Source organism: Mercenaria mercenaria, chromosome 10 (assembly GCF_021730395.1).
Source record: "Mercenaria mercenaria strain notata chromosome 10, MADL_Memer_1, whole genome shotgun sequence".
In the NCBI taxonomy this organism is placed as follows: domain Eukaryota; kingdom Metazoa; phylum Mollusca; class Bivalvia; order Venerida; family Veneridae; genus Mercenaria; species Mercenaria mercenaria.
Genome location: NC_069370.1, coordinates 55,789,448 through 55,861,536, shown reverse-complemented (window position 1 = coordinate 55,861,536; position 72,089 = coordinate 55,789,448). Strand labels below are relative to the sequence as shown.

At 33.9% G+C, this 72,089-nt stretch overlaps 2 protein-coding genes and 2 long non-coding RNA genes across 7 annotated transcripts; 1 reads left to right on the top strand and 3 right to left on the bottom strand.

The window, feature by feature from the left end:
• Positions 1-592: 592 nt before the first annotated feature.
• LOC123561501 (uncharacterized) lies at positions 593-2,694 on the bottom strand. Its single transcript, XR_006688432.2, has 2 exons — positions 2,491-2,694; positions 593-1,275 (listed from the first exon to the last, which is right to left on the bottom strand). It is a non-coding gene; the product is annotated as an uncharacterized LOC123561501 (long non-coding RNA).
• Positions 2,695-32,950: 30,256 nt separating this feature from the next.
• Positions 32,951-37,301, bottom strand: LOC123560283 (uncharacterized). 4 transcript variants are annotated; one of them, XR_008372793.1, is made up of 3 exons: positions 34,902-35,422; positions 34,464-34,556; positions 32,951-33,653 (listed from the first exon to the last, which is right to left on the bottom strand). XR_008372793.1 is itself a non-coding variant. In XM_053553133.1 (2 exons), exon 2 carries the CDS (start codon positions 33,645-33,647, stop codon positions 33,246-33,248), a length of 402 nt encoding a protein of 133 aa, XP_053409108.1. In that variant the 5' UTR covers positions 33,648-33,653; positions 34,275-34,297; the 3' UTR covers positions 32,951-33,245. The 4 variants fall into 4 exon arrangements, 1 of the variants encoding a protein (XP_053409108.1); XR_008372794.1 differs by having other exon boundaries at positions 34,494-34,556; XR_006688168.2 differs by lacking the exon at positions 34,464-34,556 and having other exon boundaries at positions 34,902-37,301.
• A 10,189-nt stretch (positions 37,302-47,490) lies between these two features.
• LOC123560284 (tetraspanin-21-like) lies at positions 47,491-64,690 on the bottom strand. Its single transcript, XM_053516926.1, has 8 exons — positions 64,667-64,690; positions 60,775-60,925; positions 59,838-59,953; positions 58,110-58,184; positions 57,179-57,286; positions 50,146-50,334; positions 49,471-49,554; positions 47,491-49,313 (listed from the first exon to the last, which is right to left on the bottom strand). The coding sequence occupies exons 1-8, from the start codon at positions 64,688-64,690 to the stop codon at positions 48,630-48,632; spliced, it is 1,431 nt and encodes a 476-aa protein (XP_053372901.1). The 3' UTR covers positions 47,491-48,629.
• On the top strand, positions 51,189-54,630 carry LOC128559944 (uncharacterized). The gene is made up of 3 exons (XR_008372795.1): positions 51,189-51,316; positions 52,335-52,448; positions 52,994-54,630. It is a non-coding gene; the product is annotated as an uncharacterized LOC128559944 (long non-coding RNA).
• Positions 64,691-72,089: the final 7,399 nt, after the last annotated feature.

Here is a 72,089-nt window from a genome sequence, read left to right as displayed (position 1 = left end):
TAATAATACTTCTTAATGCATTGTGGTAGTTTTTAGATGAGTGTTATATAACAACACATGTATTTGACATTTTTTCAAGTTCAGTTAGTTTGTGTTCCAAAAGAATTGAACTTGACTCCTACAGCGATAATTCAATGTAAACATGGAGCACGGGTTTAGTGCTTACTTTCTTTAGAAAATAATAATAATAAAATAATCAAGACCTCCTAATTTGTTTTTGTCTGATGTTGGATGCAATATATGTGATACCATGGGAAATAAATAATCAGTGTGAGTGAATAAATGCAATTTATGTATCGCTGGATCTACTTTATACATGAAAGTAGGTCGAAATATAACACCTTTTTAGGCATTAAAATAGTACCATTTCAAACCTTGCCTTTTTATTGATATTGGGGATGTCAGGATGATATAACAGGGAGGCGGCAGAGTTCGTCCGGCACCTGTGGGAAGTGGTAGGTATGTATTATTTAGTTTTAGAGAGTAACATCATGATGTTACATTGGCAGAATTAAGAATATTTAACCACTGTCGAACTTGATTTCATATGGAAATACATCTCAAGTACTACCATATATAAAATAACTTAATGTAGTGACTTACAATTTTGTTTTATTTCTCTTGTGTTAGTTTCTACAGTTTCCATATTTCATAGCTGAAAATGTTATATCCGTAACAGTTTATAGTACTATAAACTAATGATAAGCTGAAACATAAATCATTTATCACGACTAGACCACAAAGTTTAATGTTGCCTTAAAAGAAAGAGAGTGAATACGTTTACTGGTGTTTCATTATATCATGGTTTTAATGTATTAAGTCACAGTATATAACAGTTCATGGAACTGAGCGTGATAATACAATTGCTCATATATCACGAAGATAGTCTCCAGCTATCCACGACAGGTCAATGCCGTATGCCTGCTTTTTTACCAATTCGTTTAAAAGATATGCCGCCTTTTGCATCTGATTGGAAACGAAGCGATGTTGATAGGGCGTTTGCTCCTTGTCATGATACACAAGAAAGAGCACTCCGTTGTTCATTCCATACTGGATACGCCCATCGCAGACGAGTATGTCGGGTTTGTCAAAATCTTTTTGTATGTACACGGGCAGAAGACCTCCTTGTGGCGTTTCATATTCATACAATTCGTAGACCTGGGTCCGGTCCCCTCCAAAACCAATAAAGCTGCCTTGTTTCCAAGAAACAATAACGATATCCCTCCTTCCTTTATTTGTCAACGTCAGACCACGCAGTAAGTCTGCCATTTTGTTCTGTTGAAAGAGAATATACTGTTAACTCATGTAACTATTAATGATTTAGACTCGTTAATGGAACTCTACTTAATTGGGGATTTTGAACATGTAATTTTCATTACCTGTGTAAGAGAGATATTCTGTTGTAATTTGAACTAATGGTAATGTTCACTGAAAATAAAGTAAATGAGAACGGTAGTGATATATGACAACAATGAAAGAAACAAAAGTAACGCTTTTCACAAAATTAATACAAGGAACAACACACTATTTATTGAGATGAAGTCGATTTCCATTGGGCAAAATTGTTTTGTTCATAAATGCTGTGATGACTTACAGAGCTATGTGTATACCTATACTGTAGATACTTTTTAATATGTGTGTAAGACTGCACTTTTTTCTTCGAAGAATAATGAGAAATTTATTTGTACACTTATTAGTACATAAAATGTTTTTCCTACTTAAAAGTTCGTTAAAGTGACAATTCTCTTTTATAATTCCCGAGCTCAGCACCTCCTGAAGGTAGTTCACGTCTGCCATGTAACTACAGTAACTTATAAAATAAATTATAATCACATGATATTAAACCGCGTAACCAAAATAAAATTTTCTCACTTCGAGCTGAGATATATTCTATATTCACAAAAAAACAAACAAATTTTCTTTTTATTCTATGCTCAATTAGATGAGATGTGTATTTTGCAACTATTTTAATCTCAGCGCGGGAAACAGACGCGCGTAAACAGACATGACATCAGACGGGCTGTGACGTTATAAAGACGCATGCAACATAAAGTTCCATTTTGTTTTATTTTTTGCTGCATAACGGTATATATTCTCTTTAAGTAAAATAATTTGAATCGAGAACTATACTATAAAGAATAAAGTGCGGCTACAATTTTCATCCTGTTTTAAGCAAATAATTTAAAATTCATACACAATGTAATGAGGGGGCGGAGCTATATCTCTCACAGTGTGAAAATATAGATTTCATATTTTCACAGTGTGAGTGATGAAATATGAAAATATTTAACTGATAGAATACAGTATTTCATTAGTTAGCATAAAATAAAAGTCTTTTTTTTTTATTTTATTTTTTTTTATTCGTGAGCCATTTATTGAACTTTGCTATACATCCACCAGCGCTGAATATCAACAAAACTTTGAAAATATTATAACAAGAACAATTAGTTTTACAAGTTATTTAGGTATTATATATAATAATTCACTTACCAGTAACCGAAATGTGTATATCTCTTGTACATGGGCGAAAAGATGATAATGTAATCAACAACTTTTCCTTTTTTATAGGGAAATCCTGTCCCAGTTTCAAGTTTGTCATCGTACCAGTGTATTAATTTCCTGGTGTTTGTTTCAGGACAATCGTGCAACAAGTCACGTGTCATCTCTGATGTTATCCGTCATGGACGAAGCAAAAACCAGTTTCTATTTTTGATGTTTTGATGTACACACATACAAAAAAGGAATCTTAAAAATCTTTCATAATGAATTCCTCATTTCTCACAGCCATGTCTGTATACTGATTAGATATAAACAGCGTATGATATTTTCTAATCGCTCTGTATTTGATATTTGTGAGCAGGAGCTCCAATTTACACGGTCTATTTTAGCACAAAATGGCAGATATAAAAAATATAAACACGACTTGCATTATCTTCAGCTTCTTGCCTACGAATTAGATGGCAAAGAATCATATAACATCTTTGAAATACATGAGTAATTATATTTACAACTGAATGTCCAAAAGTCCATTGTTACGTAAATCCTGAAATTTGTCTTTGTACAGGTATTATGGATTATAATTGCTCTTACAACTGTGCTCAACACCTCGTAGGCGTGCTTTAAGGTGACCGTTAAATGAGAAACATACATTTTTGTGTGTTCGGTTGTTGTGTGAAACGTATTTTTTTCAACAATTTTTCAATCATATAAACGACGGTGCCTATTTGTAACATTGAGCACAATGCTCAACTTTATAATGCTGTCGCACTGCAATATCACTCCGTAGACAGGTGGCATGGTACCCCATCCAGTCACATTATACTGACACCGGGCTGACCAGTCCTAGACTATCCTCTTAATGCTGAGCGCCAAGCGAAGAAGCTACTAGTACCATTTCTTTACGTCTCTACCTCTACCTCTACCTCTACGTGACAGGGGATCGAACCCACGACCTCCCGCACTCGAGGCGGACGTTCTACCACTAGGCTACCGAGGCGGTTCATACATTTTTGACTGACATATGTAGTAAATAATGTATCCAGAATTGTGTTAAAGAAATATGATAAATACCACTATTTTTCTTGTGTATCACTTAAGTAAAAGATTTTTCAAAAGATTTTTTTTCCGCCAGTATTATATGCACCCTCCTCGAAAACAACAAAGATTTGCAATTTATTTCGATGTAATGCCAGAAAGAGTGTCGTCAAGTAATACAGTTTTGTGCTCTAGATATTTTCCAGTAATGTTTTGTTAAAAATGATTCTTTTTTTCGGAGTTCATACGAAATGAACGACAGAATAGGATTGAGAAATCCATGAAACACGCTACACCATACTTCCTTTCCATTTGTAAACGAAGTTACATCATAAATTGCATACATTTTGTTGCACTTAACATCAAAATCAGCTGTTTGGCAATTTTGTTTACCGGGCGGAACAACTGTGACGTTATCTAAGGAATGTTCTCCCTGATTATACGCGGACGCCGTCAAAACAGCGGTCCATTATCACTAAGCAGTGTTTCGTAATTTTTGCGCCTTCCCTTTTGCTGTTCATACAAAATTGAACGTCATAATTTTCAATGGAAAAGAGCACGGCGCATGTAAATATTTTGTTTTAACAAGGATACATTTCGATGGACGCTCTCAGTACCATTTTTCTGTATTAGAAGAATAATTACCTGGCATTCCTCAGAACTTGTTTCGTCCATAGGGGCAGGAAAGGGAAAGGATCAATCTGAATGTTTTGTTCATTCCATTAACTCCAACATAGAACAGTACTGGCAACCAGTTCTATAAAAATATGTATATACCGTACACAAGAATCGCATACACGTTGGAAAAAAAACAGCAGAAAAGTCAACGGAATCGTAAACTCATCTTCTATTTGAAGAAATAATTATATAATTGACTCAATCTGTAACGCTTTCTTGCATTACTTGATTCTGTATAATTACCAAACGGCCAATACATCCCAAGCTCTACAAAACAATCCAAGGTCCTGACGAAGTTGACTTATTTCATTAAAGGTTTCTGCAGAGCTTTTTATTACAAAGATGAAATATGAACATCTGATTTTATTTTTATACAGGGCAATTAGTGAAATTATTATTGCTGCGTTTTAAAATTCAGCTATGGTACTATCTCCTAAAATATTTATATAATACACTCTCAAATCGTTTGTTAAAGAGATAAATATCGTGTTAGAATATTATAATAGCTATCACTATTATGTGTTAAAATTTGCACGGATATGTGTAATAGGGGTAGTTGTTTTATTGTCACTGCATGTGAACAACAATAACTATTATTGTAGCAGAATAAACGATGATATCAGTGATACACAGGAAAACCTTTAGGCATTCCTTAACCTGGTGACAGAGTATACTAAATCCTAACAGATATATCACTAAAATGATATTTCAGTTGTTGACGGAGTGGGTTATCACAAGAAGGGAGAAATAAAAATAAAAATCACTGACTATTCCCTGACCTTTTACTGACAAATCACCGCATATTTTGGCTTCCTCTCCTATAGCCGTCATAATTCTGATTTTCATTAACCTATTCAACAGTAATTTGTGGCCTCCTTCACTATAGACGTCGAACCTACATTTTATTGTGAAGTTCAAACAATAATAAAAAATATTAAAAGTATTACAAATTGATGGTAAAAGTCACTGGGGACAAAACTGGTATGAAAAAGACTTAATGTAATAAAAATGTGTTTTTTTAATGATTGTAAGGTAACATTACTTCTTGTTTCAAGTTGTGCAAAACAAAGACAGGAAATTAAAAACAATAAAAACCAGAACACAATTTGTACGTAGATCTATTACTTTGTACCATATGAGCCTTAACAAACTTATACAAAGATCAAGTGTTCATCGACAAAAAATCAGTACGTGCATGAAATCATCACTATTTTTATGTTATCAAGGCTCCTATTTTAACTTTAGAAAGATAGTAACATGACCACTGTTATAAATTTACTCGTGGGTTGCCATTTATTCATAAAATGATTTTCGTTTCCTTACGCCGAAACCAGGCTTTATTCTACGTTTTCCGGATAAATGACGGCACGTCATCACTACCGGTTTATCAAACGTGCAGATATACCCTAATAGTGCTTAGCAATTATTCATTAAAGCTCGCAAAACATATATATTCAACCAGACATAATGGTTTGTCTGTACATTTTCTGCATCCATCCCATAAATTAGAGACTTACCCTAAGCCTTCTTCACACAAGGGAAACTATCCGTTTATATAGTGAAATTATTGAGTGAACACCGTTTGTTAATCCTAATTATGTCCATGTTGTATCAGTGCAAAGGAAAAGTAACCTATCTATATTAAATGCAATGCATGATAACACAGTCGTGCATCTAACAGTCCTGAAATTGATTTCATCGATTTTCTCATATTTCTAGGTATTTTCCCCATACTTTGACACACATATATATGGGTAGTTGATATTGTTCTCTTTCCACCAGTAACCTTTTCAACATATTTAACCTTGTGAAAAATTTAACCTTGTGAAATTCTGTAGGTTTTGACTTTTAAAAAAAAAGTCGTCTGTTTGTTAACAAATTTCACCACAGAAAATGTCACACTTTCCCCAGGGCATTAGCTAATTTGATCTTTACGTAGTTTTCTAGTTTTCTATTCAGATTGCTAATCCATGTGGCAATTAAGCATTCTTTTTTTCCTGCTAAGAGGTAAAAGGTGGATAGTTTTCATGAGGTTCTAGGTCAATAGCCACCTAGCATACCATAAAGTCTTAGCGGAGTTGTCTCCATTTTTTCCAAATATTTTACCCGGGATCATTTTTTTTTCAGCTCAAATAACTCTTTTGCAACAAACAATATTTTGATAATTTGTTTTCAGTTCTTGTACTTTGATGCAGTAAACTACACATATATCTAAAATAGATAGTTCCTACTTGAATTTTGTATTTTTAGTTACACTGCCTACATGAATATTTGCCAATTTAGTCCTGGTGTTTAAAACAGATTTAGTACAGACATTAATATTGTGTGATAGCCACAGATATTTTATCTAGACTTTCTTGAATTTCGTTTTACACCAGTCAATTTTCAAAATTACCTGACAATGCACTGACCCTGAAAAATCAAATTGTACTTACTTTTCAAGTCCTGTGGCAACATCAGTTAAAAGATGGCCGTATCATTAATACCATTGTATGCTGCGGTACAGTAATATTTCTTGTAACAGATATTATGAAGTAAAATTGTAGTTTTTGTTTAAAAATGTGAAGATGCTAACTATCCTTATACTCATGACAATTTTTTTTATCAAAATGTTCATTATTTTAAGTAGAAAATGACAATTGTAACTGGAAACTCAAATTGTTTTATCTAACTCTATATTTAAGATAATAAATATATATTTAAGCGTGTGAATTTTATCATATGTCGAAATGTTATTTTATAATTCTCACAGACTTCCTAGTAGTTTTAAGCTACATGTCCTATTTTTACAACACTTCAATCATTCTTGTTTATTATTTAGCAAATTCCTTGATTTACAATTCTCGAACAACAAACTTTTAGCTCAAGGCTTTCCTATATTGAAAAGTTATCATTTTCTTTGATTTTGCTTTGTTAATAAATGATAGGTACCTTTTTGTTAATATATATTAAGGTGTAAAACTTCTTAATGGTTACATTGAGAAAGATATGCCATCTTTTAAAAGCAAAATATATAATTCCCGCAATTTTAAGGAGCCAGGAGACAAAATTTCAACTCTGTGTATAAAATTAACTTTGTGATATTTTTCTCAGTGATATGTTTCTCAATGATTACATCTTACTTGGGCATTACTTTAAAAGGCTCTACCGCTTCGTTAACAAAAAGGAATTCTCCGTAACTCAAAAAAATCTCCAAAGTACGCTTCTTGATACAGACATGTATAATTATAATAAGACATGCTATAACACGACTGCTCAACTAAACAGACTTTCAATAACTTGAGCTTTTCAAGGCGTTGACCTGCCGGAAAGCGTGACCCCTTTTCACAGCCCTTTTTCCAAATTAAATGTATCTATCAGGCTAGTGACTATTATTTTGTAGAGTAATACATATGCTGTTTAATTTTTATGTGAAACAACCCTTTCTTTCTAACAAGGCTGTCTTAAAGACAGATAAATCCCTCGCCTTTGACCCTGAGCTGTGACCTTGACCTTGAGCCAACATGGCTGACTCATAAGTTCTGCAGTCTGTCTTGATGAGATGATCATTTGACCAAAGTTTTATAAAATTCCTTCAAGGGGTTTAGGAGATACAGAGCGGACACAAAATGGAAGGCTCAAACCTTTTACCTTGAGTTGTGACTTGACCTTTAGCCGACTTGGGTGACTTATCAGTTTTGCAAATTGTCTTGATGAGGTGATCATTTGATCCAAGTTTCATGAAAATCCTTCGAGGGGTTTAGGAGATATGGAGCGGACACGAGAGTGTTACGGACAGACGGAAGGACGGACGGACGGACGGACGTTCCTGCATATGGGTATTTATGTGGCTACTCTTTTGTTCTCTCTATTGTTCTTTTAGCCACGTAAAAGAAAAGTAGCCACACAAAAGCCTTAGTACAGTTACCTATTGTTCCTACAGCCACTTAAGTATGCAAATGTGGGCTCGGAAGGACGGACGGAGACTATTCCTATAACCCCCACCACTCGTGGCGGGGGATTAAAAATGTAAGGCTAAGTGTTAAACTGTTTATCAGGCAATACTACTACTACACTACTACTTACGGCTACTTACGGCTATTACTACTACTACAACTACTACTACTGGTGTAGTAGACATGAATTAAAATAATTACCATGAACGCATTAATCCTAATATACGAGGAGTCTTTCAAAATATCTGCCACACTTAATTTACCCATCATACAAAACTTTTTTACTATGATAAAACAAAGTAAAGTAAAAACTGACTTTTAAGATCGGTCGTAGAAATATAGCGGTGTGCCGTAACCATGGAAACGGCTACAGAAGCTGGTAATCGCGGAAACTCAAAAAAATTTCTTGTGTCATATTTCAAAAGGTAATAGTATTAGAAACTATGAATACCTATTTTTTGCAGTGATTATATTCTAAATATCTTATTAAATTTCTTAACTGTCGTCAGCACGTGCAATTTTAGTAATTAGCACGTGTATTCAGTTGTGAACCAAGAAGATGCCTCTTTTAATCAGAAAATGTTTTTTGGACTTAATTACAACTGTTGCTGATTTTTGGCTTGAAAATATTGTATAATACGCATGCAATTTAAATTCTAAAAATTTTGATACGTCAGTTTAACATCATTTTATATATTAATGCAGCGGATTGCATGCCATATAGGTTATTAATTCGCTTCCTTTTTCAATACATATGGACAATGAAGTTAATTAATAACGCGTTAAATATCGGCTTGGAATATTTAATGTATATTATATGTAAAACAACAAAGTTTATTTAATTAATTGTTGGAAAAGATGTGGATAAATTGTTTTTGTGACATTGCCTTTTGTTAGCTGTCAGTATTGTATAGATAAGCTTAACATACAATAATGCAAGCATAAAATTGTTCCCTTTTCCGTTGATATTTTTATTATAACTGTTACGAAGTCAGATATTTTAGGCTTGATACTTCTATCACTTTAATAATTAATCATATTACCGGACTGTAAGATATCACATGAAGACCTGTTCTAACTTATATATTTATTAAGCATGTGGCTAGTACAACATCGCAGATTAAACTGAACTCTTAACAAAGCAAACATAAGTATATAATCTCACATTCTTTAGATAAGCCATTAGGATGATACACTACATCTCCCTTTTACCTAGATTTAAAATTACTTTAAAACTTTAATTAAAATTTTGAAAACATATAAACAACAACCTTAAATCTAAACATACATGAAACATTACTATGGAATTTCATTCACAAAATTTCTCATTCAGAAAACAATGCAATGTAATCAACTTTTGTAAACATACTAGGATTCTTAAGATAACAGCTAAAGTAGTGTCTTATTATTTCTTGATATAATCTCAAACTAGGTTAATTAGGCAAATTATACTGTCTCTGTTTTATCACCACTCAAAATAAGTTTATCTTAGAAATTTGGGTTTGGTCTGTTACTTTATCAAGTTACTCAACAAACACACTTTTTTCCACAGCAAATATATAAAAGCAGATTATTAGGCTAAGGATATTCCAATATTTGTTGTCTATGTCACATAATCATCTAAGTACTTGGGTTTCCTAATTTTCCTTTTTGGTTGCGTATTCTCTAAGACAATTTCGTCAGGAACACTGTCTAATTCCGTACTACATTTATTATTTTCATGATACTTTCGACTTAGTTACATTTTGCTGCGTCAGTCTACTCAAAGGATCAGCAATATTGTATTTGACATTTCACATTGAAGTTGAAAGCCTGTAGTCTCAAAACCCAACGTTCTATCCTTGGTGGCGGTTTAGATTTTGGACCGTATATAACCTCCAGTGCACGATGGTCTGTCACGAGATCGAACTCAAGACCTTTTAGTCAAATACGAAACTTTTCACAACTCCAAACTAAACTCAGAGCTTCTTTTTCTGTCTGTGAATAGTTTTGTTCAGTCTTCGTGAGTGTACGACTTGCATATTGGATAATTCTTTGCTGACCATTTTGTTCCTGTATAAGCACAGCTCCAAGTGCCATGGGTCCAGCACCTGCTATAACAGTTGTTTTCGCTTTTGCATCAAAGTACCCCAATGCTTTTGCACTAGCTAATCTTCTTTTCAGCTTTTCAAAAGATTCCGTTTACTCATTTGTCCATTGAAACCGTATTCCTTTCTTAGTCAACCTACGTAATGGTTCGACGACGGAAGTTAAGTCAGGTATGAATCTGTGATTCCAGTTAGCTAATCCAAGCAGACTTCTTACTTCTTGTACGTTTTGAGGTCTCCTTGCATTCAGAATAGCTTCTACTTTTGACTGTTCTGGTCCTATTCCGTGTTTTGATAATACATGTCCGTGAAATACTAACTTATCCATACAAAACTTGCATTTCTCATAGTTCACGGTTAGTCCACGTTCACGTAACCTTTGTAAAACTGCATTCAATCTTTGATCATGCGTAGTTTTGTCTGGTGCATAAACTATGATATCATCTGCAATATTTTTTACCCCTGCTAAGCCTTCCAGGACTTGTGAAATGATATACTGGTAAATTTCCGGTGCTGAATTTATCCCAAACATGAGCCTTTTATAACGATATAGTCCCTTTGAAGTTACAAACGTTGTAATATATCTCGAACTTTCCTCTAACTCTATTTGATGGAATCCTTCTTTCAAATCAATTTTTGAGAAAATTGTGAGTTCATGTCATGCATCACTTCATCAACGGTAGGTATAGGGTGTCTCTCTCTCAAGATTGCACGGTTCGCCTGACGCATATCAACGCATATCCTTACGTCATTGTTTCCCTTGGGCACGACAACTAATGGCGACACAAATGGTGTAGGATCTGTTGTTTTTTCAATTATATTCTTTGACTCTAAATCCTCAATTTTCTGTTCAACTTTTTCTCTTAAGCTGAATGGCAGTCTTCTGACTGGCTGCGCAACCAGTTCATCAGTCTTATCAATATGTAATTTCAACTGAAAATCTTTCAATTTCCCAGTTCCCTGAAAGCATTCTGGGTATTTCCTTTTGAATTCTTCATTGCTTTCCACCTTATTAATATTTGCACCTTTTTTAACAGTTTCAGCGCAGTCGCTGTACAATATCCTAACAAAGATCCACAAACAGTATCTGTCACCAGAAATTCTGCAGACTGTGTTTTCCCGTCAACACATATTTCTGATTCAAATTTCCCTATCAGATTCAGAGGTGTACTTGCTCCGTATGCATAAACCTTCTTTCTACACTCCTGCAATTTAACTTTTCTTTCAAGTTTCTTCCATGCTATTTTATCCATAACATTGCAGCTTGTCCCACTGTCGATAAGAAATTCTACCTTTGTTCCTTTAATTGTTCCAGGCAAGTATTCGAACTTATTTCCAAGTATGAACACATTTTCTTCTAAATCCGAACCTGATGACTCATCAAAGCTTTTAACTTTTTGTGTGATCTTTTTAGATTTACTAGTTTTGCATAGTTTTGCAGAATGTCCCATGATGCCGCCCTTGTGACAAATTTGATTTTTCGCTACGTCATATTTCCGCGCCATGTGTCCTATTCTTCCACAGCGATAACATTTTACACCTGTTTACTCCTTTGTTGCTCACAACGCGGTTTTGGTCTCGAACTACTTTTTTGTTTGGCCGCAACTTTATTTACCGCGGGCGTAGATGATGGGTTTTCAATCTTCTCTGCTCGAGCACAAGCACCTTCATTTGCCCTTGCAATGTCAAGTAATTTCGGCTCTTATCATGTCATCTTTTATATCTCCATATTCACATGTTAATGCCAAATGTTTCAGTCTTGTGGAAAATTGTTCCACAGTTTCAGACTCTCTCTGGATTTCACAACGAAAAATATGCCGTTCATAAGCTATGTTCTTTTTTTGGTTTGAAATAATCCGTCAATTTCTCAACAGCTTTGTTATAATCCTTATCTTCCCCAGTTTCTGTCAATGTCCCAAATATTTCTTGTGTTTCCGGACCTGCGAGATGTAACAACAATGCTCGATTTTGAGTTGCATCTGTTATACCGGAACTAACTGTGAAGAAATTAAATTGCTTCATCCATTTATCCCATCTTTGTGAGAGCGAAGTTTGATCACCCGAAACATCAAACTGTTCAATTGATGGAATGTTAATCGCTTTTGCCATTTTAATTATCCGAGCACTGACTTAGAAGATAAAAATTATGGCACTCGAATTGAATCAATGTCTTGGCACTCGAATTTAATCAATGTCTCTCTTCCATCCGAATTTAAACAAATATTTTCCTCGTCGCCAATGTAAGATATCACATGAAGACCTGTTCTAGCTTATATATTTTTTAAGCATGTGGCTAGTACAGCATCGCAGATTAAACTGAACTCTTAACAAAGCAAACATAAGTATATAAACTCACATTCTTTAGATAAGCCATAAGGATGATACACTACACGGACTTCTCTCCATAATTCAGCGGAACCATAATGGGAGTAAACTAGGCATAGAGTAAAGACTTCCCGTGTGTGTAGAGCGGTTCAATCAAAGTGATGCTTATGTTCATATGGAAAGAATGTACGATACAATTTGCGAAAAAATAATAATGCTTTGCGTATTTCTTATTTTGGGAGTGGGTCACTTATTGTTACTCTGTTTAAAACTCGTATTATGCAATAAAGGACCATGTATGATAAGGCACGGTTTTAGCCCCCAAATTTTGAAGAAAATGAAATTAAAAATACGTCTCAACGTTACGAATTATTTGAAACATAAAGGATTAATCTTGCATTTTTTGAAGTAAAAATGTAACAGTTTTGCGTTAAAAGTCATGATCCATGGTCTAGTTTCATGTCATCAACACAGATTTTGTACATTTTTAGACATTGTCATGCACTTTATCACAAAAATACGATACGAGCGCAGGGGTGAACCATTTTAGTTTTTGGACATGTTTTGAGGATTACAAAAACACGAAGAATGATACATGAGAAAACATTGTTCTAATGTGCGCTCATAGTAAATTTCGAACAAATACTGTATTTTTGTCGGAAAATTTTACTCTAAAAATAGCCACTTGAAGGGACAAAGCTCTTGAGCTTGGCGTAAAGGTAAGAAAAAACAGGTGTGGCGTCATGCGGGAAAATTAGCGTTTGTTGTCAAGATGGATTTCTTTTGAAATTATTGGTAAATTAGACTATTTGGCAGTATTTTAAATGTAGTTATTACTGTTATAAACAATGCTCTCGATGATATTTAAACAGAGTAAATTGGTCTACGTATATATTCGCCAGTCGGCTCTAATTTTGGTGGATAAGCGAGTGATGGGCAGTAGGTCAATCAGCTGACCAGAATAGAATAGAATAGAATATTCTATCAAGCCAATCAAGGGTCATATATAATGACATGTATAATCAGAATTATAAAACATACAAAGAGGACAAAAATATAAATAAGGACATGAAGGCAAATAAAGCTCCATTCGTATTCTTACGACACAATTAACATAAGCTTATGACAATGAAAAAAGAAGACAAGAAACAATTACTGAGATAGAAGTAAATCCCACAGTAAACTATGACTTTCATTCATTGTTGGTGCTACATGATCTGACTAGTAAGCTAGCAAGAGAGTTCTTTTATTATACATATCATGTATATATATATAGAAAATATCAATAAAAGCCAGGATCTTCAGAGGACATTAACCATATAAATTTTTGTTCATTATTTAACAAAGAAAAGTTTCTATGTGGACCAATCCGTTTCTGGATGATACCTCAAGTACGCTTGAGTCTAGGATCATGAAAGTTGACAGTTAGGTTTGTCGTAGCAAGCAGATGACCCTTATTGAATTTGAGATTAGTAGGTTAAAGGTCAAGGTCACAGTGACCTGGAACATTTAAACGGTTTGCGGATGATAACTAAAGAACGCTTTGGTCTACGATCATGAAAGTTGATAGTTATGTTGGTCATGACCAGCAAATGACTCCTGTTGATTTTGATTAAGGTCATACCCGGAAGAGTTAAACCGTTTCTGGACGATAACTTGAGAATGCTTAGGCCTAGGATCAGGAAACTTAATAGTGTGGTTGATCATGACCAGCTAATAACCCCTGTTGGTTTGAGGTCAGTAGGTCAAAGTCAAGGTCACACTGACCCAGAACAATAGAACGTTTGTGTAGAGTGACAAAATAATTTCTTAAATGGAACTCTATCATAAAGGTATTGAATGGACTCCATGATCTAAAAGGATCAGAAAATATATCAACACTAATTAGTAATAAGTAAGGGGAGCCTTTTTATAGCCGTCACACGGCACTTAAAACTGCTGTTGTGCTAGTTAATAAAATCTGTAAGACGATCCCTTGGAAACTTAGAATGCAACCAGGCAGAGTAATAGCAGACTCGGTTTAACTGAGTCTATGACATAAAGTGTACTGTTAAGCTGAAGTGGGTACAGCATAAGTATTTAAATTTTACTTGATCTTATTGCGATATACTGTTTGATCCGCCAATTACGTAATACGATTTGCGTTAATTTTTATTTAATTTTGGAAGACCCAGAAAGAAGCTATACACTAGATATCATTTCCTAATTACTTCATCAGCAAATAAAACCAAACTCAAAATTTTAAAACTTCGCGTGTCCTAAATTGATTAAATTTACAATGGAAAATATGCTATCATAATTTGTTTGCAGCAAGTTATGACTATTATTTTTCAACTAAAAGGTTCATGTTACAGACCTTAAGGTTATGAAATTATTGCTGTATGTTGTGAAAGGTATTGTCTTATATTCAAAGAGAAATCATGCATAACTTTTCTAACGGAAAAGGTTGATCAAACTGCAAAAACAACAAAGTACAATTTAAATTAAGTTACAGTGGGCACAAAATAATCTTAACATTTATCGTCCCTTTACGGTATATGTTTTGCAATTTAGAGGGCAAAATATCATTTCTCTGTACATCTGCATTACCCAACAACTGTTTAACTTGTTGAAATAAAAGAAAAGACAATTTCAAAAGATATCGTTGGGTAAAGTTATGTTACGTTTTGATAATCCATCATATGAGCATCACAAATAAACGTTAGTGACATGCAAACAAAACATTAAACAAAACTGGATGACATTAAATGTAGAAAGGAATGTGTTGCTTTGTTTTAAATTGAAGTTAAAATTGCTGAAGTTTGCTGAAGGTTAAAATCTATTTACCTAAGTTTTGTTTGAAAGAAGGATTTTATCATTATTTTTCATCAGAAACAGTCTCCACTTAAACATATTTTTCACGCAATTTTGCATCTTGCAGACAATTACATTTGTAGATATTCGTTTGTCATCAGTTTGCAAATCTTAACAAACAGGAAAATAATAAAAGGGCTGCATTCTTTTATAACGAACGTCACGACATTCTCAACTCATCGGTCTTTCCCCGTAAAATGGTTTGGTGTCACTCTTAATTAGGGTTTTGGGGCGCACATTGTATACTAGAATGTAAGTATGTATTTACAAATTCCCGATTCAACTCCTTTCCATGTGTATGTTGTATGGATAATAAACTTCCGCTTAAAGGGAACTCGTGTTTGAAACCAATAAGCATGTAATGCACAGCGTCTATGTAAAAAACCAAAGCAGGTTTCTACACTCATAGACATTTATAATCGGTCACCTATGATTTTCATATATTTTCTTTAAGAATACGCTGAAAATAAAACAATAAAGTATACAATCAATTTATTCAATGTCCTAATAACAATATGGGCAGTTTCATTTTATTAGAACATTTGAGATTTGGTAACAACAACAGTTTGAATAACAACACCCACACTTTTCAAAGGAGTTTATAAAATATTATGTAATAATAACCATTTTCGCATACCAGAGGTTTACTATGGTTTCCTAGCTGAACCTCTGGTATATTTCGCCGATATTTTAGTTATGTTACATTACAGGTAAAAGGTTATAAATTTATTTATTCATATTTAGCAATACTTTACTTAGATACTGTTTGATCATGAATTCGGCGTGATTGGCTGAAACCACTCCCTGTAGTAATTGCGCATGCTCACCAAGTAAATGGAATGAATAAGTCTGAGGTTCGATTTGGGACTGTGACGAACCTCTGATTTATTTCAGTGAAAAATAGCAGACTTGGTTTAGTTGAATTTGTTCATGAGAGGTAATGAAGTGTGAAACACATCTCAAGCAAAGACCACAACCGCAACCCTACACTAGAACCGGCTAGTTAAACTTCTGGCTATTTCGCCGATATTATTTTATCAGCGTGAAGTTGGCAGCACAGCAGTAGCAGCAGTAGGAGCAGTTAACTGCTGTAACTGCTGGCAGTAGTAGCAGTTAACTGCTGCTACTGCTGTACTGCCAACTTCACGCCGATGATATTTTTAGTTTTGTTACACGACAGGTAAAAGGTTTCAGCCAATCAGCGACGTTTCGCGATAAATCATCGCGAATCAGTCAAAATCGATCATGTAAAGCTTGACTAATAAGGAACATTATAATTTCCTGATATATCCGGTTACAGAAATAAATCTATATTAATCACAATCATGCAATATCGTCTTTATTCATTTTAGCAAGTACATTTCTTAGATACTGTTTGAGCATTAAATGGGCGTGATTGGCTGAAACCACTCCCGGTAGTAATTGCGCATGCTCAGCAAATAAATGAATGAAAGAAATCTAAAGTTCGATTTGATGTGACTCATTTCCAAACTCTCCAATGCACCATGGAAAATATAATTTTAAAGTGTTTGTAAAACCTGTATTTCGAAGCTGACAATTGCACTTTCAAAGTCATTACAGGATCCCTCTTCATCATTTTGTCTTACATTTTGACGTGTTGTTACCAATGAAACATCAAAGGAAAACAAAAAACCCTAGACCATTGTTGAAGTGGTAAAAACAGTTTGGTACCAAAATACCAACTTTTCTACTTCGGAGCTATCGACTTCGGTCCCAACTGTTGACTTTCCGAATTAAATTAGACCCTATATTTAACCAAGTTTATATATAGTAACGTCACGTTACATTGTATGTACACTGATGAGCCGACAGGCGAAACTAGTTTGTATTTTTATAATTAAATACTGTTGGAAAGGCATGTGAAGTCATTTTATTTATTTGAGATATTATTATTTGATTTTATATATATTAGGTTACATCATTAATATACTTTACTTTTGGAATTGACAGACGGATTGAGTGACAAACAGACAGATAGACAGACAGACAAAGGGCAAACCAGAAGTCACCTCTGATGAAACACTGACATAGAACACCACATGTAGAGGTAACTAAAGAATTATATGATGAAAAGGGCAAAGAAATTGAGCTCAGACCCGTCATTTATATAAAATTATATTCATGGACATTCCGTTACCATGGTAACGAGTCGTTTAATGTATTATAATTTGGATTATTCAAGTGGTAATTGAAAATAGAAGAAATATAAAACGGTTCAAACCACTCTACATGTCTTAATTTCGAAAAGAAAATCAAAGAAAACCATGTTTTCCATTACAAATGAATGATTTGAGTAGGGAAGAATTACCTCTCTTAATTCCTGCACTATTTCAAATATTATACGGCAGTTTTCTAATTTTATAAAGAATTGTACACTATGGTAATGATTATTTATCGTGACAATTTTTACTTCCGGTAAACAAAATCTCCACTTTTTTATTTTCTTTACGTATACCCCCTAATCAAGCAAATATTTACAAACACACAGACACGTATAGATAAATTATTATTTTATGAATTTAATGGAGTATTTGAGAAATTTGGCAACTGAAATGAGAAAATACATACATTTGCCAAGTTAATGATACATATTTAAACGAAATTGGAATGGGGGCCCAAAACACCCGTTATCATACATGGTCCTTTCCGGAGATATCACCACCATTGGTATGATGTCAAGTACACTTCATATTTTGTATATATTCAAAGGAAAATACGATGCTTTTGAAAGAGTATGTCTGTATTTCTTTCATGCAAATTTGTAGTAGCAATATACATCCTCTACATGCGGTTACGAAGAAAATACATATGTTAAAATGACAGTTTGCAAAAGGATGGTCAGTAACTGTTATCTTTATACGTTTTCATTCCGGCTCCGTTACTTCAATAAGTCGCATATTTCTAGTTATTTTATATACAAAAACACTTTACAGTTCATTAACAAAATGAAAAACAAAATGAAATCCAAATGATCGTTTTACTATGATGACTAACATTCTAAACATTGCAAAACATACAAATACCATAATCTCGTTTTAAGAAGCAAACAGAACGTTAGTAGGGGACTATGTGTAAAGACGAATTTCAAGTGTTAATGAATATCTTCGGATGGTCAAACCCCGGATCCCCCCACCCACACGCACTAACCCTTACTAAATTTGAGCAACTTGAATAAATCCTATACGTCTCAGTGCTATGATTAATTATTTATTGCAACTTTGTACGACTGTTTCGATACTTATCAATATGCACACTATATTAGAATCAATTTGCTTTGAGTGAAAATACCGAAATGGTACAAAGTTACATTCTTCCTTTGTTTCATATAAACAATTAACTCTTGAAACCTCATTTTCAGTGCTTTACAGCATTTCGATGATATAAAAACACATATATAGCCATTAAATATGACATGTCTTCTCACCAAAAATGAAATATATATATATATATATATATATATATATATATATATATATATATATATATATATATTGAGATGTTAGGTTACATATATTCAAGAAACATTATCTGTCTGAAAAACATCACCATCTAACAATACTCCCATGAAATTTGTCATTTAGCGATAACCCGTATATATGTAGTCATGGAAATTCACAGTGAAAGAGATCTTCTCTCAATACAATAAGCAATAGAGCTAAGCCAAAATTATAACTGTCACATCCTTATCTTTTCTCAATACAATAAGCAATAGAGCTAAGCCAAAATTATAACTGTCACATCCTTATCTGACTCATATAAAAAAATGGAACTACATTTTGAATTGCAAAAACAGATCATCTAACACCATCTTAAATGCTTGGCGAACTTATCTTTTCGTAACACTGGGCTCATTGTCCCTGCGCAGTTAGTGGGGACCGATGCGCTATGCTAACTGCCAAATGCTAAATAAGAAGTTGTTCATGCGCGTAGCGTGGCATACTCGGTTACTCAGCTGAGTATCATTTAAGATCCAAAAATAAAAAATAAAAAGGTTAAAAACTCCACAGAAGCAATAAAAAACTGATCAGGAGTAGGTATGGAGGTATGGACAATGTCATAGCATATGAGTATGCTGTTGTCTTGGTCCTTGACTTTGTTATAATTTTTTGTGACGGCAGACTATCTCTATTTCTAAATTTTGTTTTTTTCTTGCTCCACTTGCACTTGTTATTGTAAATACTTATTAAAATCTAAATATATTTAAAATTCTAAATACACATATGATTTCAGATGCGTATTATACTATAGCTACTACTGACCATAAGAACAATCTTCTTAATGGCAATTGTCCATCACTAGTAAAATAACAACTGTATCTGTAACAACTATGAATTCCCAAGTATTCTAACATGGCTCGATTTGATTTCCAGTTAAACAAAGACGGAAATGTTGTGATTTATTGTTTAATTTACCACGGTTAAGACGCTTCAGTATTTAACCACTCGAGCTGACGCCTTCGTGGTTCAATTCCTACGCATTTGAACTCTGAACCGTGGGAAATTAGACGATTAACAACTCGAAGGCCTTGATTATTTGTTAATTATTTCCTATTTCGCTACGCTCAAACAAAACTAAATTATCTATCCCGTTATCAAAGAGAATGAACGGGAGCAAAATGAACAAATTCATAAATTTACATTCCTCTCCCCCACACTCTTCCCTTGAGTAACATCTAAACTGATCACGCTACGCCCCTGTTGTTAATGTTAAAAGTCAATAGCTTAATGTTAATGTCACGTACATAATGCTAAATGCTGCATACAAAATGCTTTATGCCGTATACAAAATGTTAAATGTCATTACAACTCTACATGCACCCAGAGGAAAACACTGCAGCAATTACAAGGCAGAGACTGAAGCACTCATGAAGGCCAACTCAATGGTTGAAGACTCGGCAGAAGAAAGCTCCTCAGTCCGTCTGCACTGTCTGTAATGGAAGTTCTGATCAACAATAAAGCTCCGCAGCTAGCCAGGAGAGAATGCAGAGCCTGAGTATAACCTGCAAATTAGCACTTCAGTGGACTCCATCCCATTGTGGACTTGCAGGCAATGAAGAGGCAGACAAACTGGCTAAGCTAGAAGCTCAGAACAACCAACAAAACCTGTGAGTTACAAGGAGAAAGTCACCATCATCAAGGCACTAACGTGACCAAGGATAGAGGAAGATGGTTTTCATCTCCTTGATCGGTCTGAACAAGTGATGCTGGTCAGGCTTCGCTCAGGGCACAACAAGCTCAATGCTCACATGTACAAGAAATACAGACTGGCACCATTGCCAACTTGTTCATGTAATGAAGATCAGTCTGCATAGCATATACCTCAGAGATGTAAAAGGCATGACCGTGAGTAGCCGCGACTTGGCCGATAGATACCTCAATGCATCAGAAACTATATGGAGGCATTGAGGATCTGCGGCAAACCAGAAGTTTCATCGAGGCTACTGGTCTGACAGTGTAGTTGCAAAGGAGAAGAAGAAGAGAAAAACAAATTATTTTTGTCAAATGATAAATGGTAATTCTCAAATTATCAATCTTTATGATCTTTATCTCTTCAACTAATGAATGTAGCTTTACTCATTTGAAAAAAAATGTATCTGCCTTCCTAATTTAAAGCAATAACATTGCAAATGTTACGAGGACAACGAACCGAAACATTTTGCTGTAAATTATATCATAGACTAAGATATGTAACAGAGACAAAGTTATGTGACGAATGGCAATGATTATATAACTCATATATTCAGCTCTTTATTCCAATGAAAACATAGCAATGAGCATATTGACATTTATTGTTTTAACAAAAAAAAAAAAAAAAAAAAAAAAAAAAACAAAAAACAACACCGCGCCCCCACCCCCCTCAAAAAAAACGAAAAACAACAACACACATTTATCATTGACAATTGCCGTTCGAAAGCCAATATTTGAAATTAAGCAGTTCATAAATAGCATTTTTCATTTTGCATTAACATTTTTGCAGTTACCATTGCACAATGACCTTCCTTAGGCATATAGCATTGATTTTGGTATATCAAATGCCATATGCCATATCCTTTGTGCTAAATGCCTATAATTATTGCCAAATGGCAAATGTTACTCGTCAAATGCTTTAACTTTGTGAGTTAATGATCTGTATCCCTTACTTACACTAATGACTGTTATTTTTAATCACTTGAAAACATATAAAGTTCTATCAGTCTGATTTGAAGCAATAACATGACTTGTTCTAAAGGTTATGAGATGACATGATCGAAACTTTTTACTCTAAAATGTTTTAAAAGAAATATTTAAGAAATATTTTTAACAGAGACAAAGTTATGTTACAATGGCCAATGACTATTTACAGGATGCATTTATACACTGATATATTCTGAATAATTACTTAGCAATACGCATTTGGCATTTATTGTTTCGTATTTGCAATTAACAATTATCATTTATTGTTTGACAATAACCATTTCACAGGCAATATTTGACATTAAGCATATAGCAAATAGCATTTTGCAATAACCGTTTTCAAAACATTTTGCCTAAGGTGTTTGGCATTTAGCATTGATATCTGATATTCCGCCAATTGACAAATAACACGGCGCACATAATTTATTCACAATTATTTCAACAATTAATTTAATAAACAATTTTTTTCATATCATATATGTTAAATATTCTAAGCCGAGGTTCAACGAGTTATTCCTTAACTTCACTGTCTATGTGTATTGAAAAAGGAAGCGAATGAATAGCGTATATGGCATGTAATCCGTTTCATTAATATATGAAATGGTGTTAAACTGACGTATCAAAATTTTTAGAATTTTAATTGCATGCGTATTATAAAATATTTTCAAGCCAAAATTGAGCCATAGTTGTAATTAAGTCCAAAAAACATTTTCTGATTAAAAGAAGCACCTTCTTGGTTCAAAACTGAATGCACATGCTCATTACTACAATTGCACGTGCTGACGACAATTAAGAAATTTAATAAGATATTTAAAATATAATCACTGCAAACAATAGGTATTCATAAATTAATTAAAATATGAAAAAAATCAAGTTTCTAATACCATAACTATTTGAAATATGACAAAAGAAAGATTTTGAGTTTCCGCGATTACCAGCTTCAGAAGCCGTTTCCATGGTTACGGCACACCGCTAAATTTCTACGACCTCATTTAAAACATCCATTTGTTACCCAACTGTACTTTTATATAGGTGAAAAAGTTTTGTATGTTGGGTAAATTAAAATCCTTACGGAGGGCCCGTACACACGAAAGCTTCTTCTGTTATTAGTGGCATAAGAAGTGTACCATAATTTTATCCGCTGTAATGATCCTAAAAATGTGCTAGACCAAGTACAACATTATGAAAAGTTTTATAGGGAAAAGAGTGGTTGTTGAAAAGTAAAATCTTACACAGTGTGTTATAAGACGAAATTACTCACTCTCACCCCTCCCCCTATCCTTTAATCCATCAGTGAGTCCACCAGTTTCATAATGTGTAACATTTTCGAGACATTAAGTGCGTGCGTGGGTCCTTTCGTCCGTCTGTCTGCCAAATTTTTGTCATGATTATAGCTTTGCCGTTCATTTGGAAAATACTTTATGCTTAACTCAGTGAGATGGATTCGAGCAAATATAAAACCACTATCTAAAAGGTCAATATCACACTTGGCTGAGGGGGTTCGGCAAGGGTCATGCTCTCAAGAGTCCATCCCATTAAAGCAAGTCTATAGTATTTTTCCACATACAAAGACAAAATTTAAACGAACGGATGGACGGGCAAGCGGGTGCACTCACGCGTATTGTCGTCTATCTGTCTAAAAAAAAATATAATGTCACTGATAAACTCACTGAAGGATTAAAATTTTGGGGTTGGAATAAGGGATGGGGGTAGGAGTGAGCAATACCGTCTAGGAACACTTCATTATTCATATCCATTATCACCTTTATCTCCAATCAAATCAATACAATCATGACATTTCTGAAGGTGAAGAAACAACGTTTGGCGGGGCGTCGCTTTGCACAGCGACATTCTTTTTGGCGAAATTCGATGAGGACACACTCGGTTGGGCAACATACGGCGGGGCGACATTCGGCGAGTCGTCGTTTGGCGGAACGCTATAACGACGTTCGGCTAAGTGATATTCGACGGGGCGACATTTGGTGGGGCGCCATAACTACGTTCGGCGGAATAAGGTTCGTCGGGGCGACGTTCGGCGAGTCGCCAAAACAACGTTTGCCATTGTGTTTATGGTATACTTAATAAGGAAAATCCGTTTCTTGCTCGGTTGACGGATACTATTTAACTCCCTAGTCGCGGCACCGAGATCATGATGATTACGATAAGTACTTTATAATTTTTGATAATCTTGACAAAAGCAAATATACTTTGCAAACTGGCTATTATTTCTTTGATGTAATAATTACTAGTTGCGCTAATAATTAGTTCCCTTGTTAAAATAAATGTCTGTAACTATGCGGTAATATAAATGAAATAAAAAGACGATCTCCGCTGTGTTTCGTTCATACTGTATTTCAAAAGAGTAAAATAATGTCGTCGGCCAGAGTTCTTTCTTAAAATGAAGAAAATATTTATTTATTATCATGCTGATTCTGAAATATCAGTTCCGTCGGATGATGATTCCGACGATGCGATTCCATTATAAGACAAATTAATGGTCGGAAAATGTTAAGTTTTAGAAGGCTGAAATATTGGTACACTTACATCACATACGATACAAATGGATAAAAAATAACACAACAAAGCATGTTTCATAAAATACAAAATAAATATATGTAAATAAACGCATGTTTGTAAATTTAATAATTATTCAAAGATGGGTGTAAATATTACAACTTAACTGTCTCAGCGCGTGACACACAACATTTGTGTTTATAAATAGATTATACATCAAAATAAAACATTGATATTCACACAAAAAACGGGTGTAAATTTCGAGTAATGCTGATGTAAATATTCATTGTTAATGATGCATTTCTATTTATTGGAATTTAATGTTCAAATATCTATTAAACGCAGTAGGTATGTTAAAATTGTGATTATTTCGAAGTGAAAATTTTGTTTTATTTGGATATAAGCTACGGACGAAATTGGATATAAATAATATTTATTCAAACTTCGAATATTTTGTAAGTATATTTTAATTTACACCCAAGTTAATTATGTTTCCCTGCATGATTTCAACTGACGGCTTGCGAGTGTGATTATGATAAGGTTAGATAATGTTCTTCGGCGTCAGGTGGTAATTCTTATCCCGCCGCAGCAGGTATGTTACAATATCGGCCTCAGGGAGTTAAAACTTGGGACACCCTGGGTGGGGCCTCTTTTCAACTGAATGGCATAATTTGAATAATCTTGGTATAGGGGACCACTAGGCAATGCAACATACCAAATATCAAAATCCTAGGCCTTCCAGTTTCAGACAAGAAGATTTTTAAAGTTTTTCCTTAAATAAGTATTTGTAAAACTTTTTACCCCCAGGGAAGGGCCTCTTTTTATCCAAGGGTAGTAACTTGAACAATCTTGGTAGAGGACCATAATACAATGCTTAATACAAAACATCAAAGGCCTAGGTCTTGTGGTTTTAGAGAAGAAGATTTTTAAAGTTTTTTTTCCAATACAAGTCTGTTTAAACCATTTGACCCGGGCCTGGGCGGGGCAATATTTGACACTAGGGGGATAAATTAAACAAACTTGGACAAGACCAATAGATGATGCTACATAAAAATATCGAGGCCCTAGGCCATGTGGTTTTGGACAAGAAGATTTTCAAAGTCTTTCCTGTATAAGTCTATTGAAAACATATGACCCAAGGGCGGGGCCATATTTGACCCTAGGGAGATAATTTGAATTACATTGGTAGAGGACCATTAGATGACGCCACATACCAAATATCAACGCCCTAGCTGCTTCGGTTCTGGACAAGAAGATTTTTTAAGTTTTTCCTTTCAGTTGAAGTTTAGTGTAAATCTGCCAAGTGGTTTTGAAGAAGAAGATTTTTGAAATTTACTATATAGTCAGAAAGGGAAAATAAGCCACACGCCTTGAGAGCCATGTATTTTACCGAAACAGAATTGCTTAGGCAATTTTGGTAGAGGGTCACCTAGAGATCATTTCTACAAAATACTTGTGAAATCCGGCTGACTATTTCTGACAATAAGATTTTCAAAGCTTTTCCTTTTGGTTGCCATGGCAACCAGAGTTCAGTATGGAATTCAATTCTTTGGACAATGTTGAAAGGGGGCCACCAAAGGATCATTCCTGTGAAGTTTGGTGTAAATCTGCCCAGTGGTTCTGAAGAGGATTTTTTTTTACAAATTATTGACACACGACACACGACGCACGACGGAAATCGAGCGGTCACAAAAGCTCACCTTGTTTCTACATGACAGGTGAGCTAAAAGCAACATTCGGAATGAAATAAACGGCATCTGTCCGCCTGTCTATGTGAGTAAGAGTTGTCCTTGCACGGCCGTCAGTTTGTTCGTCCGTCCGGCCAAATCTCGGTGTCGAGTATTTGACCCTGAGTCATCAAATCTCACAGGATTGTCATTCATCAAATGAAGTTGTGCATCAGTTGTTATAATTGTAATTTCACAAAGCCACATCAGAGTTATGACCATTGACTTAGTCAAGATATGCACACAAAAAAGTAGAAAAAAACTGTCTAAAATACTGTTGCATGTATCAAAAGATATTTCACCTAGGATTATGAAACATTACAACAATATTAGTCAGCATGTAACGTTGTGCACCTGGAGTTTTGTTTAAGAATTCACGCGGCTAGAACTGAGTTTTGACCGTTTGTTTATTGAAGACATAAAAGTTTGTGTCACATGCATCTTAGAAGTATTTGTCTGAATCATAAAACTTTTGAAGATTGAATATTGCCCCGCCAAGGCCCGTGAAATTGTGAGACTGGTTTTCTGTTTGGAATTATACTCAGCAAAACAAAAGTTATGTCCTTGACAAAATGAAAAATACATGCTTAAAATTGTTAATGCACATATTTTTGACCATGAAGGAATATTACTCAGCATGTCAATTTGTGTATCTCAAATTGATTTTTGATATCACTCTGTAGTACCAGAGTTATGACCCTTGACTTAGTCAAAATATGAATTTGGGACATAGATGTTTGTATCGCATGTATCTCAAAAACAGATTTAAACACTACAGGATTATTATATAGCATGTGAAGCTGTGCATCTTGTGATCTGTATGGGAATTCACCTTACCAGACCAGAGGTATGGACCTTGACATAGATGAAAATTCACATAAAGTCCTTAAAAGTAAGTTTCTGTTGCATTTATCTGAAAAATAATTTACCAACAGTCCCAGTTCAGTGACAGGAACTGGCGTTGGGGGTGGCGTAGGGGATACACATCTAGTTGTAAAGAGTGAAAGTCTTTATTTTTCATTAACTCTTTTTGTAGAATCTTTGATAGAATGGAAATTTTATTCAAACACTTTGTTTAAACTTGTATGAAATATCTTTATTATTCCTGTGGACGAATTCGTTTAGTCGGATTGACACCTCACCCTTCATGCGAAAATATACTTATTTATAAATGAATAAGAGGTAGTGTCGAGTCGTATTTGAAAATTCATATCTTTATATTGCCATGAATGATAAAGATCAAACCCGTGTGTTGAGGAATAAGGGTAGGCCTGGTGTCAGCATCAGGACATTATTCAAAGTTCTGTTATATTCCAAAACTATTTGGGCAGTTCAAATGGTGACGGGAATAATTGTACTTAAGTCTAACGATACTTTGGAGCCATCCTGACTGGTCCTTGGATCAAGTGAACTTAATCGGGACCAGCACCCAACCATTTATATCATGTTTAGTTGGCATTTGCTTGGTTTATTCTTAAAGTTGATCGTGTTTCGCACTGTGTTGCAATTATTAAACAACTTTTACCGTGCCGTTTTCATAAATTTTGTGTAATTTATGGTATTTCCTCAAGCTCAAGTAGAGATAAATTTCAAAGTGATGGCCTTTATCTAAAACGTTTGCAGAGAATTCATTATACCATTATTTTTTTTTATAAAAGAAACATCAAACTATTGGTAAACGATTATTAAACTTAAAATAAAACTGTCAATATCATTGTTTTCTAGGGTGCCTCACGTGAACGGAATTAATGAGACAGAATTCTAACTCCGACCTTGAAAAATTAAGGTCGAATCCTGCGGGTCTGTTTTGAATTTTGCTCACTTCATTCAAAAATAACATTGTGGAAGAAGTAAAACCTACCTACATTTCTTCCACAATATGTAATTTAAAGAATGAAGAAAAATAGAGAACTTTTATCTACGAAAGACCCGTGGTGACATTTCAACTTCATTATTTCACGATTTCTGCTTCCTGATTTCACGATTTCCACTTCATGAATTCACGAATTCACGATTTCTGCTTCCTGAATTCACGATTTCCACTTCATGAATTCACGATTTCACGATTTCCACTTCATGAATTCACGATTTCACGATTTCAACTTCATGAATTCACGATTTCACGATTTCCACTTCACGAATTCACGATTTCACGATTTCCACTTCACGAATTCACGATTTCCACTTCACGAATTCACGATTTCACGATTTCAACTTCATGAATTCACGATTTCACCATTGTGAAATCGTGAATTCGTGAAGTGGAAATCGTGAAATCGTGAATTCATGAAGTGGAAATTGTGAAATCGAGAATTCGTGAAGTGGAAATCGTGAATTCATGAAGTGGAAATCGTGAAATCGTGAATTCATGAAGTGGAAATCGTGAATTCAGGAAGCAGAAATCGTGAAATCGTGAATTCATGAAGTGGAAATCGTGAAATCAAGAAATCATGAAATCGTGAAATCAAGAAATCGTGAAGTTTTTTCGTGAAATCGTGAATTCATGAAGTGAAAATTTGAAATCGTGAATTCGTGAAGTGGAAATCGTGAATTCGTGAAGTAAAAATCGTAAAATCGTGAATTCATGAAGTGGAAATTGTGAAATCGTGAATTCATGAAGTGGAAATCGTGAATTCGTGAAGTGGAAATCGTGAATTCGTGAAGTGGAAATCGTGAATTCGTGAAGTGGAAATCGTGAAATCGTGAATTCATGAAGTTGAAATCGTGAAATCGTGAATTCGTGAAGTGGAAATCGTGAATTCGTGAAGTGGAAATCGTGAAATCGTGAAGTGGAAATCGTGAAATCGTGAATTCGTGAAGTGGAAATCGTGAATTCGTGAAATTTTTTTCGTGGAATCGTGAATTCAGGAAGCACAAATCGTGAAATCGTGAATTCATGAAGTGGAAATCGTGAAATCAAGAAATCGTGAAGTTTTTTTCGTGAAATCGTGAATTCGTGAATTCATGAAGTGGAAATCGTGAAATCGTGAATTCAAGAAGTGGAAATCGTGAATTCAGGAAGCAGAAATCGTGAAATCGTGAATTCATGAAGTGGAAATCGTGAAATCAAGAAATCGTGAAATCATGAAATCGTGAAATCAAGAAATCGTGAAGTTTTTTCGTGAAATCGTGAATTCGTGAAATCGTGAATTCATGAAGTAGAAATCGTGAAATCGTGAATTCATGAAGTTGAAATCGTGAAATCAGGAAGCAGAAATCGTGAAATAATGAAGTTGAAATGTCACCACGGGTCTTTCGTATTTATCGCATGTTACTCAGTATTTCTATCCCTTCTATTTCAGAGGTAAATCCGCTTTGAACAGGAAGAAATCGCTTATCAAATGAAATTTTTCCACTTTTGTACAATAAATCAATGATAAGTCTTGAAAGAAGTAAAGACTTATTGGAAAAGAGGAAAATAAGAAAAAAAAACAAAACATTTGGTCCCAGTGGGGCTTGAATTGCAGTCAAAGTAGGTTTATGGTAGGAATTGAATACTGTTCAAAAAGGAGGTACTCTATTATGAGCCTAATACCTTAAACTTTGAAAGTTTCCTGTTGACTTTCACATCACAAAGTGGGTACATTTATGGTACAGATCAGGTCAAACGTAAAACCCATTCCACTCGATCCGCTGAGGATAAACAAATAAAGAGTATCATTTGAAGCGCCGACTTGAAGATGGTTCGAGTGACTCCAAGCCAAATATATATATTTACCTTTAACGACTTTATTGGGGTTTCAAGAACTTTGACAACTGACAACAGATCTTACAATACTTGGAGCAGGAAAAATATATTTCATGTAACCACAATTATCATCTTATATCGGATGTGTACGTTCTTCTTTTTGAGTTTTTATTCATTTTGGAAAAATATTTTGTGGAAAGAGGAAGAAGATTATATGCATAAACATTTATAAACAATAGCATTTTGATTTAAACTAGGGATGTCAACGAATACCAAAACTGGTATCCGAATATTCGGTCAACCATCCGAACGAATATCCGAATATTTATTCCTGCACATAATCTCTTTTTTCTGATGACCTAAACGTATTTATATAAGAGCTTATGATGTTTTACGAGGCCTGTACTTGCAATAAATTAGCGGTCGCCATTTTGAAATAGAAGAAAGTTAACTCTGACAAGATTTTTCTACTTTCGATTTAGTTTTATTATGCAAATTGGACAGATTTGAATCCCTTATATGTAATTATTTATATAAGTCCAAGTCCAGAATATTTTCTTTTAAAAAAGGCTTTATATAATTGCAAACTCAGTATGAAAAGACTCAGACGGATTTGTTTCTTTAATTACACAAACACAGTAATGAAACGACGTAGAAAGTTTTTACGCTAACTACTAGCAACTAAACAACGATTGCATTGTTTGATCAAACAGGATTTTAGCTAAGATGACAAGTATGTTTCGCACACCTGTCGGTTAGGTGTCATCACCATGGCGACTGAGTATTACGTTTTGACATGCTATTTACTTGACGAAAGATAATAATGCTATTAACATGAAAATAATATTTCATTAATCTGTATGCTACTCCCGAATACTTAAATTAGATCCGAATATTCGGACCCGTGACCGAATAACCGGATATCCGGATATCCGTTGACATCCCTAATTTAAACCAATGCCAAAATTACCGAATTATGGCATGTCAAACGTTGCTAAACTATATATGTATGTTATTATTATTGTATGTTTGTTATTGTTATTTAATGTCGTGTCATTCATATTCTAAGTGTTATTGTCCGTAAGTATTGACCTGGCACTCATGAATATTCCGTATGTTTCCGTAAATTAATTTTCGGTGTACGAACCCAAACAATGATATAGCTATTGAAAAGCTAATAATATACCATCACGTAACATGTGCGGATATAGCTGTGCGGACAAAGCGTTTTGCCACTAATCTCAGGGTTGAGTGTTCGAGTCCTCTGTACGTCTGACCAAATTATTTTTTTATGATTTTATCTGTAAAAGACGGAAACTTGTCACACTTATCATGTTTTATCAACGAAATACTCTACTATCGATTACCATTCTTCTACGTACAAAAAACCGTTCTACAAAATGTCGTTTAAAATCTTCAGGACCGGACAAGCATTCATTCATTCATTCATTCATTCATTCAACGGACAATTCAAAGAACTGTTGTTAGCGATACAAAATGCAAAGTTTCATAAAAATATATAATCATAGATACAAATACAAACACAAGGAATTATATTTTAAAAAATGGTTAGAAAAGAATTCGAACCCATGGTAATGTGTTTTCAAGTCGGAGAGCTTACCACTACACCACTGTGTCGTTGGTTCTCTAAGTTGATTATTGTGATAAATCTAGATATTTTCAGGACACGAATATCACGTGAAATAACGAAAACGCCCGAAAATATTGTCGAAGATTAATGAGTGCCAGGTCAATACTTACGGACAATACCATTGTTATTCTATATGTCGTTATTCTTATTGTATGTTCGATATTCCTATTGTAAAAGACGTTATTGTTTTTGTATATTCATTATTGTTTTTGTAAGCTTGATATTCTTATTGTATGTGGGATTTCCCGCGATATAAATAGCGCGGCGACGCTATACAAATACAATCACATAACATAGAATAAGAATGACACGTTTTGTAAATAGAATCGTCAGATATTGAACAACAATGATGACTTTTACCATAAGAATATCGAACATACAATAAGAATAACGACTTATACAATAACAATGGTATTACTTAGAATATGAATGACACGACATTGAATAAAAATATCAAAGATACAATAAGAATAACGAAATATAGAATAACAATAATGACTTTTACCATAAGAATATCGAACATACAATAAGAATAACGACATATACAATAACAATGGTAAGACTTAGAATATGAATTACACGACATTGAATAACAATATCAAAGCTACAATAAGAATAACGAAATATAGAATAACAATAATGACTTTTTAGAATATGAATGACAAGACATTGAATAATAATAACATACATATATAATTTAGCAACGTTTGACATGCCATACCGAATGTAGGTTTATCATACTTTAAGTAAATATTCCTTTTAATTTTGTATGATTCGCAATTTTGCTTGTCTTATCATACTACTTAAGCTTTTTACTTCTTTATTATTGCCAAAATACCCGATCCAATTCTTTGAATAATTATCACTTTCATTTCATTTTGGTTTGATATTAGCTGTATTGGGACTAACAAATACCCTGAAAAACTAACTCATTCTGAAAAAAGGAAAATCTAAATTTGAAGCTTGCAACACATGCCAACTTTAATATCATTTTTGTTAGTTATCATTTATAAACATAAAGTAAAACCCTAAAAAAAATCCGAACTTAACAGTAGCTTAAGGTTTTGAACTAATAATTGCATTTTGTTTTATTTTACATGTTGTCAAATCGCAGCGCACCTTGCACTATAAATCGTTATTACAGAACGAATGTTTCAATGGATGACTCCTGAGATGAAATGTATTGAATATCTAGAATGAGTGTTTAATTATGATTCTTAATGCATTGTAGTAGTTGAGTTATAACAACACATGTATTTCACATTTTTTTATGTTAGATTGTGTTCCAAAACGACTGAACTTTAGTCCTACAGCGATAATTCAATGTAAACATGATTTAAGTACAGGTTTAGAGCTATTTTCAGAAAATAATTAAAACATACGGAAGACCTCCCACTGTTTTGTCTGATGTTGGATGATGGTAAATGTGTGCAAATTATGTATCGCTGAATTCGCTGTATACATGAAAGCAGGTCGAAATATAACACCTTCTATATGCATTGAAATAGTACCGTTTTAAACCTTATCTCTTTTTTTTTTATTGATATTAGGTATGGCCGTGATGATATGGGATAGGTTGGGGATTGGAGATGCAGAATTCGTCCAGTACCTGTGGGAAGTGGTATGTAGATCTATGTATTATTCAACTGTAGGGGGTAGCATTGGCAACATTAAGAATATTTAACCGCTGTCGAACCTGGACTTCATACGGAAATGCAAGTCAGGTACTACCATATATAAAAAAGAAAATAACAATGTACGGACTTACAGTTCTGTTATTTTTTATTTGTGGTAGTTTCTACAGTTTATATTTTTCATAGGTGAAATAGTTATATCCACAATACTTTAAAGTACAATTAGAGCTATTTGATGAACTAATGATGAAGCTGAAATATAAATAATTCATCATGAATAAATCACAAATTTTAATGTTTTCTTAAAAGGTAGATAGTAAATACGTTTACTGATGTTTCATGATATCATGCTTTTCGTATTGAGACGAATATATTAAGTCACCGTATGTAACAGTTCATGGAACCGAGCGTGAGAAAACAATTGCTCATATATCACGAAGATAGTCTCCAGCTACCCATAACAGGTCAAGGCCGTATGCCTGCTTTTTTACCAGTTCGTTTACTAGATATGCCGCCTTTTGCATCTGATTGGAAACGAAGCGATGTTGATAGGGTTTCTGCTCCTTGTCATGATACACCAGAAAGAGCACTCCGTTGTTCATTCCATACTGGATACGCCCGTCGCAGACGAGTATGTCGGGTGTGTCAAAATCTTTTTGTATGTACACGAGAAGAAGACTTCCTTGTGGCGTTTCATATTCATACAGTTCGTAGACCTGAGTCCGGTCCCCTCCAAAACCAATAAAACTGCCTTGTTTCCAAGAAACAGTAACGGTATCTTTCTTTCCTTTATTTGTCAACTTCAGACCACGCAGTAAGTCTGCCATTTTGTTCTGTTGAAAGAAAATAATTATACTGTTAAATCATATAACTATTAAATGATATACCCTCGTTATTGGAACTCTACTAAATTTGGGGCTTTGAACATGTAATTTTCATTACCTATGTAAGGGAGAAATTCTGTTGTACTTTGAACTAATGGTAATGTTCACAGACATTGAAATAAATGTGAAAGGTAGTGATGTACGTTAAAAATATAAACAATATTTGTACAAAAATTAACATCCGGCCGTAAAAATAGTTACGGTAATACTCTGTGATACTGTCGATATTTATGAATAATAAAATACGTGAAATGTAACGATTTTGAGGCGTTTTTTTAAACCATCGCTTTTCAAGAACTTTATACAGGGCATAACACAATATTTATTGAGATGAAGGCGATTGTCCATAGGGCAAAATTGTTTTGTTTATAAAATACTGTGGTGACTTACAGAACTATCAAATTCTATAGTATTTTGTTATTTATACAGAAAAACATTTTATGTGTATTCCGATATTGTATATACTGTATTATATGCGCGTAGGACTGCACTTTTCTTCTAAGAATAATGAGAAACTTATTTGTACATTTATGAATGCATGTATTTTCTTAGATAAAATGTTTTTCTTACTTAAAAGCACGTTAAAGTGACAATTCTCAGTTATGCATCCCACAGAAGGTAGTTCACGTCTCCCATCTAAGTATTCATTAAATATATTATCATGACATGATATTAAACAGCGTTACCAAACAAGGCTGTTAAATCGTCTGCAATCTAAGTTTTCATTCATGATACTGAAACAAAATCCAATTGACTTACAATAACAAGTTTGCTTAAAGTAATGCCTACTAAATCCGACGTAATGTGAATATAGGAAACCCAACGAAGAGACCACACGGAATGCGCTTCAGCCTTTAAAACAAGGGTTTTAGATAATATCCAAGTAAAAAGTTGTAATAAAAACAAACCACATCGTTTCATATACGAAACAAATATGATTAATCCGGTGTGAAGCAGACCGGTACAAAGTACAAATACGAATATAGACGAACTGTATCATTAATGAAAAGGTATGTAACAATAAAATACATTATTAATACACATCTTGTTTCGTGTTGTTTTTTATCGTGCGCCGTTCTCGAACTGTGTTGGCTATTTACCAACGAGCATTGATCATCAATTAAACTTTAAAAATGTTGTAACAAAAACAATTAAATTTACAAGTTATATAAATATTTTAAATAAAGATTTACTTACCGGTAACCGTATGTTTGTTGTACAAGGGCGAAAAGATGATAATGTAGTCAACAAAGTTTCCTTTTATAGGCAATTCCTATCCCAATTTTTAGTTTCTCATCGTATTCGTGTATTAGTTTCCAAGAAAATCAAACTTTGTTTTTTTATTTTTCAAATAGATTTATATTTAGAAATAATGACAAATATCCAATAAGAATGGTCCGGTTCCAAGAAAGCACCTTCTTAATATTATATATTGCTTGGTAGCCCAAATTCTTCAGATTTGCATTCCTGTATCAGTTTTAATCCTTTCTTTATTGAAATAAAAAATATTCGACGAGGTTATAATGTGGAAATAAGATTGCACTTTTCTGCTTAAACTGAATGAATTCGTTTAAATGAATGATTTTCCGGATATATCTTCTATTAAATTACTTCCTTGGTTTATACTAGTTTGTTTATGGTCGATTGTGAAACAAGTCAGACTGTGAAACAAGTCACATCTCATCTCTGATGTTATGCATCATCACGAGGGCGTGAGAGATAAAGCGAAAGTCATTAGTGAAAACTGAACATATAAACGTACACTACATTTACGATCGTATGGTATATATATTTGCTGATTATCCTTACCTGATTTTTTAAATTTGATACAGCTGCATTAACTTTTTAAATACGCACTTGTAATATTTTAAAACAAACTTAATACCGAGAAACAAAAAAGAGGATAAGTTACATTAAAAGAGTGCAGCCGCCCATACAACACTTATCCGTAAAAGGGAATTAATTTATATAAACGCAACACAATACAAAGGTATTTATATTATATACTGCGTGTAGTCAAAATGTTGGTTTCTAAATACACTAAATAAAATTGACATTTATGTGTAAGTCGATTGTGGTGTAAGTCAAGTTTTATAATTTAAAAAATAAGATCATATTTCCATTTTCAGCAATACGATGCTATACATAACATTAATGACTTAGTTTGAACTACATATCTATTTTCACCGTCGGTGCATTGTTCTATTGAATAAATTTCGTTTACAAAAGACTGAATGGGCTATTTAGACACAATTTTATCATTATTAGCGACAAGGAAAGTATAATTTCAAGCTCTGCAAGTTTCCAAAATGCTAGCGCATCATTTATAAAGTACTACATTATTATGAAGACTGTTTCGCAGAGCAGGTAGGTGACTCTCTAGTTTTGAGGACGACCAAGTCAGTGAAGCCACTCATAGTTTGTCGAAGGAGCTGATACTTTATGAACATAAAAAATACAACTTGATATTTTTTCCAACGCTAGAATTTACTCTCGTATTAAGAAGGGGGAGTTGTGAAATCTACCATTGTTATGCGATAATTGTACTGTAAATCCTATAATTTGTCCAATGCACAGGTATTATAGATTGTAGAAAAGCAATTCGTATTTTGTTTCACACAGCTGCTCTAAACACCTCGTTGGCGTGCACTTCAGTAACCAAAGCATAAATGTTTGACTTGCCTAAGTAGTAAATAAAATATCCAGAATTGTGTTATGAAAATATGGTGAAGACCAGTATCTTTCTATTGTATCACTTAAGTTAAAGATTTTTTTAAGATTTATTATTTCCCGGTATTGAATACACTTTCCTCGAAAACAGCTAAGGTGTGCAACTTATTTTGAGAAATATTACCAGGAAAAGTGTCGTCAAATTATACAATTTGTGCTCTAGATGTTTTCCATGAATGATGGTTTTCGGAGTTCATATAAAATGAACGACAGGATAGGATTGACAAATCCATGACTCATTACATTTCCTTTCCATTTGTAAACAAAGTTGTATTATAATTTGCACAGATTTTGTTGCATTTAACATCAAAATCAGCTTCCCAGCCATTCTGTTTACCAGGCGTAACATCTGTGACGTCATCTAAGGAATGTTCTCTCTGACTATACGCGGGCGTCTTCAAAACAGCGGCCCTTTATGAGTAAGCAATGTTGTCGTAACTTAGGCGCCTTTCCTTTTGCTATTCATACAAAATGAATGTCATAATTGTCAATGGAAAAGAATAGGTCGAATATTAATATTTTGTAATAACAAGGAACACTTTCAACAGTACCATTTTTCCGTATTAGGAAGAATAATTTTTCTGTCTTGTGCCATTCATCAGAACTTTTGTTGGCGATTAGAGGCACGAAAGGGAAAGGATTAATCTGAATATCTCGACTAAAGACGTTTTGTTCACTCAAATAACGTCAAGATAGAGCAGTTTTGGCAACCAATTCTGTGAAAAAAAGTGTATAGCGTACACAAGAAGCGCATGCACGTTGGAAAAAAACAGCAAGAAAGTCAACCGTGTCGTAAACTCATCTTGTATTTGAAAACACTATTATATAATTGAATCAATTTGTAACGCTTTCTTTCGTTACATGATTCTGTATGATTACCAAATGGCCTTCCTTTCAAGACATTATACCTCTAGCTATACACAGAAATTTCCAAAATCCTTTTCTGACGAAGTTGACTTAGTCATAAAACGTTTTACCACAAAGGTGAAATATGAACATCTGATTATATTTTCATACAAGGTAATTAGTGCAAATGTTATTGTTGTGTTTTGAAACTCAGCTGTTGTACTTGATCTATTTGCCTAAAATATTTATATAATACATTCTGATATGTTTTGTTAAAGAGATAAGTATCGTGTTAGGATATTGTAACAGTTATCATTATTCCAATCTGTGTCAAAACTTGTATGGATCTGTGTAATGAGGGTAGTTGTTTTATTTTTATAGCATGTCAACAACAATAACTATTACTGTAGCAAAGCATACGATGCTATCAGTGATTCACAACACAATTTTACGGGTTCTATAACTTGGTGACAAGGTATACTACATCCTTAAAGATATATCACTAAAATAATATTTCAGTTGTTTACAACGAAGGCAAAAACAGAAATCACTGACTATTCCCTGTCTCTTTCCTGACAAACCGCCGCATTTGTGGCTTCCTCTTCTATTAGCCGTCTGATTCTGACTAATTCTGATTTTCCTTAACCTATCCAACCGTAAAGTTTTGGCCTCCTCAACTATAGCCGTCGAACCATCATTTTGTTGTAATGTTGTTTTTTTTTAAATGTTCAAACAATAATAGAAATACTAAAAAAATAAAAAGTGATATACAAGTCACGGAAGACAAAAAATTGTTTTACATGTATTTATATGACTGTAAATTAACACTACTCCTTGTTTCAAATTGTTCAAAACAAAGACAGGAAATGAGATATAATTAGAACCAGAAGACAATTTGCACGTAGACCTAATACTTTGTACCATATGCACCTTAACAATCTATACAAAGATCAAGTGTTCATCGACACATAAAGTCAGTACGTGCATGGAATCATCCATATTTGTATGTTAAGGTGTCTTCGCATGGCACGCAGTTAATAGTGCTTAATGATACTAGCTGGTCATTAAAGCTCATACAAAACTTAATCCAGCCTGACATTATGGTTTTTCTGTACATTTTCTGCATACATCATAATTGAGTCGTACCATGAGAAAACAACATAGTGCATTTATGACCAGCATGGATCAGGACCAGGATCCATACTGTTCGCTGACGGTTTCTCTAATTGCAATAGGGTTTGAAAGCGAACAGTATGGATCCTGACCAGACTGCGCGGATGCACCTGCTGGTCTAGATCCAAGCTGGTCGCGAATGCACTATGTTGGTTCTTAGCTCACCAGAGCACAAAGTGCTCAGGGTGAGCTATTGTGATCGCTCACCGTCCGGCGTCCGTCCGTCCGTCCACACTTTCCTTTAAACAAAATCTCCTTCTAAACCAACAGGCCAATTTTGATGAACTTTCACAAGAATGTTCCTTGGATGGTCTTATTTAAAAATTGTTCAAAAAATTGAATTCCATGCAGAACTCTGGTTGCCATGGCAACAGAAAGGAAAAACTTTAAAATTCCTTTTCTCAAAAACCAGAAGCCCTAGAGCTTAGATATTTGGTGTGAAGCATTGCCTAGTGGACCTCTACCAAATTTGTTCAAATCCTGACCCCAGGGTTAAAATTGACCCCGCCCTAGGGGTCACTTAATTTTACATAGGAAAATCTTAAAACATCTTCTTCTCAAAAACCAGAAGCCCTAGAGCTTAGATATTTGACATGAAGCATTGCCTAGAGGACCTCTACTTAAGTTGTTCAAATCATGACCCCGGGGTCAAAACTGACCCCGCCCCAGGGTCAATTGTAAAGTTTTTTTCACTCAATACCTAGAAATAGTTTTTTTTTGCAAATTTCATTTTATCATTTCATAGCGAAAATACCCAGTATACCTTTAGCGGTAATACATCCCTTTCACCCTCTGAACTGTTGAAAGACACAAGTACGAATATCCTTTTTATACGAAAGTCAGTGGATGGTTTACAAAGAGACTAATGAAATTAATTATCTTCAAGAGCGCTAAATGTAAGTTTTCATTAAATTAGTGATAGCAAAAGAGTCCAAATGCACGTTTAAACGAAATCTATTTACATATTTGCTTCTGTTAAACTTCTTAAAATGTAGGTCAAAGCAAAACATTTACATCTATGAATGGGTACGTAGGATTTACATTAGGAAATGCCCCCACCTCTTCCTCAATCCCCAATGTTCAGAAATTTCGAAAGTTGATTACATTGGAGTCATTTTGTGTGCACAAACACCTAACACTGGTTTAAAAGAAACACACTAGTAATAAAGTTTCGTTTGCTTTTCACATATAATAATGTCTCAAAGTACTACTAATGATAAAATATTTTGTGATGTAGGGCTCCTTTTAAACGAATGTTGCAGATAAAAAAAAAACTCGGTATTTGGCGTTTCTTGTGAAATATCTTTACGTACTGCAACTAAGATTTTCATGCTTTGTGTGACATTTCATTTTTTTAAACGTGATTCTAATTAAAGCAAGTTAGTTTAGATGTGTCATTGACTTGTGAAATTTCCGAACATTAGGTCATTTTTTTATGTTCTAAGAAAAGTTTCTATTTTAAATAAAGAGGATAGTATTGGCGGAACCAGGAAAATGCATTTAATCATCTTTCACTACGCAATTATGCATAATAAAGTTGAAATGATATAGTAACTGTCAAAAAAAATACTTAGGCACGTGAAAATTCAAACTTCCGTGGCATTGCTTAACCGTTCACTAACATATGCTATCATTACATCTATATAATCCTCCTCAAATTTAATTATCTTGGCTAAGTGATATATGAACTGCGTTTGTAGATTGTTAAAACTCGTACATTTTAGTGGCATTACATTTTAAATTTTATAATATGTAAGTAGTGTTTAAAACTAACATATAATACGTTTTGTACATACTTATGTTTATAGTATTGTGCGCATCTTGAATTCGTATAAATAGTGTGGGTGTAATATAACCTTTTTAGGGACGATTGGCATTCATAAGTATAATAAAGTTAGTTTACGTACATGTATGTGTAATAGATACGATACAAGTGAAAGAAGACTGATGATAAATTGTTTGAGGCGAAGCAAAAGATATATTTGTTAATTGTCCATGCGAAACAGTCTTCTTACTGTTGTAAGCAAAACGGGTACGTCTTTTTGACTTATACGGTGATTTTAATACGAAATAAATTACCGGTATATGCAAAACAAATATAGTTCTTAACTTGGTTATTGATATGGCGTTCTTTCATATTTTCTGTAGTGAGCTTACAGGAATCATGGTGCCGCTTACAGTTGATGGATTGTTTCATATTAAAACCAATTTTGGATTGAACCAACATGGCGTTGAAAAGAACGTGCATTGACATTTTTAGTGTGGGGAATCACGTGAACGGCACTGAAGCAGAATGCTCTATTTGTCCGGATGATTTAATTCTGAACGTTCATGAAAGAACACGCAAATGAAAATAAAAAAACACCTTTTAACAATGTCTTTATAGGTTTACTGCATTTTTACCCCATTTTACTACAAATGTAGACGCGGTATTTAGAGTGATATCAACGGCTACACTTGATGGCGCTACGAAATCAAATTACATACTGTTATATGACATAACAGAAACGGCACTGACGTAGCTTCCTACAGGCACTTTAGACACGTGCCTAGACATTTTCTTCAAATATGAGTAAAAACAACAACAACAAAAATGCAATAAAATACGAGGGTGTAGGGGATGATGGGTGTTACATATATTTCCTAGTTTCTGCAAATTTGTATGAAAACTCATGTTTTTATTTACATATTTTCAGAATGTTTGGTGATAAACAGCGAACATTCAATGCAAAATGGCTGTCCGGGTACAAGTGGCTTCGTTTAATTTATCTATCGCAAAAGACGAAGTATATTGTGCTAACTGCGATTGGCGGCAGGGAGAAAACCTTCATATTAGAGCTACCAGTGACAGATTCGGAGAATATTTTCCTGGCTGAATAAAGAATATAAAGAATCCTGTCACCACCTAGAGGAAAATTATGTGACTATCAAGACAGGAAAAAATGATTCGATCAGCGAGAAAATAGCTGAATCAGCAAAGAATTCAGTATAAAGAAATAGACACGTACTAGGGGAAATAATAACCATCACTGCTGTTTGTACGGAGCAGAATATAGCAACACACGGCCATACGGAAGAGGGTAGTAACTTCATGACAATGTTAAACACATTTGCGTACGATGGTGATATTTTAAGAGAGCACTTGAGCAATGCACAGTATACATGTAATTTAAAAACTTGAAACACATCTCCTGACAATGCATATACGTATAGAGATCTAATTCAAAATACGCATCTCCTGACATTCAAGATGTGATACTAGGAATTTTCTCTAATAAAATAAGAGAAAAATTGTAAGCGGACACTATAAATGCTCCTTTCTTTGCCATCATTGTTGACGGAGCAACTGACAAATCAACCAAGAAACAACTCTCGCTATGCGTTAGGATTAGGCATACTGATGATAAATGTGCCTCTGTAAAGAGTTCCTTTAGGATTTATTGAGTGCAAATCGATTAAAGGTGTTAAAATTAATCGCAGTATCTTGGATTTCTTGCAAGAAGCTGATGTAGATATTTTTAAGTTAAGAGCGCAATGCTATGATGAAGCATTAAACATAAAAATACCGTAGTGTGCAAACGCTTATAAAAGAACGATCTCTACATGCAAATGATATACATTGCAAGGCTCATTATTTGAATTTAGCCTTAGTACGTAGCTATAAAATCCCATGTGTCCGAACCATGATGCAACTGTGCAAGATATATGTTTTCTGTTCGATTACTCAGCTAACGATCGGTAGCGTTTACCGAGTAACTGGCAAGGGACGCAGTTTCAAAGGACGAAACGGAGCAACGCACTATAATGTAAACCCTTTTGAGACTCGGTGGTCAAGTCGAGCTGATGCCCTCTGCACGTACAAGAGCACTTTTCCAGTGGTTACCAATGCTTTGGAAACACTGCGTGAAGATGGAGATGAGAAGGCAGGCCAGTATCTTGGTGCAGTTCTTAGATTTGACTTTATCATTTCTCTTGTATCTGAAAATGTGTTGAGTACCATCGTAGCGCTGACAAGCCTTTTGCAGAAGGAAGATCTGGACTTACTGAATGCCGTTACAGAGACAAAGATACAAGTTCTCTCGAATTAGCGGAATGTCTCTGCAGTGTGACTTGCCCGATACGAAAAGGCCATGCGTATGATCAGAGACTTCGGCACTAAAACATCTAAACCAAGGTGTGTTGGAAGGCAAATGCATAGAAACAACCATGATGCAGTATCTGTCTTGGATTGCTAGCAGTTTACGGTATACAATGTATTTTTCGACCTTTTTGTCTAGAAATGGCAATAAAATCAGTAAGAAGATCCTTTGGAAGCAAAGAATGCAACCAAGAAGGATTATAGCAGACTCTGTTTGATTGAGTCTGTTCATGAGAGGTAATGAAATATACAACACCTCTCACTCCCCTAGCACCCGCTTATTATAAGCGGAACTCTATTACACATATGTTGAATGTACTCTATGATCCCAAAGGACCAGAAAATATAACAACACTGAATCCAAGTGCTATGAGACTTTTTACAGCCGCCACACGGCACTTAAAGATTGCTGAACATTGTGATAGTTAGCTCGCATTCCACAAAATGAAGACCGTTTTGCCGCCGAAAAGTCAAAAGTGCCAGTGCCTATTTACACCGCATATGCACCAGATCTTCACGGCACATTTCAGATATTTAAAAATGAGGTAACAAAGTAGAAAGTAAACTGGAATATTGTCTCTTACACCTCCCAGCAAGGTCTTGTACCGTGTGAATGTGCTTCTGACCATGCCTCCAACATCTGCATTTTGCGAACGCTCATTCAGCGCAATGACACGCATTCAAAAACTACCTTCGTTCAACAATGACGAGTGATAAAATGTTTTTACTAGCTCTGATACACATTCACAAGGATGTTTAAATTGATGTAGACACGTCATCAATGCATTCGCTTCATTGAAATACAGAATATGGACTTTTTCTGACCCAAAGCCTGCTCTTTACGAATTTATAAATGTAACAGAAACGGAATAAACCTTTTTCCTCTATATCAGACACAGTTACCAAAAATTGTTAAATGCGAATAACATATTGTAGCGGTTATTAGAAATGATTATAAATAGGTATAACCACTCAAAACTGAACCCCAAGGTGAAATTTGAATAGCTAAAAGTCAAGATAATTATTGGAAAGATTTTGTGCATGGTGCAGTTTTGTGTGAGAAATCAAATGTAAAACTCTTGTTTCTCAAAAGTGTAGTCCAAGATGTATTTTCAATATAACAGAGTTGTGGAAATGGCCAGGACAAATAAAAACCAGGTCGGTTCTGCCTTTTTTGCATTGTTATTTCTTAGTGTCTCCAAGTCGTTCTACGGAAAACTGTGAAATATGTCAGTACTGGCATCTGATCACAATTTCAAATGCTGGTAAAAAGTCAAAATAAAAGTATACAATTGACAATAATATTTGCTGGAGAGGTGCTCAGATGTGCCCAGAATGTAGTACAGGGCGTATGAATACCAAACAATTTTCCGGCCGAACAAATCGGTTTTCTTATTCACAACTCAAAGGCCTAGTAGATTCACTTTATATGATAAATAGTGTTGTGCATTCAAATATATTCCAGTACATTCTTTTGCACAGCTATGGCCGAGTGAGTAAATCAGCGTTTTCTGCCATTATTCTCTGTTGTGTTTAAACAATTCAATTATATGTTTTGCTATAATCTACCCACAAATTAATTTAGCATGAATCTTTGTGATTTCAAAAAAAAAAAAAAAAAAAAAAAATATCTGGCATCGGTACGTGTAACAACGGGGAAGCTGAAACGTCACAATATTATTAATAACGAAGAACAATCATATAGTGTGTGTAAATACAGAAACTCAGTCGTCCTACATTTTGTACTTTCTGTTGTAGATGTGTTGTAGGAAGTCATGAGGGCGCGATATTGCGTACATGCCAAGTAAGATATTAGGTGGGACTTTGCAATGTTCTTTTGTCATTCAAAGTTTGCCTCTTCATAGCACAATAATCACCCTCAAGGGAAAATGCACGATAACAAGTATGGTCCGAACGGAACGCCGTAATTATTATCATTAATCCTGATGTTCAAACGAAAAAAGTGGGAATATCTGTCTCCTACGGAAGCTCAGAGGGGACATGTGAGGTTTTATATTATCTCGTGACCTCGAGATATAAAAAAAGAAAAAAGAAACACAAAAAGAACACAAAAATTAACTCGTGGCCACGAGATATAATAAAGAAAAAAGGATATCTCGTGGCCACGAGATATAAAAAAAAAAAAAAAACATACCAAAAAGCTATCTCTTGGCCATGAGATATAAAACGAATATGAATATTACGAGATATTAACAAATATGTTAAGTCGCGGTCACGAGATATAAAAAAGAGGAAAAAAAAAATAACAAGCAAACTGTCTTTTCAAATCGGGTAGGTGTGTTTGAAGAAAATTGCAAAAAGTTGGTTCATTGAACTTTCAAGTTGTATAAAATTACAATAGTAGATTTTTTTCGTGTTTTCGTAAAAAAAAAGAGTCACGTTTCAACAGTCGTCTCTAGTCTTGGTTATGTGACAGTGTCATTTCTTTCACTGAAAGAACATGCGAAAATCAATAGCATTGTCTTACTCAAAGAACAAGAGGGTCATAATGACCCTATATCGCTCACCTGTTACACTTGGCCTTGGAATAATCAAGATAAACATTCTGAACACGTTTAATGAAGAGAGGGTCATAAATGTGGTCTCTACAGTGTTAACAAGCTTTTCTTTTGATTTGAGTGGTGACCTAAATTTTGACCCCGTATGATCCAGTTTCTAACTTGGCCTAGAAATCAACAAGATGAACATTCTGACCAAGTTTCATGAAGATAGGGTCATAAATGTGACCTCAAGAGTGTTAACAAGCTGAACCTTTCATTTGACTGAGTGACCTAGTTTTTTACCCCATATGACCCAGTTTTAAACTTGGCATAGGAATGATCAAGATAAACATTCTGACCAAGGTTCATGAAGGTAGGGTCATAAATGTGGCCTCCAGGACGTTAACAAGCTTTTCCTGTGATTTAAGGTAGTTCTGCACGTTTGAAAAACCGGAAGTGATGGCGTTACGTCATTTATCCGGAAAACGTAGAATAAAGCCTGGATTCGGCGTACGGAAATGAAAATAAATTTATGAATTAATCTAAACCTGTGAGTAAATTTATTACAGTGACACTGTTGCTATATTTCTAAAGTCAAAATATGATATTAAACATATGGCACGTTGAAAAAATCAAAATAATGTCTTAAAATTAGCGTGAAACGTCCGGTTCCCTTTAATCATAGTCAAATATCTCAGAAAATAAGCACAAGGACCTATATATTTTATTTCACCAAATTATAGGCCATGTGTTTATTTACAACTGTGAGAAGTTTTATCAAAATCTACATTGTAAAAAAAATTCTATTCGCGAAAATGTTATGAAAGTTATGATTTTCCCATAGACTCCCATTATGAAATATTGCGTGAGGTCCAAATTTTTCAAATCAGTCTAGCAAAAAATCAAGCACACGACCCTATCTTTTTTATTTGCTGAATTTTTAGGTATATTCTGAAGTTTTGAAAAATTAGAGTTTAATCAAATTCTAAATTGTAGAAAAAATTAGACCCAGACGTGCAGAACTACCTTAACCTGGTGACTTAGTTTTTGATCCCAAATGACCAAGATTCGAACTTGGCCTAGAGATCATCTAGAGAAACATTCTATGCAAGTTTGTGTCAAATCAAAGCACAAACGAAACCTCTATATGACTGAAAGCGCAAGTTTAGAAAAGTTTGCCTCTTTCAGGGGCAGTAGCTCTAGAACCTATGACCGAATCTAGCCGGTTTTTGAAAGGAACCGACATATTATTGTGACCTAAGTTGTGTGAAAGTGTGGTTAAACTCGAATATAAAATGTCACTTCTATTGTGTTCACAAGGTAAAATTAACAAATTTTGGCTCTTTCAGGGGCCGTACCTCTGAAACCTATACTTGGATCATGGAATCCAAAATCTATTGTTGTTAAATATATTTTGCAAGTTTGTATCAAATCAAACCATAAATGAAGTCTCTATATGGCTACAAAAGCAAGAATAGCAAATTTTGGCCCTTTAAGGGGCCATAACTCTTGGACCCATGATGGGATCTGGTCAGTTTTCGAAAGGAACCGAAATATTATGCCAATACAAGTTGTGTGCAAGTTTGATTAAAATCAATTGCAAAATCTGGTCTCTATCGTGTTCACAAGTCATAAATAGCAAATTTTGGCCCTTTAAGGGGCCATAACTCTGGAACCCATGAGAGATCTGGCCAGTTTTCAAAAGGAACTGAGATTTTATATCAGTACAAGTTGTGTGCAAGTTTCATTAAAATTGATTGCAACATGTGGTCTCTATCGTGTTCACAAGCCAAAAATAGCAAATCGTGGCCCTTTAAGGGGCCATTACTATGGAACCCACGATGGAAGCTGCCAGTTTTCGAAAGGAACCGAAATATTATGCCAATACAAGTTGTGTGCAAGTTTGATTAAAATTGATTGCAAAATTTGGTCTCTATCGTGTTCACAAGCCAAATTAGCAAATTGTGGCCCTTTAAGCGGACGACGGACGAAGGGCGATCACAAAAGCTCATGTCACTATATTATATATTAACAGCAATTTTCACTTGGAATAGGTATTTTCTTCTCAAGTAATACGTATGAAAGTCCAGAAAGTCTTTATCAATGCAAATGCGAATAACGCGTTGCACGATTTGTTTATAACGCTTTACTTTAAATGATTGTGATAATATCTTAATTACATCCCTTATACACAAATATGACATTATTAAATCTATAAGAAGATCCAGTGGATGCATGCAACCAAGCAAAAATAACGGACAGAACACCGATTGGACTGAGTCTGTTCGCGAAGTACAACACTCCTCACCGGTTTAAACGGAATTCTATTACATAGGTATTGATGGAATCCGTTGATCCTAAAGGACCACACAATATAACAACACAGACGGACATACGCCATATGTTTATACATGTTTATTATACGAGTAAGGATATAAACACTTTTGAAAGCAATAAATATATTTTAGTGATTCTTCTTTGTTTTGGTTTGGTTTAACGACACACCGACACAATTATAAGTCATGTGATGGAGGAAGACTCCATGAGACTCTCCGTGCATAATTCTATCACGGGCGAGGCTTGAACCCGACTTGGTGAGGGGCATGTGATTTTAAGTCAGCGGCATTAACCACTTGGCCACGGAGGCCCCTTTAGCGATCCATTAAAACTAAATATGAATGATGCACATCAACAGATCTCTTCCATTTCCATTTGAATGTAACTAAAATATTAATATAAATTGGAATAGTCATTTTCTTCTCAAGTAATAAGGATGCAAGTCCAGAAAGTCTTAATTAATGCAAATATGTGACCTTTATATGCAGAGATAATTGGTTTGTTTATACTTTTGTCATCGCCATGGCGGCTTTCTTTTAATATTAAAGGAAGACCGAAGATGCCTTCAGAAACAAACATACACTTGGAAATAACTGTTGACATTCCAAAACTCTACATCTACTTGACATCTTTCTAACATGATTTCTACATTCACAAACTAGGTACCTGTTAGATATCACTGGACAGAGAGACATTTTTAAAAGGTTGCTTATTTGACTTGTGGAGTTAGCTTACAAGAATATGTCAACTAATTTTCACATTCACAAAAATCATCATGGTCAATTTGTGAATAACTGACCTTGGTAAGTCCGAAGGACTGTAAATGACATATCTATACTCCACTCACTCTTTTGGAGCAAGACACCGTAACCGCAAGTAATATTTTTAAGTTAAGAGTATTATTTATATATATTTTAGTAAACAATAAACTTATTTGTGATATATGAATAATTATAGTTAACCAAAGAAATGTATGATTAAATTGGAATTGTTATAAGAGCAAAATTGTAAGGCGCTATGATATTAATTGCACATTTAAAAAATCTTAATTACATACGTTACTACATACTATCAATTTTCCATAATGTGACTACTCTTTTTCTTGTAATTGAAAGTATTTAGTAACCAGAAACTATACAAACATAGTGACACCAAACCATCAAATATCATTATTGAGTCGATCCTTTTTCCAGGGCCTTCTCATTTCACAGTACTTGTTTCATGCAAACCGTGAGGAAGGGTTTTCCTTCTATTTAGCTCAGGTTTGGTATTGTCGGATACTCTTTGGTGGCTTTTCCTTTCTTTCTTTATAACGTTTATGCAATTTTCAGATTTACACCGCTCAATTTTCGGGACATCTGTTTTCAATTCAGTAATTTTGACTTTATCAATTTTTGGTTTTGTTTCAGCTAAGTCTGCTTCTGGTGCTTCAGTAATTGCTTTCAATGCAGAATTTTGAGTTGCCGGTTGCTGTGGTAACTGCACAATAATTGGACCTTGAGCGGCACCGAAATTGAACGGAGGTGTTTGACTCGATGAAATACCAAAATCAAATGACGACATTCGGGACTGAGGAATACCAAAATCGAACGATGGCATTTGACTAAAACGGCGAGTTCCTGAGAATAGTTGTGTTAATATATCTGGACTAACTGAGAAGCGTTTATTGCCACTTTGATATTGTTGAAAGGTATCGTCGTTTCCTTGTCCTCCTAACCCAAGAAATGATAAATGGTTTAGTAGGCCATTGTTTAGTGTACATTCGCGTCCGTTGGTATTTATCTCTTCGGCAGTGGACTCTTCATGTTGCTTTTCTCCAACTTGTTTCTTTGCTCTTTGCCGAGTTCCCCGCACCAACAAAATACTTGCGATAATGAGAACCAACTGATGACAAAAAAAAAAGAAAAGCACCAGTATAAGTGAGCATATTATATCCGACAGAATATTATCTAATGAACAACTGACACTCTTTAGATAACTGATGAAAATCTTGATGTGATGAAAAAGAACAGGATATTGAAACTTCATTATTACTTCTTACCTGTACTGTCATCAAACATATATTGCCAGCTAGTAAAACACCTCTATTAGAATCAAAGTTTGTCCAGAATGCAGAATAGCATCCCTGTAATGAGGAAAGATAACATACGTCTAATTGTTTTGAATCAGATTTCGTAATTGCCTCCCTTTTATGTTAAAACATCGCTGGTTTTCAATTTCTCGTTTGGATATCAGACTATGAACAAATAGACAATTTGAAAATTAATTTGTTTTCAATCATCGTTGGTTGTTCAGGGAGAAAATGGAGATAGATATAATCTTATTACAGGAATTGCTACTGAATTGCTAATATATACATAATTGTCCGTGCAAATATTTGTCAAATATTAGAATTATTCATTTATCACTAATACTTTTTCTAATGTAAAATATGTTTATAAAATTGATTAGTATTCTAAAACTAATACCTGTTTTAGGTAAACAGGCATAAAATAGATCAAATTAAAAAAACACTTTTCAAAACAATCAAAAATGTTTCAAGAGCTAACTGATTATGAACAGGTGGAAACGTAAATCTGTGCTCGTTTTTTTTTTGTTACGTCAGTCACATGACCCGAATTTGACTGACAACTGCTAATATTCAGAGTAAATTCGTCATTTTCCATCATTCAATAATTCATTAAATATGATTAACAAAAAGAAAAGGTCGTCTTACTTGTAAATAATACGAGGTCTGGTCTGTAGGATTTATAGCACAAGCAAAATCATCTGGATCCTTCTTCTCCATATTGCAGCATGTAAGTGGTGTTTCCAGTTCAAACCACCAACCATCCTGGAACAGCCTGCGCCTCCATGCAGCGGCTCGCCCAAAATCTGTGTAATTATTCACACCACAACAATGCCACTATGGAGACAAAAATGATACCTCGATTGAAAATTATGACCAAGCTAATATGTACATGAAGTGATAAAAAACGTATTATAAAGGGGGTGGGGGGGGGGGTCCCAGTTAGGTGTCTGCGCAAAATGTTTTTTAATTTTATTTATATTAGTGATAATATACCTACATGTATTAAGTTTCATTAACAAGTGTTACTGTTACCAGTTTTGACTTACTTTTATAGATATTCACATTTAAAGTGGGTGGGGTAATCTGACATGTGACCAGCCAGGAACACAATTTCTGTTATTTTTTTGAAAATGGTTCAAACTTTTTACCTGAAACTTTCACGATAAAATTACTATGCAATGGACATTCACACAACATGTGGCATTTTAAATTGTACTGAATACTTTTTTCAGCACAGAGCCACAAAGTGGTCTAATCAAATTTACTGATTTTCAATGGACGAACTTCACCCAAAAACTAAAACATTTTTTATTAGTTGAGATATTAAGGTATTATTTTCAGCAGATATTGTTAAAATAAACATAAAAATGACAGTATTTCACTGTACTCTGATTAATATTGGAAGAGTGGTACACTCTCAAACTGGGTAAAAGTGGGTGGAGTAAATAAATGTGTCGCGCCATGAGATTTTTGGCCCAAATGCGGCGTTACGTCATTCGAGAAAAACCCGATTAAAGTTACGTCACAAAATTGAGTGGAGTTCAGCACGTTTTCGCGTCAATTAATGCATTTTATCAATTAACACAATATTAATGGGACGATAAATGAATGAAGAGACAAACGTCATTTACCAAGCAGGTATTGTAACATTTCCGTGTTTTGACATTTCGTTTCATTATCAAATAATTGACAATTTATCGCCCTTCGTATCAACACGCCATTTGTAAACATGAAAGGTCATGTGAAAGGAAACTTTTAAACAGTAATTTGACGATTGATTTTAAATGGATAATGAATGTCATTGAGCGATTTACAGGTAAGTAGTAATATTTACACAGTATGTAGAGTTTTAAAATATTAATTAAATCCATATTGACCGTTTTGTCCTTCGAAAATATCCCGGAATTGTCATCTGGGCTTTAATTCTAGCTAAAAATATTCAGCTCAGAGATGTTTATATGCTGTTACGGACCTCTGATGGTAATGGGAAATAATCAGAAAACTAAAACAGCGTCAGTTAAATTATGTCAGCCAGAACACCAAAGGAAATCACCCCCTCCCGGAAACATTTTACCCCCCTTCTCCATTCCACAACTGGGTTACCTCAAATCACCCCCCTTCCGATCAACTTCCTCCAAATACCTCCCTTCTCTTTCCCACCCATTGTCATATGAAATACACCCTTCCTCAGCTTGTGAACTGCTTCCACACTACATTTATAAACTAAATACACCCCATCTCCCCCCTCCTCCGTTTCTTTTAACTGTAAATTACCCCCTCCTATATCCTCCAAATAAGGGGGCGGGGGCGGGTGTGTGTGGGTGGGGGGGGGGGGATTCAGGAAGCTTACTTTTTTCCACAACAGTTTTCACTCATATTTCTGATCAGTATGATAGACCAGTATGTCAAAAGTCACAGCCTTATCCATATTTATGTAGTGACTTACAGGAACAGTTGTCAGTTTAAATAAATAATTTCTTATTCATGTCAAACTCACTTCAATTAAAAAAGTATAAAGAATAGCTGTTTGTTTTTATTTTGTATAAAACAGATGCTCAATAGCTTTTCATGTAAGTTTGCATTCAGTTCACTTGACCATGATTGTTGGATTACTCACCACTACATAATGTTCTTTACAAGTTACAAACAACTTCTACACATTAAATGAATATATTTTAAACTTTAAAGACATTTTGTTAAGAAAGTCATGCTTTTGATTGAAACATATAACACTCATAGTATAAATCTTTGTGTTCTGTGTCCTGAGGTAACTAGCTAGGCCATCTTTATCTCATATTTCAACTTTTTTTTAAAGTATTTTTTTAATTTTACAGATCAACCATTGATGAACTACTGAGAAACATCTGGCATATTGCTATGACCTTAAACAAAAAAAAAAAGGAATTCTCAAGGCATGCCTGTATACCACATGTTGGAAGAGTTTGTGGGTTTGTAATTCTCTGCATTTTTGCAGTTTTTCTATTGTAAGAAAGATAAATACATCTTAAGAATACATACAAAAAATAAATTCCTCTTAAAATAAGTACAAGTAAGTTAAATAAATCTTAAAATATCATACACATAAATGACCTGATTGTATTAATAGCATTTTGAAAGAAATCATTACTAGTCTAATAGATTCATTCAACAAACATATCTAGCATAAAAAGAGGAGAGTGGGGAAATATACATAATGATTGAATATCATCATACATGTATTTTCCTAAGAAACTGTTGCAATATTTGAGTATTCATTTAGTTAGACTGAATGAATTAATTCTTTTAAGTGTATGTCTACTAGTATGTCAGAAGATTAGCTAGTTTTTTGTATTCTTGAAAATTATGAGATTGATGGATAAATGGGTACTTATTAGTCATGCTTTTATGTAGATTACACAAGAAGACACTTTTATTTTTAAAAAATGCTTCACAGTATTCTATTCTGTAACTTTCTACTTAAAGGTACTAATACTAATGTATTTTTGTTTTGCAGAATGGCTGAAGGAAGAAAGAATTTCCAGCCAGAAAAATAAAATTCTTTATGAATTTGTGAATGGAAATGAAACCCAAGGAACTAATATATTTGCTTACCATCCAGTTGAAAGTATGCCAATGAAATAAAGTGCAACTGTCACAGAAGTGCACAAAATAAGGTCATGTTTTCTACAAAAGTTCACCAAGTTGATTCAAACTACAAATGGGAGTCAAGAAAAAAGTAAAACTAACTGAACTGTCACAGTTCAACTGTGAGAAATGTTTGGTAAAAGTATGTTTTGTTGTCAGAACAGCAGTGAAGTGGTTAGAGTAAAACTGTCTTCATTGTTTAAAGGTCCAATACTAAGGAAAGTAAACATTTTAATTTCTTTTAAAAAGCACAGAAACTTTTTCATTTTATTGGAAAATGAAAGTTGGTATGTAGAAATTCGAAATAAATCACAGTATTTGTACAATTATTTTTCTATGAAGTATGAAGAAAGTTAAAAAGACCTGGGGGGTCATTCTGTCGATTCATTGAAATTTCAACATAATACACATACATTTCTTTGAGTTCCAAAGACCTTCTGTAAATTTTGACGTGCCAATCTTCATTATTTAGTATCTTGCAGAAGTCTATGCACTGGCTATGAAAAAAATTGCCTACTCACTTTCCCTTAGTAATGGACCTTTAAGCAATACAGAATTTTTTTTAAAAAACATACTCCATGCATAATATATCTTGAGTGCTCTTTTTTATTTAAATAATCATACAGTTTCAAGAAATTTGACAATAAATGCTATCTTTAATTTTATAAGAAAATAGTGCATTGTTGCCATGGTATCAAACATTAATCTGACTGTAGATTATTGTAAAACATCTTTCATGTTTATATGTTCTATTTGTTAAAAAAATTAATGTAAGGTCATATTCTTTTCTAAGTAATAACTACATCAACAAAACATTATGTTATCATATGAATCTGCCTTAAACTAGCAAGAGTTGTGTCGTGTGTATCAGAAAATTATGTATATCCCAAACAGTGTCACATCAGTTTACATGAAATGAGGTTTTCTTACTTTTGAATACGAAATTAGACAGCTTTCAATGTAAATAGTATTTAGAAAAACACTTTAACATATTCAATTATTTCAAGAACTTGATAGAAATGGTACTTTTGGTAAGAAAATACATCATGGTTGCTATGGTAATGAGTCACTGATCAGTGTGACATCTGTACTGCTACTTTAAGCAAAATCAGTTTATAATATTTCTAATAATTATATCTTTTTGCCTGATTTTCTGTCTAACAGTTACAAAGAAATATGTCAATGAGTCAAGTGTTCTAACAACAAGGTTAATTTGTCATAGTTTTGTCATGTTATCTAACCCGTAATCCAGTAAATCTATTTTTGTACAAAAGAAAGCCATATTAAGATTTTTGCAAAAAAAACTGTTATCTTTAAACTCTGTCTGTACACTGGAAAATGTTGACGGTATATTAACTTCACTTTCTTGATGTAAATTTTGGCTGGATTTATCAAGGAACTATTCAAATTGGACAACTGTGTTGCCATGGAAACGATTTTAAGGGGAAAATAATATGTGCTTATATGAAAAAAAGAAACAGAAAGAAATAAATTTAATTAACTGTATGTTGTGTTTGGTATTTCATTATGTATTTTTTTTCATATTATTTAAAGGAGTCTGAATTAAGATATTCTGCCTCTATTTTGATACAGTTAGACGAAAATATGGTGTCCGAAAAGCGGTAATTTCTCCATAACAACGGCTGATTTCTGTTGTCAAATAGCAGATTTTTACTTGGAACATGACAATCTGTCAGATTACCTGAAAACCCCATTTTCGACCAAAATCTCATTTGGGCCAAAAATCTCATGGCCTGACACAAATATTCGAAGCAACACTACACAAAATGTGCAGTTGTTACGAAATGGCCTCAGATTGTCTATTACTATCGTAATTGTGCCCCCATGAGTGGTGGGGGCATATAGATTTGCTCTTGTCCGTGCGTCCGTCCGTCCATCCGTCCTTGCGTCCGTCCGAAGTTCGTGACGCGCCTAGCTCAAAAAGTATTTGATATAGATTGATGAAACCTTGCAAGAGTCTTTATCATGATATGAACTTGCGCACCTTCTATTTTTTGTCTGGCTTCGCCCCCTAATTTTAGAGTTACTGTCCCTGAAATAGTAAAAAACGCACATTTTCACCTTGTGACACGCCTAGCTCAAAAAGTATTTGATATAAATTGATGAAATCTTGCATGAGTCTTTGTAATGATATTAACTTGCACATCTTCTATTTGTCGTCTGGCTCCGCCCCCTATTTCTAGAGTTATGGCCCCTGAAATAGTAAAAAATGCACATTTTCACCATGTGACACGCCTAGCTCAAAAAGTACTTGATATAGATTCATGAAACCTTGCCTTAGTCTTAATCATGATATGAATTTGCGCATCTCCTATTTTTAATCTGTGTCCGCGTCCTATTTCTAGAGTTATGGCCCCTGAAATAGTCAAAAATGCACATTTTCACCTTGTGACACGCCTAGCTCAAAAAGTATTTGATATAAATTGATGAGTGTTTATCATGACATGAACTTGCGCACCTACTGTTTTTTATCTGGGTCTGCCCCCATTTCCAGAGTTATGGCCCCTGAAATAGTAAAAAAATGCACACCCTGTGTCCTACAGACACATTCTAGTTTTATTAGATACAGACTTGGTTGATAAATTTTAACAAAAAAATTTCTCGTTAATAAGACTTTATACATGTGTGCCATGGAAAAATAAATGCAGAAAATTTAATGTTAATTTGAACAATAGCTTTCCTCAAAATATACTGCCTCAGGCAAAACCTTTTGTTAAATACTTTGAGCTTTCATGGTTAATCTGGTTTGTCTACATGTCATGTTCAAGGTCCATGCTTTTTCCATGACACACATGTATAAAGTGGGAACTTTTTTGTTAAAATTTATCAATCAATGTGGTATTTAATAAAATTAAGATAGTAATAGACAATCTGAGACCATTGCTTAACAACTGCACAATTTTTGTAGTGTTGCTTCGAATATTTATTTACCCCACCCACTTTTACCCAGTTTGAGAGTGTACTACTCTTCCAATATAAATCAGAGTGTACTGATATACTGTCATTTTAATGTTTATTTAGTTTACAATATCTGCTGAAAATAACACCTTAATATCTGAACTAATGAAAAATGTTTTAGCTTTTTGGTAAAGTTCGTCCATTGAAAATCAGTAAATTTGATTAGACCACTTTGCGGCTCTGTGGTGAAAAAAGTATTCAGTACAATTTAAAATGCAACATGTTGTGTGAATGTCCATTGCTTAGTAATTTTATCGTGAAAGTTTCAGGTAAAAGTTTGAACCATTTTAAAAAAAAAATAACAGAAATTGTGTTCCTGGCTGGTCACATGTCAGATTACCCCACCCACTTTAAATGTGAATATCTATAAAAGTAAGTCACAACTGGTAACAGTAACACTTGTTAATGAAACTTAATACATGTAGGTATATTATCACAAAATATAAATAAAATCAAAAAACATTTTGCCCAGACACCTAACTGGGACCCCCCCCCCACCCCCCTTTATTCAAACAGAACGAAAGATATATAATACACGGAACAATCTGTCATTTTGTTAAAACACTAATTACGTTGATGTAATACTGGTATACATAAAGTGGTCCATGTAATGTGACTCAGATAATTGTATTCTAAAAACCAGCATCATCTAAAGTATTGTTAGTTTAGTGTATTTAATAAGTACCTGCATGTTAATGTAGGTATATAAGTTGAATACAGCAATGTTGAGATATTAATTTCAAGCGAGCGTAAGAGAAGCGAGAAATAAATATCTTAATACTGCTGTATTCGACTTATAACCGTGTTACAGTTAGCCATTAAATTTAATACATACAGGTGATTTAAAAACTGTATGTGAAATAGAATGGCTAGATCTGAACGACATTAAGACAATTCCATTGGCAGAGCAACTTGGGCGAACTGTAATAAAAATTTTAAGATCGGGTGCTTTGCTTGTAGGATAATGGGGTCATTATCTATACTCATTTAGCTCATTATTTCGAATAGATAAAACCTAATGCTTCTTCCTAATTGCTCTTTGTTTAATTGCTAGTTTTATGTTAATTTCACTTACCTTCACCATAATTATATTCCAAGCTTGAGAAAATAAATTAGTTTCGTTATATCCTCGATAATTTTCATGAAGACTAGTCAGAAGATACGATTTCAAATGTTCATTTACCTAAAATCAATGATGAAAATAATACGTCACAATTTTCCAACATTTACATTATTCAATTTTCAACAGAAACACTTCTTCTTTTATAAATTGCCATTTTAAAGAAAAAGAGACAGATCTCCAGATTTATACAAAAATATCATAATAGCGGACTCTCCTTGATTTAGTCTTTTCATGAGAGAATAAAAAGTACAACACCCCTCACGCTCTCCCACCCCTTTCCCCACCGTATTACTCAGAATCGTGTTAAAGTAAAATGAATGTAATGCACACTCCCATTTGTAAGGACCAGGGAATACAATAACCGAGTCTAGGTACGGAGAGATGCTGCTTTTTTACAATTGCCAGGCGGCACTTAAAGACTGATAGTTAATAAATCTTTACGAATATCTTTTGGCAGCATAGAACACAACCAAGCAAAAAATAGCAGACTCGTTTTAACTAAAGTGCTCATAAGAGAATAAAATATGCAACGCCCTTCACGCCCCATACACTGTTTGGGTCCAAAAAGCTCATAAGAAAGTATCACCAAACTGTTAATAAATTAGCATAAATGAGTTTTTAAAACGTGACACCACCTTTCAATGTGCATTTTGGTATATTTAAATTATCATATTTTTCCGTATAGTAAACGAAACACGGAGCAGTTCAGACGCTTTAGACAAACGAAGAAATGAATTTTCTTTTTTTTAATATGCTTAATTCATTTTCATGCGAGGAAAATTACATTTTCACATTGGCAAAAGGTTTCCATATATTGTATAAATTTCTTGTTATAGGGAAAAATACTAACCGTTCATTTCAGTTGCTACACAAAGTCACTTACCAGTTTTCTGTAAGCAAATATTGCAAAAACAGACGATGCCTGCAATATCAGTCCAAACATGACGAATACTGCATACTGAAATTTAAAAAAACAACAGAAAAAAAAACACACACACATATTCAAAGAAATTGCACAGATTAAATTTATCTTAATTAATTATTAAAATTAAAATTTAGTTACAAACGACGAAATCATATGTATTCACCTTGGTTACAAACTATGAGTGTAAATGTATGTATTGTATTTATGTTCGTTGCAAACGATCGAAGTAAATGCGTATATTGTTTTCGGTTCAGTTGGTTACAAATGATAAAAATGAACGACCGCAGAAACATTTGGCATAAAATGCTCATGTCTCTATAGAATTAAAGACAGCATTTTGGAAAGGACATGTTCCTTGATTACATTTCAATCATCCATTTTATGGCATATTCCTATGGCATGATATTTTATGGCATATTCCTATGGCATGATATACTTTTAATACTTATATATGGCATGATATTACATTTAAATACTTTTTTTTCATAGAAATAGAGTAACATAAATCATGTTTAAATTCTAATGGAAAAAAAATATACTGGTATGTTATTATCATCGAATTAAGTTAAGAATTCTTGAATTTATCAAGTATCGGATAGGTCCCACCCTTGAAATCAAGCCTCTAGTCAGAATTATATTTAAATTTTTAGGTATAAGAATGTGATATGTTTGCAGTTTATGTTACAGTTTTATATAGAATGAAAGAAATCGGACTTGAAATAAATATATTTGAACAAAAATTAGATCTTTCTTTTAAAAGTACCATATACCTTCGTTGCATGCTCTCGCATAAAGAAACAAATACAAGACCACTAAGGCAACAAAGCACTTTACATCAAAGTTAATATCCTTATTCTTGACAAAATGATCTTGAGTAAATCCCATAGGGACGGCAGTATTTTACCGCATAAAGTAAATTTTAAACAATATTTTCTCTCATGCATAATTTAAGCTAAATCGAGCTGAAAGAAGCAAACAATGATAATGGTATGCAAATTTACTTTCAACAAAGGAATCTTTTATATAGATAAATATGGCGCCCAATTAGGGTCGTCATGTTATCGCCGTCGCAAAGATGAGAAACCTCAGTAATGCTATGTAATTTTACTTTCAACCAAAGAATTTATTGTATAGATAAATACGGTGCCCATTTAGGGTCGTCATATTTTTGCCGTGACAAAGATGACAAACCTCATTGAGTAATACCATCAAATAATTAACTAGTAAAATTCTGAAAAATATGCACCAAAGCAGCCGAATAAAGGTTAATATGACATAAAAGAGATTCGTTTTAAAATCCACAAAAAATCATTTCTGAATGAAGAAGCGCTAGCTTTCTGAGCTTGAACGAAAGTATTTAATAAGAAAACTAGGCAAGAAGGGCGAATTGATATTTAAATCTAACGGGTTATCTTTAATGATTTGTAGTTTAAGCAAAAGAGTGAGTGCTGTGAACATATTTAATGCGGCTAACAAATATTCTTACATACGTATTTCTGTCCTACAAAAATAAAGCGTCTATTGTTTTCATTAGAAAGTAAAAGGATTCTAAATCCTAGTAATTGTCTAAGCAAACTCATTCTCATTACAGACATACTCTTAACTAAATAAGCACAAGATCTCAATAGTAAAAGATACTGGAGAATTCATGAAATTTACATCAGTCCATGAAAACACAAACCTTACCAGAATTAAAAGTACAGCTATTTTCTTCCTAGCAACATGTATTCCACATGACGAGAATACAGTCCAGAAGGTACCAATGACTATAAGTGGTATGGACAGAACTTGTAGCAATTCCACTGCAAAATATAAATAAACATAATTATATCCCTGAAAGGGCTTTGCTGTTCTTGGACAATAAACAAAGTTCAAAGAAGCTACAAAATCCGGACGAAATCTTGATATGAGTTTTATATGCACGATATTCAAAGGGTCATAACTTAGTGGAAATCATTCGAAAGTAAAACCCGTAACACAGGCGCCAAAGCATATGAAAAGTAATCCTGACAAATTGTATGAAAGATATATCTAAAAGACAATAATTCAGCAAAAAGCAGACTGCTTACGTCAGTCTATGATAGATTAAGCTTTGTGGCAATAGATCTATGAAGGAGCACTTATCTATATTTTTGCCCTTAGGACACAATGTCATTTGTTTAGTTCATTTCAAACGGACAACCGAGGTCATATTGCGGCTTGGAGGTTTCGATATTCTAGAAGACTCCAGGTGGGATTTAGGTAATTGATTTCCCACAATCGTATGTTGATTAAAAGCTGCTGTCTACAATTGTATTCTTATAGAAAGAATTAAATGTCATCATATCTTGTGGACACATGTGGTTCATGTAAGTTTTTTTGCTCAAAATGAGATGCGTTTTGAGTACAAAATAAATTATAGATGATCACTAGAATATGTTGTTCACAAAATATTTTTACTTACACCTGAAAGGCTGTTGTTTTTCAGTTCTCATGGGACTGGGTTCTACTTAATCGTAGCAGTATCCGGACTTCATGAATAGTTTGGTCCATATTGGTGTATAAACTATTGAATAATGCGCGTCCATGTCTTCTCATTTTATCTAATGGTAAGAGTTGCTGACTTATAAAAATTCATACCTACCTAAATCAAGGTTAGACATGTAAACATTATCAAGTCCCGCTGATATTAGTTGTTTGCTTATTCCGTTGGTAAAAGCCTCGACATTACGCAATAAAACTGTGTCTCCAAACTTCAGGAACACCCCAAAAGCTGTGACACATAAACCTACAATCTGTAAGCAAAACACATAAATAATAATAATAATATTAATGATAATAATGATAAACATTAATGATAATAATAAAAATCAGGAAATGAATATTACGAAGAAAAAGAAAGTAACACCAACAACAACATCAAAATATAGTATGATGATGATACAATTGATACAATTACTGACCACAAAAGCACTTCGTGCTCAGGTGAGCTAATAAAAGGTGTAATGAAAATATGTAATTAACCGATACTCTCATACAACCTCAAATCGTGATAGCCTTCATTTCGTGATACCGGGAATGTTTATATGTAGCTCGCGTGCTCTTTTGTTTTCCAACTTCTAAAATGTCAAGTTATCTTCTGCACCTAAAAATGCTCCGTGTAATATTTGGAGGCGTAAGTTACTATTTTTACTGCCATACTAAAGTGAAATAGTATGAAATGTTATTGCAATAATGCACCATAACTCTTCCATTCAATTTTATGTTATAAATTGATATTCTCCTAAAATGACATGTTACCGCCAATGCACAGATCCGACCTGTCGATAAAACTAATAATATTGGCCAATGAGATAATACGTTATCCGTCTATCCGTTATCTTTATAGCTAAGGCGACATTGTGTCTCACAAGATTACCGTAACTAAGTACCTGTATCTGTAGATTGTAAAGTTCTAAATAAAACAGTATTTTGGAGGTTCTCTTCACGGCCCTTTGTGAAAAATGTGTAAAGTTGACATTGAGAAATAAGAAAAGAAGATAATACATGTTTATGTTTATACTAATTTAGTTTAGGTTGATTATGAAGCAAGTTAATCACTCTCGACACCTCATTCCTGATGAAATCAATTGAAACAAGGGTATGAAAGAAGAGAAACCAGTTTCACTTTTAATGCTAAGCGTCAAGCATGGAAGCTACTGGTGCCATTTTTCACGTTTTGGTTTGACGCGGCCGTGGATCGAACCAACGACCTCCTGCGCTCGAAGCGGACACTGTACCTCTCCGCTATCGAGGCGGTTAACACACGTAATGAATTATTCCGCACACTCATGTCGAATGTTCATTTATCATGGTTATCATTTAAACAAAACAAAAAAATACAGCTAATTTTTATTTGCATGTAAGACTGGTGTCACAGGATTTTCCTTCGGTGTTGCACACGAGATAATGAAATTCATTCAAGGCAAATAAAACCCATTCCTGTAAACGGCGATCTGCAAACTCTGGCCACGCTCTACAGATACATGTCCGTGAGCTGAATTTGTTCTTGCTGTTAAGAATGTCAGACATAATGTTGAATGCGTTGTCATTTTTTCTTGCCTTATCTAATGTGTCAGACGGTGCAGTCAGCCTTGCAGTGACTTTGTATTCATCTCCATTTAACAATGATTTTTTTTCTACAAAAAATAAATTATTTTCATCTATAAACTATCCCATTACTTTCACAGATCGTGTCTAGGTTTTGTTCACATCCAAAGAAAGATTGTATTACGTGAACCAACTCGTTTTGAAGAGAAGAAAATGACGTAGGTTGCGTTACCATAAATAAAAAACAAAACGTCACAAGAGGAGCTGTAGAACAAGGCCAACAGATCTTTCATGCTTAACTAACCCAAATTGTTGTTCTATTTTCATGGTTATAAACAAGAAAGGCATTTTAGAAATATAATGTCTATACACCGTCAGGGAGTTTGTCTGCTTATTTTGGTACTGAAAACGCACAAAGTTACAGAATATATACGTAACAATTTGAAAAAAAAAATGTGCCTTCTTCCGCTCATGAAAAAAAAAACAACAACAAATATTTATAACTACGAAATCTGACCAGACTGCGCATCCATGCTGTTCGCATTTAAAGCCTATTGGAATTGGAGAAACTGTAAGCGAACAGCATGCACCCTGACCAGACTGCGCGGATGCTATGTTGGTTTTCTCATGGCGCGGCTCAAATATCATTTTGTACATCTTGTTAGAATTACGTCAATTTGTAGCATTGACTGATTAAATGATAAGATAATTTAATTAATGATATTTATAAATATGTCGTACAATGTATATTGAAAACTCTTACCACCTGCGGATTTGTTACTCCTTCTTTCAAGAAAACATGTATTATAAATTTCAACTTAAAAGGCACCTCTCCTTGTGATCAGCACTGATGTGAAAATTAATGTGCTTCCTTTTGTCGTTCGCAACGGGTGACAACAATGATACCTGCTGATTTCAAACCACAGGACGCTGTTCAGGTACACACAAACATTGTGGTATTTCGATAATGATGTTGTAGTTGATTCTCCAGAAGAATACAACATATTGAAATTAAATACAATATCCATAGGTAACCGACTCGATAATGGGTCACTGTGTCTTACGACTGTTCTTATTCATTTGGGGAAATAATACATAAAACTCGCTTTCTGTGTTCTACTCCTTTATTTTCTGTCATTAATTTTAATATCCATGTCCATCATTTATAATTTTGCATTTATTCACTATCATTCTTCTTTCATATGACATTAATTTAGATCATATACTGGTACTTTTTTCGCAAATATAGAAAAGAATGAATATTTGAATCATAATCGGTGGCGTAAAAACCAACATAGCATGCACGAACATACAAAATTTACAACGCGCAGATATTATTCAGTTGATTTAAGAGAACAAAAATGTATTTCAACTTTCGATTTAGATCTAATTTATTAATGGACAGATCCCTATTTGCAAGAACACGGTTGCGTCGTGTTTTTCTTTGATGATGTGAATTATATCTTATACCATATGTCTGTGTACACTTTGTACGGCCGCAAGATAAACACATTAAGCAAATCCTTCGACTGACGTATCTATAATGACTTTAGTATAGCATCGACATTAAACAACTCTATTTCAGTACCTTTTTTTCAGATTTAATGTATTCTTAAATATAATAATGCAATGATTCATTAAGCGCGTAAACGAACAGGTTTTTGATTTTGTTTACAATATTGTTTACAAGATTTAGATTCATGCGTATCCGCCATTTTGGAGAACGCTTATGAGACAAAGCAACAATATCTGGGAAGGCCTGGGAAAACTAGTTCCAAAGCTGAAATTAGTTTAACGAAATTGAGAGAGAAGATACTTTCTTATATGGCTACAGACTCGAAAATACTTTTGTACAGTGTTATGAATCCTGACGTATTGTTGTTAGTTAATTAGAAGGATGTGGTCATTTGTTTAGTCAAAGCATGTTATCAATACACAGGCAACGGTCATATTTATTGCTAGATAGATTTTTTTCTGTATCATGTATTGTAAATTTGCTGTATGTTTATATTAGACCACCTTCAACCAGACCTGGGGTAATTAAAAATGTAATTAATTGCAATTAAATTACATTTCCAAAGTAATTGAATGTAATTTGTAATTGGGTCATTTACCAATTACATGTAATTGTAATTTAATTAATTACAGAACAGTTCTAGGGTGTAATTGACAATTACATTTTAATTACTTTCCAAGTACATGGCACATGCTAATCCAGTTTGTTGAACTTTCAACTTTCAACTTTCAACTTTATTGGCATAATCAGCAAAACAATTTGCCTTTGGCCATTTACATAAATACACATGAAGTATGGCAAAGACATACAATACAAATATATAATAGCATTACAAATAAATATGAATTTACATTTCATGAAACAGTTAGATTTTCAAGGGTATTTTTACGAATTTCAGAAGCTTCTTTAACAATTTTGATAATGCCCATACCTTCTTCTGACTTTTACAAGACATTATAGCATTAAACTTATTTAATGAAGGCCATGGTAGGGAACCAAGATATCTTTTACGGATGTCTGAATATTTTGTACAGCATAAAAGGAAATGATATTCAGTTTCTATTGCATTTTGATTACACATTTTACATAAACGATTTTCTCTGTCTAATCCATTATATCTACCTAGTTCTATTTCTAAATTGTGTGCAGACAGTCTTAAACATGTAAGTTGTTTTCTATAAGTATCACTGGCAATCTTATCTAGATATAACTCATAGCTAAACGTTGTTTTGAATTCTCTATAATAATCCAACTTTGATACATTATTTAACGATGCATTCCAGTCTTGAATAAACTGATCACGTACAGTTCTTTTTAAAATAGGAAAGTAATTTACACTTGTGTCAAAATTATACAATAAATTTGAAAACCCTAGATGGTCAATTATAGAATGTAGTCGCTTTGACCAACATGTACCATTAACATTATTACACTGATCTTCATACACGTGATATATCGGTGTGTTAACAGAGTTTTTAATCTTCAACCAAAATTTGATTGCTCTCTCTTTAGCAATAACAGAGAGTGGGAATCTACCTAATTCCCCATATACTGCGATATTAGGAGTTTGCCTACGTACCCCTAACACATATTTCAAAAATCGTACATGTAACTTATCTACTTCCTTATAATTATAAACTCCCCATATTTCCGAACCATATAACAAAATAGGTACAACCATTGAATCAAACAATTGTAATTTGGTCTTAATATCAAGTTTTACTCTGTCAAACACATATATAAGATTATGGTAAGCCCTAAGGGCCTGATCTGATAATGTTTTGACGGCATCTAGAAGGTTTCCCGTATATGTAAATTTCACACCAAGATAAATGAAATTGTCAACAATCTCAACATTTTCTCCATTTATAAAAAAATCATTTACATGATCACTTTTTCTTTTTTCAAATATACATATCTTCGTTTTCTTTACATTAATTTTTAAGCCCCATTTTGAAGAGTATTGCTGAATTTTATCCATTTGAGACTGAAGACTATTTGGATCAGTTGTAAAAAGCACAATGTCGTCAGCAAATAAATCATATACATAGATAATAACTCTAAATCTTTATCAGTCATTGTTTCTAAATCAATACTTGCCATAATATCGTTTATAAACAATAGAAAAAGGAGAGGAGATAATGGTTCTCCTTGCTTTAAGCCCATTGTGACATCAAAAAAGTCTGACATTGACATATTAGATGATATTTTCACACAACATTTTACATTACTGTATATACTCTTAATCATATTAATCATTTTACAGCTTACGCCCAATTGCAATAACTTTATCCACAATGCATCTCTTAGAACAGTATCAAATGCTCTCTGATAATCAATAAAAGCGCACCAAAGTCGTGCCTTTTTTGATAAAACTTTTTGAATAATAGAATGTAACAAAAAATAGCGTCAGCCGTAGAACGATTTTCACGAAATCCAAATTGTGCGTTACAATATACTTGTTCCTCTTCACACCACTTATTAATTCTATTTCTTAACAACAAAGAAAATATTTTAGCCATAACATTAACTAAGGTTATCCCTCTGTAATTAGAAGGGTCTTTAACATCACCTTTCTTATAAATGGGTACAATTACACCTTTACACCAAGCCTCAGGATATATTCCTGATTCGTAAATTTTATTAAATAGAAGACAAAGGTATGGTGAAATAAAGTCATTTGCATCAATGAAAAAATCAGCTACATTATTTTCAAAGTCACTACTTTTATTACGATTTAAAGATGAAATAGTTTTCTTAATTTCATTAACAGTAAAAGACGCATCTAAAAAGTCTATTCTGACAGTTTCCTCACGTGCATATCTATCAAAATCTGAGTTAGACTGTTCATCGGAAAAATTTGACATAGTAGAAAAATAGTGAGAAAAGTCATCTAAACTCACATCATTGAACATTTTATCTCTTTTTTTAAATTTCTTTATATATTTCCAAAATGTTCGTGGAGATTTTTTACTAAGGTCCGACAACTTTGACTTTTCATAACTATAAAATTTGGATTTAGCATGACGTTTAACTTTGGCGTATTCATTTCTACAATTTAAAAACATAAGCTTATTTTCAAAAGAGTTACTCATCTTGACTTCTCGTTTAGAACGAAAAAATCTGTCTTTCGCATCACGGCATTTTTCATCAAACCATGGGGATTTTTTCTTCTTCGGGACAGGTCTACTTGAAATAGTCTTGCCAAAACTCTGATAAGATACATCATGTACTAGCTTAGAAAATAAGTCGACACCCTGATTGATATCAATATCACCTGACTCAAGCTTCAACTTAACTCATCAAAATAATTCAGTTTTACTTAAGAGCAGGTTAAGAAATGTCTCCTGTTTTTCTGTATTCCATAATATTTTGTCATAAGAAATATGATTTTCGGTATTTGTCAGTGAAGCATTACACTTGAAAGAAAATATTATTGGACAATGATCCGAATATTCGGTTACATCCAAGACACACATATTAGATATGTATTTAAAATTTTCATACTTGGTAATTAAATAATCAACGGTACTTGCTACAGGCTTATTTTTCCTGATTGAGTGAAAAGTACAATGGCCAGGTGCAAGTCGACCATTCGTAATACTTAGGTTATTTTCTTTACAAAGAGTCAATAGCTTTACACCAAAAGGATTAACATGTTTATCATGATTTTCACGCACAGGTAGATTTATAACTTGACCCACATTCTCCGGCATATCAATGTAACGGTCTAAATGTATGTCAGCCACAAAATCTGGGTTTTCACCAGTACGTGAATTCAGGTCACCTAACAAGTACACCTCGCCCCTATCACTGTTTTTATAATTTCCGCATTTAAGTGTTCAAAAAAGTCAAATTGAAAAAGTGTGGAGTTTACATGTCTATACATAGCTGAATCTTCCGGCGGGATATAACAGATACAAAAATACTGATCATTTGTAGAATTCGAAAATTCTTTTTTCAGTTTAAACCATAAAATACCGTTTAAATTCACAGAAACTAGCTCCAAGGCATTGCGGTAAATAGCTTTGTAGTATACAATAATACCACCACTATCACGCTTTGCTCTACGGTTTACTGTCGGTCTGGGACATTCAAAACAGTTATAACCTTCAATATTTACGTTTGATGTTTTAGAGTTCCAAGTCTCGGTCAATAATAGCAAATCAAAATCTGAGATGAAATTAAGAAAGTCACAATCATTTAATTTGGATCTAATACCCTGGACATTCCAAAGAAGAAAAGATAACTGTTTCTCTGTGTTTTCCTAATAAGCATCATACCCAGCTCTCGACACCGTATCAACTGTAAACATCTTCCCCTCAATAAACAGTTTATCATAGGATAACCACGCGGTTTTATTGTCTTTTTTGGCAGAAACAAGGGTTGGGATAAGTTTCTTTCGTTTTTCTTGCACAGCTTTTGGAAACTGATCACCGACCCGGAACAAAGGCTTTTCTTGATCTTTGGTCACATCACGAACACGATCCTTTACCGTTAATTTGTCCTGATAATAATTAAATTTGACAACGATCGGTCGCGTTTTACTGCTGACATAGGTGCCAATGCGATGCGCTCTGTCAATCTTGATTTTATCTCTAGCATCTTTAATATCCAGTGTATCACTGAGAAAGTCATATATCTTATGCATACAATTTTCAGATTTTCTGTCATCAGGCATTTTACCTTCCGCAATTCCAAAGAATAGTAAATTGTCTCTCATGGTACGAGACTGTAAATCGAGAACCTCGTCCACGAGGCTAGAATTGTGTTTCTTCAGGGTGTCATAGTCCTCGGACAGCTGCTTCATGCGAACTCTGTCACCTTTTAAGTCTGAGTCAATAGATTTTTGCTTTGCCTGGATCTCATCACAGATCTGGGAATCCATAGACCGACTAGCCTCTATTTCAGCCATTTTATGGTTATTTTCGAGCAGCAGAGATGAAACTCTATTTTCCATCAGGGTCATTTTCTGTGTCATTGTGGATAACTGATGTTCAATATTGTCAAGTTTCTGCAGACGATTTTCTAAATTGTTAAGTTTAGTGAGAACTATCTGTTGGAAATCAGTAGTTTGTGCAGGCTGTGAGATAAATGGCTGACTCAGTGGCTGAGGTAATGGCTGAGACAATGGCGACGTTTGATTAAGTTGACTTGGATATGGTGGAGGCGTAAAATATGGAAAAGGCATAGTCTGAGCCTGAGGCATGACACACTGTGGAGACGCCATTCTCGCTGATTGAGATTGAGAATTATTTAAGTTTGTTTGTCGCTTAGCGGGAGTTTCACTCACCAAACCTGGAGACGACTGAGATTTTGTCCTTTTTTTAGCTCCTTTGTTCCGTGAACCCATTCGAACATTTAAGTCCAATTTGACACTTTTTAAAAACTTTTATCACACTTAAAATAATCCTAAATTCATCAGTCAGCATTTCTATACATGCTATCATTTGTCAAATCAGAATCTACACTTTAAATCCAGTCAAAAATTATCAATTTTGTTCAAAATTTTATCCTATTTTTTTTTAACCGCCATACTTCACGCATGCGCAATATTATCAATATCGAAAATACTTTTGTACAGTGTTATGAATCCTGACGTATTGTTGTTAGTTAATTAGAAGGATGTGGTCATTTGTTTAGTCAAAGCATGTTATCAATACACAGGCAACGGTCATATTTATTGCTAGATAGATTTTTTTCTGTATCATGTATTGTAAATTTGCTGTATGTTTATATTAGACCACCTTCAACCAGACCTGGGGTAATTAAAAATGTAATTAATTGCAATTAAATTACATTTCCAAAGTAATTGAATGTAATTTGTAATTGGGTCATTTACCAATTACATGTAATTGTAATTTAATTAATTACAGAACAGTTCTAGGGTGTAATTGACAATTACATTTTAATTACTTTCCAATTACATGGCACATGCTAATCCAGTTTGTTGAACAAATAGTATATATAATTTGTTCAACAAACTGGATTATTTTTTTATGTTTATTACCACTGACACTTCACTTTAACATGCTAATATGCATTTCACAGCTGTGAAAAGTAACAATAGAATTTTATGGTAGGTGTTAACCCCTTGGACATAGCTCCTTTGTTCTGATATTTGTTTCATTAGAACCAACTGGTAATCTTTGATGATGTTTGTCACTATGTTTTTGGAGAAAATGATCAAATTAGGATTTGAAATTGTTATTTGCATAATTATTATTTAGATTTTTATCGGAGCAAAAATTGAAATGCTTAGCATTTAGTTTAATCAATTTTTATCTGTGATGAAATTTGTTGTATTGAATGATATAAACAACATAGCATTTCACAGTTCTAACAAGATAAAAAAAAAATTATTATTGTAGACATTATGAGTATTCTACAGTTTTAGCGACATAGTTATTCTAGGATGACTCATGAATGTTTTACAACTTATTTTCAATATGGTCCTTTAGATAACTTGTAGTGTTAAGGATAAAAACTTAAAATATATGTTTAAAATGTAAATGATTAAATACTGAACTAGACTAGTTAAATTTGAAACATATTGCAGAACCTGGTGATCCTATAAACTTTAGAGAAATTCAGACCTCAGAGAAATACCTGACTTTACATGCATCTTCTCTAACCGAATTCTGCTAGACGATATATTAACTATTAATTAGGGCTGACTTTTAGCTCCTTTTGCAATAATATTAAAGACAGAGTGATGTTCTCCCGCAAACACAAATCTTACTTTGAGCTTAAATTCAATTTTGAAATAACTGAAATCATTTTAAATGTGAATTATCATGTTTGTATAGTACAAAGTAAAGAACTTTGCTACAGTGTTCGTGTAAGAAGCACCACATTTGGTATTGTAATTGAATGTAATTAATTACAATTTCCAATGTAATTGTAATTTAATTAATTACATTGCTAAATTTCATGTAATGGTAATTGTAATTTAATTGGACATATCTCAATGTAATTGTAATTTAATTAATTACACTTTAAAGTAATTGACCCCAGGTCTGCCTCCAACAAAACAAAAATACAGGCAGTATTCGATAATTATCCTTGCCAAGGTCTACGAGGTGTTAAGAATGGGAATATAAGATTCTTTCACTGGTTGTAGGTGCAGATGGGAATTTCTGGCCTCGAGGGTAACTGTTTAGGCGGTAACGAGGTTCCTACCGAGTTACCGCCTAAACAGTTACCCGAGAGCCGGATATTCCCATCTGCATCTATAACCAGTGACAGAATCTTTTTCTTGCATACCGATATCAAGATATAATAATAAAAATAAAATCAGACGAACGGCTTTCTTTTTAGAACTATTTCTTATAGCAGCGTATTTAAACAAAGCGCGGGAAAGCAACGTCCGTAAACAGGAAAGACGTCATGACGTTTCAAAGACAAATAACAATGTTTAGTTCTGGTTTTGTTTGATCAGTTGCAGAGTAACGTTATGGATTTTTGATAAAATAACGTGTTTTGAATCGAGAAAAATACTATCAGGAATAAAGAGGAACTGTCAAGGTACTGGATTTTTATTCCGTTTTTCGAAATAAAATATAAATAACTACATAAATCTTCTACATATATGTAGTTCGTAATACGTCATTTAAAGCACGAGAGTCATCTTACACCCCGGGGTGTAAGATGGATTTTTCCAGCACCGGTAGAAATACCGGAAATCCCCGTCTGGTATGCAAGAATCTTTCAGTGAAGAGGAAATTTTTCAGTGTGGAGGACATCGAATGTGTTAAATGTGCAAATGCAAACAGATATCGTGTATCAGAACACATGGACCAGGAAACTGGTTTAAGAACAATTTATAAGTAAAACATATTTAAATCAAACGAAATGGAATTTCATTTCATACCAATCCAATTTGTTATGATTTTACTATGATTAATTCTTGATACGATACATTGCCAGGTCAGGACCAAGACCCCTCCTTACTGAGTTAGAGAAGGCTAGACTTGTTGAGCACATACATGATATTGGTAAGGCTGCCTATCCGTACACAAGGGAAATCGAATGACATTTGCAGATAAAATATTTCATTTCTACTGCTTGTTAAATCATATAAAAATGGACGTTTTATACCCATTATATAAACCAGCTTGTCTGGGAACGTGACTTGATATAGATAATTATAAAATAATATTTTATGTGCATGCTATATCATACAGAAGACTGAAAATGATCTATTACTTACTATAATGATAATATTTATGGCAGTCAAGATATTTATATATTTCCTCTGCGTGTTCTTCTCCTTCGAAGTATCCCCCATTTCAAATGACTTGAGACACACTCAATCTCTTTATGAAGTTTAAGAAATACAGTTCATTTCACGT

Coding starts and splice junctions, on each gene's coding strand:
- LOC123560283 (XM_053553133.1), bottom strand. CDS start 33,647: ATGGCAGACTTACTGCGTGGTCTGAAGTTGACAAATAAAGGAAAGAAA.
- LOC123560284 (XM_053516926.1), bottom strand. CDS start 64,690: ATGTCTTGTAAAAGTCAGAAGAAG. Junction 59,954..60,774: donor CATGTCTAACCTTGATTTAG/GTAGGTATGAAT, acceptor TATATTTTGCAG/TGGAATTGCTACAAGTTCTG. Junction 57,287..58,109: donor TATTTGCTTACAGAAAACTG/GTAAGTGACTTT, acceptor CATTGATTTTAG/GTAAATGAACATTTGAAATC.